Source organism: Scomber japonicus, chromosome 9, assembly GCF_027409825.1.
Source record: "Scomber japonicus isolate fScoJap1 chromosome 9, fScoJap1.pri, whole genome shotgun sequence".
NCBI lineage: Eukaryota > Metazoa > Chordata > Actinopteri > Scombriformes > Scombridae > Scomber > Scomber japonicus.
Genome location: NC_070586.1, coordinates 34455664 through 34527752, shown reverse-complemented (window position 1 = coordinate 34527752; position 72089 = coordinate 34455664). Strand labels below are relative to the sequence as shown.

The window sequence follows — 72089 nt, the reverse complement described above, 5'->3', positions numbered from 1 at the left end:
CACACACACACACAAGAAGGCATGAATATTAAAAGATGATTCAAGCTTGGTCATCTAAGGGCAGCAGTTTGGAAAGCCAAGATCGACATGCAGCGCTGTGCTATCTTATAATGTGTTAAAGTTGAGGGAAAAGTTGTGTTTTGCCTCTGCGGGGTTGGCAGAAGTTTGCTCAAGTTTACGCTTTCAACTGTTGCTGTTGCCCAGTGGGGTGAAATCACGCTGCAAGGCTCCAAAGCCCATCACAAACTGAGTTTGCCAAACTGAACTCCTGAAAATATTTGGATTCAACAAATCCCTGCTGGTTTCATGCTATACCCAATTTTATCTGCAGTTTCTCTGGTTTTCAAGCCCTGTTCACAGTCTCAGTGTGAGCAGTAGTCATAGTGATTGGCGTATTGATACAGAGCTTTGTTAAAAGAAGCAAGTTGGGTCAAAGCAGCATTTAATTGCGATGCATTTGTTTACATGTTCATCCCAAAGTGCGATACAGAGGGCATACGTACAAACCCAAGTGGCTCTGTGAGTGAGAGAGGGCTCACAGACTTTACTACATACAGTAATTGATCAATGCTGACTTTCTGGATAGAGGCACTGAGAAGCATCAGGAGAGGCAGGGAGTTGGGTCTGCAGCTGGGTTTTAGCCCTGGACAAATAACAGCACTGCTGAAAGCTGAGACTACCTTCAGTGTTTTACTTTCACATCAGAATCTCTCATAAATCCCTCAGAAAGGTGCTGAACCTGATCTCTTTCATCCTCACAAGGCTTTGGCCGGACCGGTGTGGATCTTGTTTGAGTGCCCTCTCTGTCTTTTGGGGGCAGAGCAATAGAATACGATTTACTGCTGTACAGACACAAGGAATCTGATGTATAACCAGTTTTGTGCTGGGTTGGTGAAATGGTCCAGGGTCAGAACGGCAAGGATGGAGGTCACTGTCTGTTTTTATTGCAACACAGCTCAAAGGCTTCTGCTTGTAACTCAGGACAAAGCCAGCATCCATGAGGGGTTTCCTCAAGGTTTGTGTTTTTTTATATTGTCCTATATATATTTTATAAAACATGTCCCATACACAGCTCTCAAAGATACTCTCACACAGGAATACAGACCATAAATCAGTTTGACGAACCATCTCAGAGCTGTTTTTATTAACATATGCTTCATTTGTATAGAAAGTTTCTTTAAGGTTTGGAACATATTAGCATTAACATTTACTTTGAAGACTGGACATTGGATCACTATTGAGCCCAGAGGAACTTATTTAAGATTATTATTTTTTTTACATTTTTGCCTTTATTTGTGCAGAAAGACAGGAGCTGGGGGGGGGGGGGGTAGACAGAATGGGTATGGTGTGCAATAGAGGTACGCAGCCAAACTGATCCCCAGACTTTGTGGTTATGTGGTATGCATGTTAACCAGGAGGCTACAAGGCGCCCCAGGAGGAGCTTTGTCAAGACTGAGAAAATAATCATGATGATGTCATCAGGGTCATCTCGGCTTAGGCTTGGAGATCACAAATTTCAAACAGAAATCTTGGGTTTCAAACGATGTGTGTGAAGTTTAAAAGTTGTGGGCAGAGTTCTTCTATGGGAATTGTTGAATCCAGCATACCTAGTGCTTCTCTCATATCAAGGACTATCAATTTTTTTTAAACCATTCTTGTTTTAAAACTGTCTCCCACAATGTACTGCAATGCAGGTATTCCATCCACATACATTAGATAAGAGAAGTATTTGTTCCAATCAAAGCAACTGCATAATCAGTGACCAAGCACAACTGAAAAAAGAAAAAAAAAGCCTATACAAATATTTCCTTAAATGTATAAAGGTGTGTAGATGTATCCTAGAAAAGAAGTAGGCTATCACAGATGGCAGAGCCAACATGACCTATTTAAGCAAAGAGATGAAGAGGTGACATCTTCCTCTATAGCATCCCTCCTCAGAAACATCATACAGATGGCTGTGTTGTTATTTTATGGCCAGTTCAGCTCTGATAGCCTCTTATATTTGTAAAAAAAGAACTGTAGGCTGTTTGAGTTGGTTGTATATTTGAGAAAGCAGTAAATTGTCAGCTCCTTCAGACATGGCTGCAGTCCTCTTCTCGCTGCTGGGATCCTAAGAGATGTCTCAGATTTTACTGACTTGCCAAGGCACGTGTGTGCGTATGTGTGTGTGTGTGTGTGTGTGTGTGTGTATTTATTGCCTTGTGCTGTAATTACCTGTCCGGCATGCTTTGAAGAGGCCACACCAGACAGACGAGGAAGACTGATTTGTGTAGCTTGGTCAAGATGTCACTAACATAAAGGGAAGTCTAACATGGACAATTCACTTGTCAGTCATCCTCATTTGTTTTCCAGCCATATATTTGAACTACAATATGTTTCCTATCAGTGTTGATACTTGAAAGATGTCAGCTTTTACCAGGCAGTGAGAGTCTAAGATGAACAACTTGTTTGTGTAGGATTTAACAGTTTTTGAGCTTGACCTCCAGTATACTAGGACTAAAACCTAGAATTTATATAGCAACATTAGCATGCTATCATGGTAAACTAACACTGTGTATCAAATCACATACTGTATGTACACGTTTGTGTACAACACTGTGTACACTATGTACTTACTTGTGTAGTGGACAAATTTCAACAGGGTAGTGTCTCAAATCAAACAGAAGTGCAGAAATGATGATCATTGAGGGCGAGAAGTGTCCATAGTTCCACACTCAACTTTTTGACAGTTTTGAGTGCACCATCCAAGTACTCATAGTACACTGCATTTTCCTATACTTTTCAATGTGATATTAAGTGTAAGTACATAAGTAGATTTGAGACACAGCATACGATGACAAACAGGGTAAACCTACTAAACATAAGCATGTAAACATTGCCACTGTGAGCATATTAGCATGCTAACATTAGCACTTAGCTCAAAGCATCACTGTGCATAAGTACAGTGCTCTTTAAATATGAGTGTACAAATTGCTGTACTTTTTTCTGACAAATCTAACTATATATACCTGGTGTCTTTATCCCATTTTTCACTGCACGTTGTCATGACAATGCAGTCTCCTATATTATCCTTGTCTAGATTTAGAGCTAATCAAGTAATCATTATTAAGTACTTATAAAGGTGACTCTTGCTGAATTTCTTCAACCACTTAGACACAATCATCATCCATGCAGGGCTGCTGGTGAACAAGTTTTTTCAGCCCTGCTCAATTTCTGGAATGACTCGAGTTGATCCATTTGAATAAGTGCTGGACGTAAAGGAGCCATACTTCCTCTGGTGCTCTTAGTGGCAATTACCCAGCAGGCTCTTTGCTTTCACACTGAAGCTGCCTCTGTAATTATAGGCTGCTGGTATTGAGGCTATAGCTTTGCTTCTCAGCAGACTAGACTTGTGTAAGCAATGTAGACATGAATACACACACAGATGTTCATGCAAACACACACACACACACACGCACACACACACACACACACACAGTTGAGGAATTTACAGAAACTAAGGACACACTGTGCACATATGCACACAAGTAATGTGAGCGAGTATGTTCGCTTCAAGTGTGAACATTAAGAAGAAACAACATAGCTGAGACTGACTGATGACTGCTCATATGTTCAGACAGCAGCAGCAGCAGCAGCGGTATATGTTAAACATGCACATGGAAGCTGTTACATTTTCCCGCTACTGTTCCAAAGCGTGTGCCTCTGCAGTGTACCATTATTACCCTGACCAGGCAGCACACAAACCTTCAGATATTCTCCCTGTTTTCTCCAGGCTGCATTCCAAGTGTTTCAGACTGGCATTGCTGGTGGCATACAGATGTGCAGTATAGCTGCTGAGATCCCGGTCAGACAGGGGTGAGCTGTGAGAGGAATGAAACAAGCGCTTTTTGGAGGGTATTCAGAGAAGGTAAACAAGCACAGAGCAACCATAGCACATTAGAAAAACGTAGCATGACACTGATGTGACATAATGATAGATCTTAAATGAAAGGGCAGCAAGCATCATTTTTATCCATACTTGCAGTTATATTGACCCTGTAATTGCCAATGGCTTTAATCTTATAGTACATTGAATTGTCACTTATGTAGGTTGAACTTCATTGAGCATATTTTGTACAAAAATGAACAAGGTAAGAGTGTGTAAATGAAATACATTTAAGCCCATATCTTAAAAGCTTTTAGCAATTTTCACCATTACATTGTAATTGCCATTGATCAGTACTGCATTGTTTGGCAAATATAGTCAGAAAGTACAAAAAAAAGATAATATTATAATATATAATATGTTTGCTCATTAAGAATCGTGATGATATTTCCTAAGCAGTAGGTTTTACAGTGTAATAATAAGCTTGTTAGTGTAATGGAGACACTTTTTTACGTTATCTCCAATCTAAGTTTGCTATACTGTACCTGTGTTGAAATTTCTCGTCAACTCTCCTGCTGCATGAGAAAACTTGTCGCAACAGCTAATAGTAAAAATGTTCCTTGTTTAAACTTCCACTGATAGAAAGTGACAAGAAAAAATGGAGAAAATGAGACGCTGCTGAATCTCAGGTGAGATCTTGCCTCCTTTCTCATTGCTGCCCAGACAGCAAGACCTAGATAAATGACTTACATGAGACTTTTCTCATCTGCCACCACATGCTCACAGTTTGATTGAATTCAGTCAGCCAACTCATGTGGAATGGTTAATTATATGAATGTAGAACATGTATAGTGTTGATACAGTATTTGACATGTAAAGGCTCTGACCTTGTCACTCCCCAACAGAAAGCATCAAGTTCAGCAGAGCAAGGATTGAGGAGTGACGATAATAACTTTGACAGCCTGAGCACACTACCATGATTAAAAGGGTGTACTGAGTATACTGCATAGGATTGCCTGAAAGACCACCTGAACTAGTATTTGATATCTAAAGGCTCTGACCTTGTCACTACCCAAAAGGAAGCACCAAGCCAATAATAACAGGCAGACAATAATAACATTGACTGCCTATGCCACTATAATCAAAAGGATGCATTGGATATACTGTACCCAATTGCTTGAACTGAATTGCAGGCCTCAATTCATTTTAGCACTAAGACCATTTGGTAAAGATCATGGAGAGATGATGATCATTGTTTTCTGTGGGAGACGGCATGTGAACCACAGTCTCCTATACAGAGTCCCACACAATCATCCATCCCAACAGGCTTCCAAAGACTTTTTCTGACAGTATGACAAAGTCAAGCTACTTCTGCCTTTGCTACTTAAACACAACAGTAAATAAGCCTGTAACCACATGATGCTGCATGTTAGGAACACATGAACACAAAAACACCAACTACTGATTTTCTTTATTTCCTAAAAAGGTCAGTACCATTACTCTGGATTGGTTAATGTCAGTCCTGGTCCTTGGGGCACAGTCCTGCTGGTTTTCATTGTAGCTATGTAATCAAGGGCTGATTTGTTATTGGGACAAGATGAATGTGATTAATTACCTGGTGGGATAAAAAATCAGTGGTACATTGGGTCATGAGGTACATGAGTTTAGAACTACAACAGTCTATTGAGGACACATGGGTGATTTGGTCGTCTTATTTTCTTGACCAATATGCCACGTTTCTAATATTTGTATTAATATTTCTATATTCTATTACTAGTAACCCCTCCATTATAACTGCCTGCATTCCTCTTCTTCTTGACTGTGCTCCCATCCATAATTTGAATGCATTAAAATTCATACATATCTTCTATCATTAAAGAAAGGCTCTGGGGTAAATTTTGGTGTAATTCATGTTTTCGAGACATCGCAAGACTCCATAAGTGAGCTCAGCAGGGCTCCAGATATATTTCCTCTTTGTTTCAAATGGCTTGACAGGTTGTGAGAATAAATAGAGCAGACTCTACACCTCGGGAGATCACTGAACCCTCTGGAGTCTCTGAAGCTAGTTTATCATTAATAAACACTTAGTAGTCCCCATTTCCCTCCATCTCTGCTTCCGTACCTCCAATCCCTGCACGGGAGATGATGAATCATTAACAGTGTGAGGGTTTTTTTTTGCAGACGAATATGCCTAAAAGCTATGAGAGAGAAAAGAGAGCTGTATACTTCTATAGTACAAGGCAACATTTTCACAACCTATAGGGACAATACTTGTAATTTGAAAAAAATAACACATTTTTTCAAGGTGGTTAAAGCAAGGTAAGGTAAAGCAAGTTTATTTGCAGAGCACATTTCATATAGAAAACAATTCAAAGTGGTTTACATACATAACAATAGGAAATATAGCATGGCAAGGTAAATCAAAACTGATATACAGTATGAGTACTATAGTGTAAGGTATAAGTGCAAGTAAAATAATGATATATTTTTTACATGAACGTTTTTAAAAGCAGACAAAGGTGAGACAAGTTATGTCTTCTCCATGCTTAGTTTGGACTCTGGGAACTGTTAGCAGTCCACTACCAGACCTGAGGATGAGAGTGTTGATATAAAAGACCATTTCAGACCACTGGGAGACACATTAGAAATTCAAACTCTATTTTATGATAAACTGAAGGCCAGTTCAGAAACTTGAGAACTAGTGTGATGTGTTTGCCAGGTGGCTTTCCAATGCCGAAAATTAGAGAAAATCTCAAAGTATCACAACTACGTTTTTTACGCTTGGCTGAAGTAGAAAATTTATTGTATCGTTAAAAGCAAAGAGTGGCAAAGTGCAATGGAAACAGACTTAGCAAATAAATATGAAGCAGATCTTTGTGGAGCGATAAAACATGCCATATATTCATCATGATTTCTACATTGCTTTTCACAGTTTGAGGTTAGACTGCTTAGACTCTTTGAATTACATCATCTTGTTGCGCCATCTTCTTCTGCAGTGGTTTCATGGCCCACAACTTGAAAAATAGCTGTTTATCTCATGAGAGTGGATGGAAAAGCACACCAATTCTGATTTTCTGGAAATTCTGTTGAAATTTGCACAACATTTGGATCGGAACACATAACTAGTGTTCTTTGTCTTAGTCTAGACTCTAACAGAAGCATTCTGAATTAGTCAAAGATGCCCGAGAGGTTTTATTGGGGGGTGACTGGAGAGGAAAGCATTACGGTAATCTAAACTGCCAGTAATGAAAGCATGGAGGGTTTTGAGTCACAATGACAATGATTACACCATGATTCCTGATTCAATTTGGGTTTGGGGGACAGAGAGTAGGGGTTAGTGCGGCGCCTCAGATATTAAATTGAACTGAATCATACAAGCTGTTTGCAGATACTGACAATTCTCACAATGTTTGAGTCTGCATCACATTTGTTACACTTGTAACCGGGGCGTCTGGGAGGCCTATAGTGGTTAAGAGACATACCATATAACTGCTGTGTCCCTGGTTTAATTGTGGCCACAGCTTTAATGCATGTCAGTCTATTTCCCCATCAAAATGGTTTGCAGTCCTACAGTCCAAAAAAACTATATCTAGTCTCCACACATCATTTGCCACATGTGATGCTATCTGTCAGGTGTGGTTTAGTATTTTGCTCAGGGACACTTTGGCAGTTGATGGGCTGCTGTGAAGACTGAAACTGTTACTGTTGTGTCTGCAGCCAGTCTGTTGCTACATATGCCATATTATTTGCATGGAAATTAATTTGGCTCGATGGTGCGCCGTGAAACAACTGCCAGCAGGCTAAAATAACTTCAGTTGTTTCCAAAGCAGTTCGGCTAATCTCCCACAAACAAGCATTGCAGTAAATCCTGAGCCAAAGCAGAACAAAGATGGTTCCATCATTCCCAATATTATGAGTTAAATCACTGAAACAAGAAATGCTGGATGAGAATAAGATGAAACCATTTTTTTTATAGAATTTGAGCGGTGTCGTTTTTATTTCCTTCAGTTTTTGTGTAATGAAAAATAAGCTAAAATAATACTTTTTCTGCCTTTAAAAATTGATGAAAACATATTTGAACAAACTGTATTTTTTTTTAGACTGCGTGTCCAAGTGTCAAGCCTCTGGTTATGTCAGCAGTTGACTGACATGTGACGGTTGCTGTTGGTCTGTAGGAGAAGCAGCATCAACTTCTGTAGCATGCTAGTGACTGGAGCTAATCATAACCTTGCCTAGCCTGCTGAAATTACACTTTTCCTCACATTTTCAACAACCTGACCTTCTCTTTTCAATAGTCCATATTTAGTAAAAACAAACAACAACAAAACCCCAAAATATCAAGCAGTGGAGTTTACATTTCATTTACAAAATGATACAGTAGATTAGCTTAGCTTGCTAATGTTAGCACAGATTTCCCCTAGATGTTACTGCACTTTACATTATTACATTTAATTGAACACCTGCTGTGTCATTGCCAGCTTCCAGGTGAAATTGCTCCCTTCAGGCACAATATTAACCTTCTACCATATTATTTTAATATCCAAATTATGAATGGAAAATGTATGCTCTATAAATTTACTCAATGGAGCATAAACACTACCTTCTGCTAACAATCTTACATTTTATAGAAAGCTGAAGTCATGATGTCATACCCAGGGCAGCTGTCTTGCTGTTATAACACACATGTCAGATCTAACTGTGGTCTCTTGACTCGTCCATGGTTGCAGGACATCTGACAGGCTGTGATGTTTAACCTGATCTAGGGCTTATGGGAAATGCTATTCATCTAACAGCATTCTGAAATCATGTAGAAATCTTGAATTAATAACAACATTAGATTATTTTCTGACAAATTACCATATGGAGTGAACAACATAACATATTGTTGAGAATGGTTATGTTCCAAGGCTGGATTTAGTTATTTATGTTACTACCATTGCTGATAGGGTTTTTTAATGGAAAAGTTGTCAATGCAGATGTGCAATTCCTTCAATGTGAACACCGCCAGACACTGGCTCCAATTGACTCCCATTCAAAACGTATCAACTTCTCTCTAGAAATACTAAGTCAGCTTTTTCCAATCAGTAATTTCAGGCTCTCTAATAAGTGTGCTTGTGGTCGTTTTGGAAATTATTGCTCTGTTAGTAAGACTTACAGCGTCTGCGGTGTGGGCGTTGATTGACAGCTGTGATTGACAAGCCGGCTCACCTGCTGCTCCTTCTCCTGGCAGGGCCTACCACGACTAACCCAACCTCAAACAAGTGATGTGTTGTTTTTCCGTCTCTGTGTTCAGCTGTCAGTACTTTTGTAACGTCTCAGTGAATCTCTTTGCTCTTAGGTTTAATGTCTCTCCTGTGTTCCTGTTGGTAGTTTCAGATGTCTGCCTTATTTTGCGGTTTCTTGTTCACTTCTATTGGTCATGTTAAATAACCACTGATGAAAACCCAACTTTTTCTGCTTCTTCATATTAAAAGCTTTTAAATGACAAAATAACAGGAGCATTTAGGAGTGAGTCAGTTATAAATACTGCAGGGAGGTAGAATATAAACAGAATCAGCCACAGTGAGACAACAGGCTCTGACTGCATTTTTTACACCTCCAGCAGGTAAACAACTTCTTTTACCTCACCATGCTGTGTAATGGAAAAACACTTGCAGCGTGCCAGCTCGACTTGAGTGCTCTCGGCATGGCTTGGCGCAACTACCTCAAACACAGAAAAACAGCTTTACTGATATTATGTGATATTGATATGAAGTGACGAAGTATTATTAACTGACTAACAGGCTATTTTAGTGCCTAACTATACAGGTATTGTACCAATCAACAGTACAGATGGGTCTAATGTAGTGTAGTGGATGCTATCACCCCTTATATTAGGCAGAAATGTTAATTAAACTTAAATTCTGTTAAATTGAACTCACATTTCTTAAAGTTTAGGGTCTGTCCTGATCATCTTTTTCTTTTGTGGCCATACATCAGAGGAATACCACTCCAACAGAGATAATTACATGTACAAACTTTCAAACATTCTCATTCTTGACAAAACTTTGGATGCTGTAACAGTAAAATTATACTACCCAACAGCTATTAGTGAACTGAACTCACACCCCTCCACCCTCCACCCCCCACCCCCCACTGCCACCACAACAACTTTACCTGTGCAATCATAGTAAACTAATGTGCAATAACTGCATAAGCACTACATTTATACGACTGGGGGCGAACTGGTTTTAGGATGTGGAAATGACTGTGTCCTGATAATCATATTGCTGCAACTTTGCACAAATGTGTGAATTATCATGATTAGGTGCGATGGGGTATGGAGATGATAATGTTTGTAAAATGTCATGAATTGGTGTTTTGTACTTCATTTAATTGAATTCTGTCATTTATTTAATTTATTGTTCCACCTACCTGCTAATGCTCTAGTGTGCACTGTCCCTGTTTCTTTTAATACAATTACATTAATAAAAATCACATTATTATTAAAGTTTGATTTAGATTTAGTGCACAAATCAAAACAAGCAACATGGACATATATACTGATAAGCAAAAATACATTTTAATTCCAATCCAAATCTAAATTACTAGATAAACACACAATATACAACTCAGAGCAAGAATGAAACATCATGAGAGGATAATCACCATCCTTTAGAAAGCATCACTCTGGTGATGACGCACAGAACAGGGTGCTAATGGTTCATCCTTGAAGAGCTGATTGAGAAAATAGAATGGATGATGGAGAGGAAAGCATCACTTGGACTTCTTCGCAGCTGCTTAATGTGATTTGTCCAAAGCTGCCTCTTAAGGGCCACACTCTCCACTCTATTGTCCGGTGAACCTTCTGCTCTCGTTGACCCCCCCCCCCCCCCTCCCTGCCCACACCCCCCTTCCTTCTATCCATCACAGCTGCTGCTGTTATGATAGACGGGTGTTTTCTCCAGAGGTATAGACTCTCCCCCCCCCTTTTTTTGGCTTGTAGGTGTTTTATCCTAAAACAGATAACACAAGGTAAATAATACTTTTAAATCCTCCAGTCTGACTCCCACTGGGGTTTATTTCTCTTCTTTGACAAAAGCAAGGAGAGAAAAGAAGGGTAAGAGATGTTGATGTAGAGGTAAGAAAGGAAACTGGAGAAAAAGAGGAAGAGACAAGCCCTTCTTGCAGTGTGCTCCAGCTCTACTGCTGGGTAATATAAACAGTGGAGATAAGCTATAAAAGTTAACATCCCCATGCCTCAGTTTCCATTAGAAACATCTTTCATTGTATTTCTAAGAGAATGGAGCTCATTAAAATTCATTGCACCACAGTTTCTCTATCAGATATCCTCACAGAGCTTAAATAGCTTTGCAAAACATGGCATTTTTTTAATGCCCTCACCACTATAGTAAATGAAGATATTGTGGACCGCTGTGGCATTGTGACATGACTGAAACAAGAGGTACATTTTTGTTCCCATTCAGGGACCACCAACAGCCTATCAGAGCCCAATGTCGAGGTGGGCATCAATCATGGGAGCTCGTCCGCGCTGCCTTGTGCGCTAACTCTTCTAAAGCAGTGGAAAAGGCTTTGACAAGGGCCCATTATTCAGCAGCTCATCTCCTGTCGCTTCACACATCACCTGTCAGCCCATCGGCTGGCCTCGCACCCAGAGGTCGCCGTCCATCATCAGTCATGTCACCCACATCAGAAATCACATTATTACAGCCAGCTATGTGTGTTTTCATCTGTTTAACAAGGTGATATTAGATGTCAGTCTGGATCTGGACAGTAAGAGAGCATCATTGAACTCAGTGGATTTTTACAGGAGCTTTAGATATAAAACATTTGGCTTTGGACATCGGGGTTTTTCTTTCTAAGCACTTGAAATATTAGAAAAAATGAGTGTTTTCTGATGTGGTTGAGGTCTTGTTGAGTTCGGGCACTAAAACGGCTTAGTTTAACTTACATTACTTGACATTTTCACCATTATTCAAATCAAGTTGTTGTGAACAGTTGTCTATTTAAACATTCAGCAGACACACAGCAACTTCAACATTCATTTGGGGTCCTGCTACGTCCAATATTTACTTGCTTTGCGTGTCAGCTGCTTAGTGCAGAGCAGGTACGTTTATTAGAGCTTTTTCATTGAATAGCCAAGTGAGCCAAGAATCCAAAACTATGAGCTTAAAGACAATAAAATGCCTCTCAAAGCTGAGAGGAACTGCACAGTCCAGTGTTGGTCATTGTCATTATGTGCTAACCCTTTCACATTACAAATTCATAGTCATTTCATCATTGTTAATAGAAAAATATTGATTAGTGCAACATTTAAGATAAATGGGTGATAATGGTCACTGTACAGCACTAATATAAATGCAGAAATGAGCTCCCAGATGAAATTGAGATTGCTACACTGAAAGATTTTGATTCTTTTTATTGATTTTGACACTTTTACGCCTGACCAGTCGTCACTACCCCCCTCCCTAAAATGCTTTGTGGCAATACAAGAACATCATCTCACTTCCCCCCCTTTGCACCTGAAAGAGGCCATTCATCATGTGGACAACCTACAAGATGCTGCTTGTCAGGAAAAACATAACTAAATTGAGAGCGGAAGTTCTTATATTGTTTTTTTTGAGCTTTTTTGTTATTGTTCAAGATAGTGGTGGCAATCTCCCACCTATCATGTATTAATCAAAATGTTAATAGATAGAATGTTGGCCAATATTAAACCAAGTACTGATGAAGACTATGAATGTGGTTGAAATATCTGGAAAAAAAGCCAGAAAGTGAAACTTTGTTGTTGTTTTGAACAAATGCATTATGTTGTTATTTTCTGATGACATTTTCAACACTGAGTTACACATCAACTGTACTTCAGTGATATATATGAAATGGTACTTCTGTGCCCCAGCTCTGAACGCTTCATTAAAATCTGTTTAGGTTTGGGCATGGGGATGGTGGATGGTGATGAGTGGGTGTTGGGGGGAGAGGAGATGAGAGGGGGGTGGGGGTGTATTAGTGTCTGCACAAAGAATGTTTTCTACAAAAAAAAAAATAGAAGAAAGAAAGTGAAAGAAAAAAAATGAAAGCAGGAAAGGCGGGTGGAAGGGTGGAATTTAAATGGCATCTGTGATAAGGTGACATTTAGAGAAATCTCAACTCCATCTCCTTTGAACGTAAAGGTCTTATCTTTATCCCAGAATAAAAGGTCTGGCTGTTACTCACAAGTTGTAGTAGTGATGGAATACACAGCGACATACAGTATGAGTCCTTCTTAAGTTTAACCGGTAAAAGATCAAATAGTAAGCATAGTTTATTAAGATTAAGGTAGTGATATATAAAGTGAAGCAGTGATCAGTGAGTGTAATAATATACAGATAAGATAAGGATGTTTAAAGTGGAAAATAGTCCAAAATAAGTAGTGTGTATTAAAGTTTGTTGTGATGATCACAGCCAGAGGTCATAGTTCACCTTCCTTTTTTATTGGAACTACATCACTGATCAGAGCTAGCTGTTGCCATGGAGAAAAACGCAATCAGCTGGTGTTACTCTCCCTTTCACCGCCCCATACCCTCCAACTCCATCCCTTCCTCTGCCTGTACACAGTATGGGCCCCTGTTGTTGTCAGATAGTGACAGAGCATGTGCAGTGTGGGAAGGAGGATCTCAGCTGTTCATCCTGGAGAACTCATCTCCCCTCCCATTCCGGTTCTAGGTGAGCCTCAATACTTCCCCAGACCTCCCTTTCCTTTTGGCTGCCATTACCCAAACTAAGCTCATTTGTCCCCCCCAATAGACCCATGATCTGCCTTTTGTTCGGGCCCCAACCTCCCATTCATGTCCCCCAGGAGAGCAGACAAAAGAGGAAAAGACACAGGCCTGAACCCTTTGCCCAGACAGACTGTGGTAAAGCGACCATAAAGAGATGCTGGGCTTGAATGGAGCTGTGCGGTGACGGGGCGCTCCCAAGCTTTAACTATAGCCTCTGTCTGTGAAGATGTGTTCCTCTGTCCACGACAACCACGTGTTTAGAAAGAAATGTAAGAAACATGCTTGCAAATACATTCTATAGAAGAAAATACAAATAACAACTCAATACTGAAATGCCAAATTCAGAAAGCGTGCTACAAATAACAGACAAAACAAATGAATTTAGACAAAAACATATTCCAAATATGATATGGGAAACATAACTGACTTCAAATAGCACATCCAAACAGAAACAGAAATGTGCCACAAATACAATACACTAACACAACTAAATACATAAATGCTTAACAAATGTAGACAAACAACAAATTCAGAAAACGTGCTACAAATAACTGACAAAAAATCTAAATACAGAGCGCACTAACAATTTAGAGAAAAGCTACCAAATATAAAATCACTCCAAATATGGAAAATATAACCAACTTCAGACAGCATAACCAAATACACAAATGTTCTACAGATTTAGACAGAAAACAAACTTCCAGATACAAAAACACACTTCAGATATGGAAAACATAACTGTGACTGCTATAATGTTGTTATAGCAACCAAATTCATACAAATGCAGAAACTTATTACAAATACAGGTGATACATGTAAATACAGCCAAAACTACAAAATACAAAAACACACTTTAAATATGGAAACTATAACGAGTACAACCAAATACACAAATGTAGTGTAGAAACAGACAAAACAAGGAAATACAGAAACATGACACAAATGCAGAAAAAACAACCACATGCAGAAATGTATTACAAATACAGATGATATAAGTAAATACAGAAACAGATGAAACTACTGAATACAAAAACACAATGTAAGTATGGAAAACATAACTGACTTTAAACAACACAACCAGATACAGAAACACAATGCAAACAAATCTTATACAGACAAAAAAAAAAGACTTTCAGGGACTGACCTGTATGAATTTATATCACATTTCTGTATTTGGTTGTGTTGTCTGGATTTGCAGTGTGTTTCTTTATACTGCACACAAGCTGAAAAATATCATAATTGTGTGTGCTGTGTGTATTTTCCACCTATAAGCTGAGCTGTTCAATTCATGAACTCTTCATTTGCATGTGTTTTCTTTAGCTGCAGTGTGCTGAGCTCTCAGGGCCACTGTAGAAAAACACAGACTAATGTGTGAACCCTGTGTTAGTAAGCTGAAAAAGCAAGATACAAGAATTTCATTTTTTATTTTTTTTACAGCACTGCAACTTCTGATGGTAAAATATCAACTCTGAATCCATGTTGTCAGATTGAATCCTGCAGCTTACCCTTCTGTTATGGTTTGCGGCACAAATCACATCATATTTAAACCATAAGCTATATTGCTGTAGCTTAGGCTTTATAGGCTCGTATGAATACTCTGAACTCCCCGACGTGTTAATCTACAAAGCAATAAAGCCTGGCATATACAGTGTCTGTGTATCTGTCTCCACCTGTGTGATGTTAAATATGAGCTCGGGTTCAGCTAGGAGACAACGGGTGGGATCTGCCATACTGTTCTATAGGGGCTGCACTGCACGGCTTAAAATAGAAGAGATAAGGACCGCGTCTCTGGAGGCGTTCGTGCTGTTACATACTATTACGAAAAAAGAAGAAAAAAAAGTATGGGCTGATATGTGTTCGATGTAGAAACGAGGCGTGCAGAATTGAAAGGTGGAAAATGAGAGGTTTGGAAATAAGATACCTATTATCTCTTAAAGATGATGCCTGTGTGTAGCAAATGATGCTGGCACTAGAGTAAACACTAACAAGTGAATAACATCCTGCTTTACCGTTAAAGTTCTACGGTAGAATTTCCATGCCTTTACTGAAAGTAATGTGAGAGGAAATTCGCCTATCAGCAGCGTATGCAATGAATTCCCAGTGCAGTCAGGCATGACAAGTGGCTGAAAGTCTGCCCACAGGAAATAACAAACTCACAAGTGAGATAATAAGCTGTTTCATAAACTAGTGAAGTCAAATTCTCCTCCCACACATGACAAATTCCCCATCACTGTTTTTTACTTAAACATTGCTTGCATTTCCCCTACAGGGACCTGGTTATAGTGGTGTGATAGACATGATGGTGCATCCCTGCAGTTTGCTGCTCACTGTACTGTATGTCGACACTCAACACTGATGATGATCAAGTGGGAGATATTGCAGCCAGGGAAAAAAAAACCCATACCTTTTCCCACACTTAATACCAATGGGAGACAGATTCCTCCCAGCTGACAGTTTGGAGAGTAAACGCTACATGAGATGAATGCTACATTCACTGGAGACATGTATGTGTGTTTATAGGAAGCATGAATTCTGGATATTTCCATCCCTTTAGTTAAAGCTCTTGATACCAAGATGATAACATACACAGTGAAGAGACACGGACTTGTACGCTGCCGAATCAGACGGCAAACTTCAAGTCAAAACACTGCAAAGCTCTTTTAAGTCGTTTCCTCTAATGCTTGATTGCACTTCTCGGTTGCAAGTCGCTGTGGATAAAAGCGTCTGCCAGATGACAAAATGTAAAAATCACACATCATGAAGTTCCCCAAATGGGGCTTTATAACACCCTCCATCCTTACACCTTCAATGTGCATAAACATGGGAAAAAAAGGAGGCTGGAAAACATGACACATTTAAAATTCAAATGAAAGTCACTCCTGCTTTACAGCTCAGCATGTATACGCTTAATTGTACCTTTAATCTTATTATTGAACGCCAAATATTTTTACTGCCAGAGCTGAATGAATTTCAAGTAAAACAACTTTTCTAAAATGCAGGGTTTAAAAATGAAAATCCATCCAGTTAATTGAAACAACAAATGCATGAATGCCTTAAAAATCCTAACAAATGAATCCCAGTTTGACTAACTGAATTGAAGTTGTTTGCATGAGTATATTGTGACAAAGAGCTCATTTTCACCTCCTGTTAACATGCACTTCCATAGAGAAAGTTGTCTGGATTATGACATGGTAATGAACTTGTTATCTCAGCTCAGCCTGTGTGTTATCAGATTAAAATATGCATATTAGGTAGGCAGAGAGAGTGTATGGACTATCTGGTGACATAGAATATAGTTCAGCTTGGCCAGTAGAAACTTGGTATATTTCTTAACATGTATTTTCAATTTAAAAACAAAAAGAACTTCAGGAGTCAAAAAGGCACTGAGTCAGACAGAGTTCACTGTGATATTAGCTTTACTGTGCATCAAAAAGTGATAGAAGCAAATGGAGGCTGTTCATGGAACAGATACTGAATTGTATCAAATGCATCCTCTCCTTATAATCCTATCAAAGGAAAACTGGATGTAAAACTTTTTACACAGTTATTTCCTGACTCTTGTCTGTGTGTCCATGTACTTCAAGTGAGACTCCTCAATTATATCCAAACCCCTTCTCAAATTACCATGACATTGTATTGGCTAAACTTGATCAATTAATTTACCATTATTTCTGATCCGGAGTTAGATTTAAAAATAAAAAAATATGGCACAAGGCATTTATTAACTTTAATTCACAATATACTGTTTGTATTATGTTAACATGTATTTCTAAGAGGTATCCTACTCTCCATTACAGATTGGTCTGTGTGTCATCATTATCACATATTGTGGTTATACTCATATGATGCTGTATTGTAATATTTGATAATATATATATATATATATATATATATATATAATGTTACAATATCCATTCTGTTGCATACAGCTTGAAAAAAGCCTGTTTGGTTGTCAATAGACTATTACCATCTTTGACTATAAATTATCAATTTCACATTGAATGTATTCGATATCTGTATTTGATATATAAATCATGATACACCAATCACCAGTTAATTTAGTGTAGTTTATTCCAGGTATTAAACTCAAATGTATAAATAAGGCAATGTTCCTTGTCCTTCATCCATTAGAAATAGTGACAAACCAAAAAGAAAAAATAATAACATTAAAAATAAATAGATAAATTAATAAAGCAGTTTCTGACTGAAAAGATGTAGGCTGAAGCATTTTACATTAGTCATTCAATAGATCCCAATGTACATAACAAACACAAAACATAATGAACATATAATAAGGTCAGTGAAAATATACACATGTATACACATATTTCCTCATACAAAAGTACCAATGTTCTTATACATGAAGCAATCCATTACTATATACATACATATATATATATATATATATATATATATATATATATATATATATATATATATATATATATATACAATAATATGTATGCCTCATTTTTATATTTGTTAATCATCTTATTTTTACTGATTGCACCTTTTTTAAACTAAGTACTTAACTTTATTGAACTTTACTAAGTTACATAATGTCTGAGAGATTGAGTTTGAGTCTATCTGATGACTGTGTGATGCAGTGTGGTTCATCTTCTCCACCTCTCAGGTCTCTGGGCTCTGTGTGACCCTGCAGCAGGATGGATGAGATGAATGATGAGAGTATTGTAACGTGGGCTCACTTGGGTGTCCGTGTTGGGTTTGTGTGGCTTTGCTGTGTCTCTCTGACACTCCTGGGTGAGGTCAGGTCTCAGGGGGTCATTTCACCTAGGAGGTCCTCAGCTCTTACTAGACACATTCCAGTGTGTGCTGTCAGGCATCGGACAGGAAACAGCAGTTTTTTTACTCAGTCAGGTACACTAGCTGTCAACTGCAGACATCCTCCAAATGATCCTCCACAGTTCTTGAATCATCTCTCCTCCAAGTTCAAGAAGAATATTAGGTCATTTTACTTTATTCCAAGTCTTATTCATCATTACTCGTAAGCACTCTTACATCATGCAGACTTTCACAATTTGTTAGGTCACTGGTAATAAAGTTCTCTTTCTATTACTGCTATATTTAAACCCTGAGCAGACAGACAGGAGGAGAGAGTTTACTTGTCTTGACATGTTCAGTTAGACCTGTTTGTTTATAGAAGGATGGTGGCCTTCAGCGCTTAAAATGGGCCATTTATTGTGAAAAGACAAATATACATAATCGTGTGAGAGGGGAACAATTGAGGGGTTGGTGTTTTTGGCATAACATGTAGCCTGTAAATCAGTCTGAGGAGTGAAAGGGTTGCATGTCATCTTGGAGCATTACATGTCTGGTGTATCAAAGAGATCCAAATAGTAAAAGCATTGCGTTTGCTCTGTCAGCTGAGATGACTGTAGCAGTTGTTGAAGGCAATAAGGGGTAACAGGGTGCCAACTGTAGCAACACTAAAGTTGCTACTGGGTGGAGAATGGTTATAGGGTCAGAGGTCAGGGACCACAGTGCTGATACAAGGTCCTAACATTGTGTTGAGGATATTTACTGGTCATTTGTGCAGCAGTTGTGCAGACTGTGTGTGGTCCTAAAACCCATAGCTTCTTTACCTTAGCAGTGCACTACGCGCTTCAGTAACAGCACAAAGAGCTGAACAGGCTCCATACATTTTATGAGCGCAGTGTGTAAAACACATTTATCGCAGGTATTGTTTACTTCCCATGAGATTGAGACTGATAGCATTCTCATGTTTGTGCGTTTAGTACAAAGCTCGAGGCAGGATGCGGTTAACCTAGCGTAGCATTAGCAAGAGTGGCTGTGGTAGAATACAGCTAGCTTGGTTCTAAAGCTGTTTTACTTATATGATATATCTTGTTTGTTTTCACCTTACATGTAAAAAAAGTGAAATTAATTTGTGGTTGTAGAATTCGAGCTATATGTTTTTTCTCAACAAATGACAAATCTATGAACAGATGTGTCTTTTCCTTAAGTGTCACCGTGATGTTAGCTGTATTTGTAGCTTTGAGTAAAATCTCTTAACCGCTTTTTAAAAAATATGTTTTCATGAAATGTGGTGCTTCCTTGAACATTTACCATGTAGCTGTGTGGGTAGCTATTCACATCATAATAATATGGTTTTGTTCATATCCATAAAATTCATCTACTATCTTCTGATATCTGTCTACTGTACAAGTATGTCTGAGCTAGGGACTCTAGAACTCTCTATGGAAAATATAGTTTGTCAATAATAGCGAAGAAAAATATATTTTGACAAACGGTAGATTAAGTTCATGTTCCAAGGATGGATTTTGGTTATTTATCAAAGTTTTGGTTTCACTTTACCTCTCTATACATACAATACTAATGACATTCCCGCCATGTTTAGAACTCATTAGCATATGTAAGCTTGTACAAAAGCAAAACTGAGATGATGCCATAGTAAACACTTTGTTGCTAAGCAGTACATTAGCAGTGTCATTGTTAGCATGTTAGTTAGTGTGCCTCACAGAGTTAGCCTGGCTCTAGAGTCTTAATCATGTTCTTTTGCGGATATAAAATCATTTACTTATTGACATGACAATTGTATTTCTCTCTGAAAGATGGCAAATATGGTATTTTAAAAGATATTGAACTACAGTATTCGTTGAATTCTTGGTTGCTTGATTTCCATCTCTTTCAAGTTTCTCCAGTCAGAGATTCTACACGGTGACCTTCAGATCTCGTCTGTTTCTCTCATCTCTAAACTACAATCCGTCTTATATTGAGCCATTTCTATAACAAATAGCATGCAGGCAGCTATACAAACAGCTGCAGAGAAGCAAAACAGAAACACTTGATTTCTCTGTGCCTCCGTGCCTCACAAAAGCTATCGTGGGGCTCTGCGTTATGAATTATGGATCACTGCTAATAGGCTGTTTCTCCCTTGTTTAACTTACTGTGGCCACAGGCTTAAGGCTGATGGCTGTATCTACTTGGATTCCCTACCTCACTGCTTATCACCAACATTATACCTCCCATCACTGTGTTATCGTCTCATTATTGCATTTGAAAAGCGGGGGCATCAGTAACTTGGGGAGGAAGATACAGACTGGTTCTCTGGACCAAGTGACCCTCCCTGAGGACTTAACCCACACCGTCCCACCTCGCTGTTGCATAATGGATGAAGGACAGACATTAGGAGTGGAGGAGGAGGAACGGGAACGGGGCCCTTATTACCTTGTGATTCATTTTTAATGAGGTAAACAGGTCTTTCCAGGTCACCTGCAAGCTCACACACACCCATGACAGGTGGCGTGTCTTCCCCATTGGCTGCCTTATTGCTGCCCGTTTTGACATCCTCTATGGCTGCAGGGGCTCCATAGTATAATTAGGTCTCACTGTCATTGACAGAATGTGTCTCACTACCCACAGAGTCCCTTTCCTTTCCTTCAAGTTAGATGCCACCAATTATACAGTGGCGAGAAGACCTTATTATAAGTGCTCCAGGCAACCTTTGCCTCAGTTTTCCTCTTTCTGCCACTAGATTAAGTTTTCCAGTGATTTATACACTGTGAACACCACCGCCACAATTAAGTTTGTGTGTATTCTCTTAACATTGATTTCATTGCACTTTGCAGCTCATAAATTGACATTTAAATAGGTAATATAGTGGAAACCTCTTTTTGTAAATAGCCTATCCTTTTGCAGTCTCTAGTGATGTTTCCATACTTATGCAACATCAACAAATAACACTGACTACAGGTAGTTCTCTCTCTTTCTTCCATCTGTGTATATATTAAATGACAGCCGATAAAACTGAACATTGTTGTGCTCTAATGGAACTAAAATGGGCTCCCACAAGCAGACGTCTGGTTCCGCAGTGGCAGAAATTGGTTGACAGGCGAGGATGCACGTACGCTGGGTGTCATCTGGGAAATCAATCCCGCTCAGTTCAGTTGCTCTGAAAGTCGGTGAACAGGTACGCTTTCGCAAACAGGGAGGTGGAGAACTCCCACAGCAATTCCCCACGAAGCCTGGCGAGGCTGTGAAGGAAGGAGAGGAGAGAGAGAGAGAGAAGAGTGCGACAGGAAGGTGAGAACAGGAACAGATGGAGAGATGCAGGGAATCTACATTTACAGTCTTTTAAAACAGGTGCTATACATAGCCAAGCTTTCAACCCATCTTCTCATCTAAATGATATCATTACAGCCAGAAGTCATTAAAAAAGATCTCTTTTTCCCCCAGACTGTATAGATGTCCTCCCTCTCCCCAGAGAGTGGGGATGAAAATGAATTTAGGGCCCCTCAAGTCATTGAATTTGCTTTTTTATCACCCAATAGCCGTGCTACATATGTGCCATTGTGCTGTATATAGGATTAGAGAGGATCTTTTCTGCCTGACTGGCTACCAGCTCTCAGCAACAAGATGAGGATCATTTCCCCTGCTGATAAAAGCTCCACTCTGCCTGGATGAAAACCCTCAGAAAAAAAACACAGATTTTTTTTTTTTATCAACGAGTGAGTAATTTGAGTTTTGAAAAGCATATTTCCCTGAAGGGTGTTTCGCAAAAGTTGGAAAAAGATATATATATTTAGCTTCAGAGTGACACCCTGCATCATTAGCACCTTTCAAAGTTTGCTCAAGAAATTCCACTTGTACTGAGCATCAAGCATGAAGGTAGCATATATATGTGAAGGTCTCATCCCCCCCCCCCCACACACCATCATCATCACCAGTCTGAGGGGTCATATTCTGACTTAATGAGTGTCACGCCATCTTCCATACTGGCTCTTTTGATGCACATTTCTCCGCCTTTTGAAGTCTGCAGGGTTTTTTTTTCCCCCTTTCAGAAACTAGAAGCTGTGTGGCGCAGGATCCTCCTGAGCTCTTTGTTCCTGTGTTTATTTGAGGCGGTTCTGCCTGTTTACATCAAGTTCTTGAGTGCAGAACGACTGGTAATTGCAACCAGCGTACATTTGGTTCCCCGAGCAAAAAAACTCTGATCAAGAGATGGTTACAGACACAACTGTTTGATCCAGCGTGTCAGGTTCCCCGCCTTTGAGTGAATGAGCTCGTGGTAAAGAAGCCACCATACGAGTATTCCTTCAACATAATCATCACAATCACGTACACATGCTTTGGACTTTGACATTCAAGACAGGACTAAGGATAATAGTGGCCAAACAAGTGTGCAGTTTCTAGAATACAAACGTAAGATTTTCATTACATCAAACGCCTTTTTATTCTTTAAGTGAGTTTATTGAGTTTTCTTATAGACACAGTAAACTTAATAAGGAAAAGCTCAGCACAACATTGGTCTGGACAGTGTGCATGTAACCACGATGATAAGATATACCTCAGCAGTACAATGTATAGGAATTCCTGCACACACACACCTTTGTAGATTAAAATAAATACCCAAATCATATAAGGCTGAAGTTTGAAAGGGCTGATGCCACTGTAAAATTAGATAAACATATAGACATTTCTTTCAGTACTGGCAGAGTCTGTCTTTACCATGTAAGATTCACTTTGGGTATCCACATACAAAAGATTCACATGAAATGATTTGTGCATGAACTGGGACGTTTTGCTGAAGGCCACAGCTGGTGCTGGGCATTTGGAAAAAGGAGGTCATAGTGACTGTCTTCTTTTTATGCTCAAATCAGAATACTGCCCAATAATAACTCGCCCCCCCGGGAACCAAACTGAGCATAAGACACAGTGATTGCTATTTTATTTAGTGATTTTATACCATGTAACGTGTCATCGGCTCTGCCCATTCTCACTCATCTGTGTGGGTGTGTCAGAACTTCTACTGTTTTAAAAAAAAGCCTATACTATTTTCTATAAATGTATATGACATGGTGCCAAGAAGCATTTTGTTTTTGATTGTATTTGTAGTTTTGGATACAAGGGAGTGGACATCTAAAAGGTGAATCTTATAGCAATGATCTCCTCTGATCGTAGACTGGATAAGTAAAGACTAACTTTCCCACCAGTATGTTGCTTTTTCTTTGTCACTTTCTTGGCAAATCACTACAGTTTCCAAATGCTCTCATTTGCATGAATTTAAAAAAAAATCAACTTTTTGCAAATTACATATTATAGTGTGCAGTGGTTAGTCCTGCATAGACCCCAGTGCCTTGCAAAGTGACTCACTCACTTCCCATAGAAAATTAATAGTGGCAAACTGTGTTGTGGGTACAACGTTTAGTGGGTCTTTACCGTAATTGCAACATCTGGGAAGCCTCACACAATCCAAATGAAAAAAACTAGTGTATCAGATTTGTTGTTAAGTTGCTCCCAGTGGGTACCACCTCGCAATTACCACTGTACAGTATATTTTGCAAGCTCATGAAGGACAGTAAGCTATTGGTCAAGTTCCAATGTATTCTGCGTATTCCGCCACTGTGTCTTAGCCAAGTTGGCAAGAATCTTTGAATTTCTGACCACACAATCTGACACTGACCATCTCAAAAGGCAAAAATAATAAGTCCATTTTAAGTTTGGCTGTGCTGTTTACATAAATCTTCTGATAGAGCGGCTTCGATGTGTGCTCCTAGTGGTCAATATATTTGCAAGGGCTTTCCAAGGAAATCATGATATCTGCATTATACAACGCCCACTCAGTTCCTAGTAACTTAAACCAATACTCAGAGTAAGGTCACTTATGAATTTAATCTTCAGGATTATAACTTTATGGTATCTATTAAGGCCCAGTCTCATCATGTTTTGAAACAGCAACATTTCAAACAGCAATCAATTTATTTCAATAAAATGGGGCAAACACTGGATGTACTTGCAAGGTGAATTACATTTTTGCTGAGTTGAACTTTGGCGAGCACTGACATGCAAATTCCATCTTAGTAGTGCTAACTTTTTAGGGAAATAGGAACTAAAGAGTCAAAAAAGAAAAAAAGAAAACGAGGAGCTATCAATTCTTAGAAACTGTGTGGCACAATATTTAATCATTGTCTGTCAGTATAAAAGTCTCAAAGAGAAGTGGTTTGTATAGCATGTTGTTACAGTTGTTCACATGCATGATGGATGGATTAAGTACATTTGTATGAATATTTTTGCTGAGTTGAACTTTGATGAGCACTCCTATGCAAATTCACACCATTGACCAACAGCAAACCATCATTTAATGCTAACCTTCTAGGGAAATGAGAACCAGACAGTCCAAAAAAAGAGGAAGCTAGCTATCATTGCTCATAAACTGTGTTGTACAATATTAGTCCTCATCTGTCAGAGTATAAACGTATCTACAGATGATTTGTAGACAGTTATGAGATGTGTTCATTTGTCTTTTCCAATAAACTGTCAAAATATTGTCCAGATAAATTGCTTGCTAACTGACAACTGCTAGCATTTTTCCAGCTGGCTAGCATATTGTTACAGTTGTTCAACTGCGAGTTGTCACCTTGGCAGTGTCCAAAATCACGTCCTGTTTAGTATATAGTGCTCTACATTTACCCTCCACTATTTTATCTGAGTGTCTGACTGCTGAGTGTGTAAGTATACTTACTATACAGAGCGTTCATGACATGTACACTATTTTGTGCTAATCTCCAAAAAGATGTGAAAACTACTGTCGCACAACTCTACAGCTGATGGTGACAACACACAATGATGACGATGAATTAGTGTATGAAATCTCGATTTGCTGCTTACTATTGAGTGAGCTTTTTGGTGTCTAAAATATAAGAAGTAATAAATGAGTGAGTGCCACTTTCTGGTTTGTGTGTTTTTTGTTTTTTTTATTCAAATCAGCCAAGAACAGCAGCACAGAGCAACTCAACAATGTGAAAACTTTTATTTTGGTACCATATTTATATAACATTGCTCCAGTACATAACTTTGTATTTAGAGTATGTCTGGATCTGAATTGCTCTTCTCATCAATCTCACAAACTGAGCCGCGGTGGTCCCATTCCACTCCCTGCTTTCAACTTCTTAAATGCTATGTTAATGCAGGGCCCAGCATTCACTCATACCTCGCTTTCCATTGGCTTGCCTGCTGCAATTTGCAGCTAATGGTCTGCCACCCCCCCTCCACCGACCTCCCTACCACCACCACCACCACCTCCCCCCCACCCCCTCCAAACCCTCACCATTGCCACCCACCCCCCCACCCCCGTTTTTCCTCTCCTATTCTCTTTCTCCCAGTCACTCTCTCTCTCTCTTTCCAGCCTTGAGGCGTCCCGTTTCAGCTCCTTCGCTTTCAGTCACAATGCTGTGGAGAGGGTGAATGGGTGGGGGGCATTTAAGAGAGCAGTAGGTGGGAGTGGAGTCTGACCGCAGAGGGTCTACTGTTTAAGAGAAAAGGAATTCTCTCTTTCACTCACTCACTCTCTCTCCCTCTCCCTCTCTCTCTCTCTCTCTCTGCTGCTACCCTCTACCTCTCTCACCCTCTGTCTCTCGCTCTCTTCTCACTGGCTGCACAACATCAGCCGGCTCTCTAGGTAGGCTCGAGTAAACACTCTAAGAGAACAGAGAGGAGAGGGGAAGATGACAGAGCTGTCAGCGCTCTGAGAGATACACACTGGTGAGAACATTTGTCAGGGCTGGCTGATAAGACTCTCTTCAACACTGCTTCTGCTTAGATTTTCTAATCAGTGGAGAGAGGCTGTGGGCATTGTGTGTGAGGTAAGTCACCTTCTTTACCTGCATGGACCCAGTGTGTTTAAATGGGAGCAGAATGAATGGGCTGATTGCTTTGCCTAATTAAGATGATTGAGAAAACTGAAACTGGACAACTTTACAGCTTTGACTACATTCTCTCAGCTTTTTTCCACTTTTATATAAGTTGATATTAAAACTTTCCAGAGGAATTATTTCCTGTTTTAGTCTCTTTTTTGCATGATTTGCATTGTGTAATTATTGTGATTATCAGGTCATTCTATCAATTATCTTTTTGCTTATTTTTTTTGTCTATGAAAGAAGTATTTAATGCTAATTAGAAGTTATGAGAGCCCAATGTGACATCTTTAGGTGACTCTTTTTGTCGGACCAACGCTCCAAAAACCCAAATTACGCAGTATATAATTATATAAACCTGAATAAAAGCTGCAAATCATCACATTTAAGTAGCTGAAACCAACACATTTCTGACATTTCTGCGTGATAAATGGCTCAAATGATAATTAATATTATTAATTACAACATGTCTGATGACTAATTCATTCAATAATAGTAATGATTCATTTTCTGTCAATTAACTACTGTAAATCAATAAATTGACCAATTGCTTCAGTGCACTCTCGGTGACCGTGCTGGATGCTGTATTCTCACCTCCAATGAAGAATATGGGCGACGTTGATAATACAAATATTATTTCCATTCATCAAAGCAGCTTCTGTAATTCATCCTACTGTTTTACAAGCGAGGACTTCAGAGACTGGCTTAATGTTGCTCTTTACTGCATGCACCTGGGTGCCAATTATGTTGTACTCTTAAAGTTTTTTCTCTTGCTGGCTCAGTAAATTGATTCAATGTATTACAGAGCAGGTAAAAAAAAAGAAGAGTAAAATCATCATTAAGATGTAATTCTGTGATGATCTACTGATGCTGAGTAGTGGTCTGGTGGGACAGCAGAGGAGAGATGGGTAGGGTTGGTGTGTGTGTGTGTGTGTGTGTGTCTGAATGCGTGTATATGTGTGTATACGCTTCTAGCCAGAGTAGGTCCAGCTGTACACTTTATGGTTGCCAGCAGACAGTAGGCTTGTGTAACCCAGGAGACAGACAGCTGCTCTGTATTAGATGCTGCTGGTTGGTTCCTCTCCCAGATCTCCAGCATAGACACTGCCGGCTGTAAACTGGCAGCCTCACTGACACACATACACACACATACACACACACACACACACACATATGCACATTGACTGTTCCTCTCCATGTGCTTCCCAGTCTCCCATCTCTAGGTCAACTTCATTTGTTTGTCAGTTGAGTCCCATGGGGAGATAGCAGAATGATAAAACAGATCATTTAAAGGAGAGGATGTTTGATGGATTGGTAAATAAACTGGTATCCACTGATATGGGTGTTTGACAGCAGATGTAATAGCCTATTTCTGGAATGAATCCAGTCACTCGCTTTTTTTTCTGTCCATCAGTGTTTTTGATTTTGCTTGGAAAAATAGAAAAATGAAAGCAAGCCTGCGTAACATTTGCTGAACAGCGGCCACTGTGGCTACAAATTGCAATTACAATATAAAATCTAGCTAAAATACAGTAAAGAGTCATAACCAACATGACTAAGTTATTGAACTGACTCAGCAGATTGACAGCAATATCTATATGTCCTCTAACAGAACATTCAGCCACTTTAAGCTACTAGACCATACCAGACTAAGGGAGGGTGTAACAGCAACCCCCTTGAAGGTACTAGATTGGGAAAAGGTGTTTTTTACTGTCAATGGTTTCAACAGAAAATGAATGTGCTATTTCTGCTTTCTCACTTGAAAGTTTTTAAACTTTAAATGTATTCTAATGTATTCAACAAGCATTGGAAATTGTATTTAGACCACCAAAAAAGTCACTTGAAGCTAATAAAATTCTTTTAAGGTGCATTAGTAGTTCTTTGGGCAGGGTAAGCCAGGATTAATTGCAGTACTCCACAGATTTACACTGTACACCCCTGAAGCTGTACGAAGAAAATCGCATCCGCATGGTGCCTGATATCAGAACCCCCCTGTGTACATCTTAAAGTAAGAGAGAGAGAGAGGGAGAGGGAGAGGGAGGGAGGGAGGGAGGGAGAGAGTGGTAAACGGGTGAGTCAGTGAGAATAGTAGGGAAGTGGGTGTGTATAGAGATATGAGGTGGGCTGCGATGGAGGAGACCCACAGGATACCAGGGCAGCGTCTTCTGGATGGTAATTGTGTATGATGAGGAGATGCAAACACAATGGTTGAGTTTCATTGGCTACAGCCTCAGCTTTACTGTGGTCTGGTCTAGTTGAATTCATCCATCTGATAAACCTCTCGGAAGCATTCTTTGTAATTATAGTTTAATTTTTTACAACTTTCTGATTAACAAACCTTTTTCTTTCTTTTAACAAACCATGTTGGTTTTCTGCCCACATACTGACTCCCTCTGCATTAACAGGCGTGCTATGTGCTCATAGTGGGCTGCCTAGGCTTGGTGCATTAATGTTTTATGGTGCTTTGGCTATGCATACTAGTAGCGACTGACAGTGACACTTGGTATAAACGATTAGTGGGAAACAGGCCTTTGTTTGGACAGCTGTTAGCTCCCAACGCTCCATGCCCTACAAAGCTCTATGAGAGGGTGACTGTCTTTAACCCCACTTAGCTCCTCCACTGGTGATTGAGAGCAAACAATAATTGTGGGTATTCATGATGACCCACGCTGGGCAAGACTCAGGAGAGATGTTTTGGTCGGTCTAAATGAACGTCATCTTTAATTCAGGCTGACGCAGACTCCCTTTCTCTCACCATTCCCATTGTCTCTCTTCTTTGCCATCATTGTTGGGATTCTGGTGAAATGTCCTGCTGTCTAAATGTTGTGGTGTTTGTTGAAATTTAGCAAGAGTCGACATAATTTATGGGTACATGTTTGGATAATTTCACCTGGACTACGCTGCCCTGTGGATATGACCACCTGTGCTCCAGATGGTTCTCAATACCTGAATCTAGTAAACTCCAAGGCACGAACCGCACAGTAAAACTGCAGATATAATGTTCAGAGAGGACAGTTTGGCATTTGTAGGTTTGGTCAAATCATATTATCATTATTTGAAGCATTTACTTGGGGTATCTTGTGTCCTTTACAAAAGAATGTCAATCATACTTGAAATTTTTCTCATTTCATAAAAGAAACATTTCTGATTTAAGCTCATTTGCGTAAAATCAGATTGTAAAACAAGAATCCTATTTTCCCAAAGATTCCTGGCTGGACTTGAAGGATTGCATTAAAGAGTACCCTGTCTTCTTTTCTCCATTGGTTTTTTGTTTAAATAAATGTTTGTAAAGCTTTGGATTTACAGCAATGAGTATATTATCCCCACAAAAGTCACCACAGTCTTTTCCTCCGTCAGGCCAAGTCAGATTAGTCATCATCATAGAACAAACCCCCCAGTCAAAGAAATCCAGTGTTTCACGCATCCCAGATGGGTTTTTTATGTTCCGCTGATGCTAATGTGCGATGGGAAAGAAGTGGAAGTCTTGGAGTTGTGGGATCCAGGATGCCTTTGTATTGCCCAGCCCTCCTTTGGAGGCAGCCAATAGACAAACACATGTGTTAGACACTTCGCTCTGACACTTTTGCCTCTACCAGTGACCTCGCACATTGGAATGCATGAGCCATAATGTTCTTGGAACAAGATGGGGGCCCTTTCGAGAGGGGCAGACAATTTAAATTGGGGAAAATGGTAAAAAACGGGGAAGCCAATGAAGAGCCGACCCCGGAGACTGGGGTCATTAGGCTCATACAAGTGTCTGAATGGAAGGCACTCCCAATTTGGACATGCAACACGCTTCGGGCTTTCATCACAGACAAGGACAAACAGATGTCTGGGTATCGCAGCCAACACGCTTGCTTCCATTTCTAGCAGAGTGAGAAAAAAAATCCCTTCTAGCCTGTTTGAATGGAAGTAACCAATAAACCTCCAGTGTAAAGTGCTGAAATATGCAGTCTTTGAAAGGCCTTGAAAACTCCTCTGGCGTGTTTACTCAGCATTCTTTAGACTTTATTGAAAAAAATCTCTCCTTCCAATATCTGAATTTACCATTCTGGTCAGTCTACAACTTGAACGTCCAAGATAAATTCCACATAGAAGGGGGGAATTTCTATCATCTTGATTAAAATAGTTTCCTTTGGTCAATGATAATAAGAATCCAGACAATTCTGGGTCACTAAGTATGTTGGTTGATGGTATCTCAGCCTGAGTCATGCTGTCTGAGAGTTCCACACTCCTCTGTGTTGCGTCCGCTGTTGAGGCCACTTAAACCATGAATACACTGGTAGCAATTACATGTTCAAAAGCTCACAAGAGATGACAATCATGCAAAATAAGCCAGTCAAAAGCTCTTTTGAGATTGCAAGGGAATTGCTCTCTCACCTTGCAGCTGATTACCTGAGAGGGAAGGTGTTAGTTACATGGTAAGTTTAGATGAGCCCTAGAGGTTGACACCAATACCTCTTGTGTAACATTACGATACAGGCAGCCAGGTACAAGCCACATTTTTATAGTAATTGCAGTGCAGCGTGAAAACTGAGGAGAGGAAGTAGGTAGAACGGACTGCTACGCAATTACAAGTGTCTGGAGAAAACAGCAGGTGGATGTGCTGTAAAGGCTGCACACGAGGGGCTGCCAAGCCTCCACACCACACAGGGGTTAGGCTAATAAACAGTAGGGTCACCAGCACCCTGCATGTTAAAAAGCTCATGAACAATGACTACCATCCAACCTCTCCATCTGGACCCGGCGCTAACAGCAGCGCAAGACGGAGGCACTGCAGGGGACGAGCCATAAAGAAAATTGATGGGCCTCACGGAGAGCCACCAGTCAAATCACAACGCACTAAAAGCTAAAATTGAAATCCGACTGTCTGCTGCACGATTGACCCAATGAGCCTCAATCACTTAACATCCGTTTTCACCGTATCTTAATGTCAAAGTCGGAAATTGGTTTTGGTTGAAGAAATAGAGTTTTTTGAGGTGGTATTAGTCAAACATGTCAACTCTGGCTCTGAATTACTGTGTCGGTTCTGCGTGTGCGATAGAGCTCAGCCACGGCAGCGCGCTCTCTCCGAGTATCCAGATAAGTGTTTCTGCTGGTATCTTAGATCCACCCTCCCCGTCCGCCTTATCAGCTATGAACACACTAACCTCCACCACTCCCCCGCTATCTGTGTCATCTGATCCAATGGGGTCACAGCGGAGAGCCAATGAGCGCAGCCTCGGTTTGATGAAACCAGTCTTCTTTTCATCCATCAAAAAAAAACTGTATCCCCCATTTCTTTTCTCTTTAGCATGTCAAATCATTATTATTTTATTTATACCATAAGGGAAATATGATAGCAGCAAGTGTTGGGAGTGAAAATATTGATATGCTTTATTGATTTGATGTCAGCGCCTTCAGTCAGATTTGTTGGGTGTGAGTAGGGAAAGAAAGATTTTATTCTTCAAAGGGAAAGATTGGAGTTAAACCTCTCTCTCTGTCGGGGGTTGAATGTAACTGTTACATTTATTTAATCATGGTTACCACACAGTTTCACACTCTTAAACAACCAAATCTGCCTGGTTATCTTAAGTGCTATGAAAACCACAGTGAAAATAGTCCTCTGAGTCTATGTGGGTGGTAACTAGTCATTTCAAAATCATGACTTTACAGCACTTGACATCTTAAAGTAATTTCAGTAAGTAATTAAGTTGTAAAACCCTTTTTCTTTGAACAAATGACAAACATCTGACAGTACAATGAGAATATTTCAACCTTTCTCCCCTTTTGTAAAAAGAAAATAACACTTAAAAGCTGCAGTGATTGATTTTTTTTGGCAACTTGGGGGCAGTAGAACAAGCTGCAGACCTGTGTTACCATTACCAAACAATTGGCTATTTACACATCCAGCAGACACAGACTAACATAAGCATCCAGTTCAAGTTGGCTACCTGATGAACAAAAGTCCAATATTTATTCTCCTTTTAGCTTTCCTTTTTTTTTTTTCCTGGAGGAAAATATCTGTCTGCCAACACCAGCTAGTCTGTAACTTTGTTTGCCAATGGATTCTGGGCAGACATCGGATTTATCAGAGCTGTTTTCACTAAAATTAGCTGCGGCTGGAAACAAAGTTGATGAGAGCGGTGAGACTGATCCAAAACAGAAGAAAGTTGCAGGCCTTAAAACCCAAAGCGGATGAATTTAATATGCTGGCTAGTTGAGCGTTCTTGTTCACTTTACACTGAGTCATTTGATTCATTGTCTATATTCGAAGCATACCAATTCATCTGTGAAGCTGGTTCCATTCCTCTAGAAATGAATGACTAGACCATATTTGTTATGTCCATTCGTGTTGCTCTGTCAAGCGTGGGCTGACCTGTTGAACCTAAATTGCCTTTGCAACATGCCAACGTCAGACGAGACAGATGCTGGAGGACTTTCCAGAGGAGCAAACTGAGAGAGGAGGCTTGTCTTTAGCCAATTAGCTGTGTCCTAATGTCATGGCCTGGCAGTTTTACAGCCACATTTGAACCTGCTGTCCATTCCCCAACATGAAACTGATTGCTTTATAGTCTCGTTTCCTAACCCCACATCTCTTCAACCATTAACTGGTGTACTTCTTTATTCTGGGGTCTGTTTTTTGTGTAGTTCAGCACAACTGAGACGGCCACATCGGTCATAAAAGACAGATATAGAAAGATGGTGTGTGTCTCCCAGAGCGTGAGGTGATAAAATTTGAAAAACCTCTCCTGAGAAGCAGCAACAACTGTAGCATTGATTGCGTATCGAGCAGTCAACTCAAGTCATGTTTCTTTCTGGAAATTCATTTCTGTGTTTGATGATTATAACTCACGGCCATTCTGCTGTCGTCAGCAACTTGCTATCTCTCTGAGCTATGACCTTGGTGGAAATACAGGATCCAAATCAATATCCACCTGCTCCTGCTGAGGACATATGTGGGAGGTTTCTTTCACCTTGCGGGCAGGTTGATTGTGATAAATATGTTTATCAGCAGATTTCAATATCGGTGGATTCACGGCTCTTTGGGATATGAGATTGCTCTTCAAAGTGAGATTAGATGAAGTTTACTTGATTATTCCTGGAGTGTCCGTGACTGCTTCCCTGATCACTTCCCCCCTCTGTTACAATGTGACAATATTTTAAGGTGAAATGAGCCGCAGACAATAAACCCTTCATTCACTCTTCATATCAGCGACCCAGATTTGGATTCTGTACTCAAGCTGAGTTTTTGTCATGGATGACCTACAAAACTATGCAAGCTTGATAAATTCTTAAGAAATGAAAAGAAAGGCATGTGCATCCTATCAGAACTATTTAATATACAGTCCTGGGACTTGAGTTGTAGTTGTAGTCATTGAATATTTACAGCTTTTACACACCAAGTGGGGCACGCTGCTTCATTATTCAGTTTGTTTGTTGTCAAGTTATCAGACGGATGCTGTGTTGTCTTTACACGCTGCCTCCATTAAGCACTGATAGTTAGCAAATCTCTTCTCCGGTTCTCTTTTCATAAAAAAAAAAGCCCTGACAGCACTTCCACGTTGCTCTGCTTTTTGATAACCTAACGCACGTTGCAGTTGCACAGGCTGATAACATTTTGACTTTCTATTGTGCCAAGACAAATTGCTTTTTTCTCTTCAGAGTGAATATATAGATAACCGCCGCTGAATGCTTGCAGAGCATAGTTTTCCGTTCTGATTTATCTTGGACCTGCCATATGGTAGAGTCTCAGCAAAGGTGAACTACAGTGACGGTTAAATTTGTCAGCATGGGGCCCTGGCTGAGTTTGAAAGAAATCCTGACTTCTGCATATGACGTCTGCAATCCTCCCCAGACAGAAAGTCTGCTCATCAATCATTACCCCAAGTGAAAGTACAACTTTAAAAGATGGGAGAAAGTAGGAGGAAAGGATAACACTGGTAAAGTAATCATCCACTGGGGATTTACTTGTTTCCATCGAAACAGCACTATCCAAATGGAAACAAGATCAATGCTAATATTGATAGGCCGCTATAATAAGACAGATCTTTGCATGCCATGTTGGGCTCTGGGTATCCAGTAGCTTATGGGGATTTGTGCTGACTGGACTGTCCTGGTTTTACTCTTATCTTGATCCTCTTTTTCCTCCTTTGTGTGAAATAAATGCATTCCCTTGATTCACTGAAGGATTAAGGTTCTAGACTTACACAACATGGCTGCGAAAAAAAAAAAAGAAGCAACATCTAGGGACATGCTGGAAACGCTGTTTCCTGCAAGGACAGATGGAGTTATTGCAGCTTGAACTGGACAGAGGTGCAGTGTTTTTTACATTACACTAATGGCAAAAAAGGGTAGTGTGAGAGGCAGACTTATGTAACGAGACACTTCTGTGGGTTGTAAATTGTAGACGACTGTTAACTCTTGCTGAGACGGGGCTTTGCACACTGTTAAAATGCATTTGTAGTAATGTATGTGGATCTGTTGATGTGAAATGCATGCACTGGTTGTTAGGTCATTTGAAGACATTGCAAGTGATCTCTTAAGGCTGGAACATGCTTCAGCAGGCTTCACTTAAGCCAGCATGTTTTGGATGTCTTCAGGTGGTGAAATTATACATTCAACTTTTTTTTCTTTTTCTTTTTTAAAGTAGTTTTAGTTGACTATAGCCAGACATGCCCGATTTTAAACCTGATTTGGTAGACACTTCTGATTTTAAGACTTTTAGAAACTAAAAGTTGAAGTAAGATGTGAAGTTTGAGCTCACGACACCACAACAATCAATAATAATCTGGCACTGAGATGAGCAGGTCAATACATTTTGATCAGCCGTCTTGCAGTTTGAGAAGTGGTTTCCCACATGGCTGCTGTCAAAAGGTATGTTTTAAACTGCACTATGCTTGTTAATAGAATGTGTGTTGTATTACTCAAGTTGTGGCTAAAGCTGTAGTCTTGATTGAGATATAAAGCTGAACTTCTTTACAGACCAGGAAGACCACATTGTCAACATCTTCCTGCCATCTGTGGCTCCATATTCTTTTTTTCCTAGTTCTGTTCATAGTAGAATTGCACAAAGTAATGTTGCCTTTCTCCTTTTTTGTCAATATTATTGAAGGTTGAACTCTACCTTTGCTGGAATTGTCACTGGAAAACAACTAACCTGGGATTTCATGCTTATGTTTCGAGCAAAAACATTGTGTCTGCTCTATTGGTATGTACAGTGTCAGCATAAAAGTTGCAGGTTGTGGATGTGCAGAAAGGCTGTTTACTCTGCTGTCTGCCCAGCTTAAACTTAGGCAAACCTTAGAGGTGGCAGATATGAAAACACCCAATAGTTCATTTCTTTAAAGGTTATATGAATTCTGGATTCACTGACAAACAAAGTTGTCTTGGCAATAGTGGTAATCCCTTCTAGTGAGCTTCAGGGTTGATAAGAAGTTCACAATGCAGTATTTTTAGGTCTTGGGTCCAGCTTAGGGTTAGGGTTTAGGGTTTGTGTGTGCCCCATAGGTGTCTGATTGACACACCCTTTCACTTTAATCCTGAAACAACAACACCATAAAATTAATTTAACGTCCCCCCTAGTGAGAGACCTAATCAGTTTTGAAACTAACCCCAATTGGATCTTTAAAGCATTTCCAGCTCTCCACTGTGTGAGGTATAAAACCTCAAGTGTTTCCCTAGCACTCATTCAGAACGGGGTAATTTAGATCGGTTGCAAAAAATGTGTGTGTGCCAGCAGGTTTTCCCCGGTAAAATTCGGCTCACATTTGACCACAAGGCGGGTAACAAGCTTTGTTGCTGTTTGAGAAGCTAACTATTGAGCAAAACCAAGTGAGGGAATAACAAAGCAGCAGCAGTCAGATTGTATCGAGTCCATGTCTGCAGTGCCAACAACCAGCTGCATTAGCATAGTGCCAGGGCCACAGGGTGCTCATGAAGGAAGTCCAAACAGAGGGATCAGCTCTGTGTTTCTCAGGGTCACACTCAGATTCTCTTTTTGTCATTGTCTTGCTGCGTATTTAAGAGTAATAGATGGCAACTAAGCGGAGAAAAAGCCAAATCAAAATATTTCTCAGACTCTGTGGAAGTTTCTTCTCTTCATCTATTTCTGAATAAAGCCGGGTTTTGCCAGGGCCACAGATTTTCACACAAAGCCTGCTTTGGTCTCTCAGGGTTGCCTTGTTCAGAGGTCCATGTGGAGAGCAGCCAGCCTTCAAAGTGAGAAAGCCAACCATCCGCCCAGAACTAAAACCTTAGCAGCAACTCAAAGCAATTTTCTGGCTATTTTGTTGATTTAATCCTTAGTTTGTGATGCTTGGGCACAGCGGTGTGACTGTATTGGTGTGTGTGAGTGGACGTGCATGTGTGACATAGTTTGTTAGCAAGTGAGACAGGAGGGGGTGAAGCTCTTTAGGACCCCTGAGGGCCCAGATCCTCAGCGCTCCCATCAGCAAGCTACATTAGCACTTTTACAGTCTACCCATCATGGAGGCGCTCATCCCTGCCTGTCTAATCAGGGGGCTGGGAAGGGTGCAGCGAGGGTGAAGGTGGAGGGGGTGAAGCCGTGGGATCCCTGCAAGCTGAGCTCATCTGTCAGCTTGCCTAATCACACGTCAGGCCAGGATGAGGAGACCAAGCACCTTTTCCTAGAATATTACCTGCTGACTGTCAAACTCCCAGTTTCTGCACGCATGAAAATGGACGACAAAGATACCCTGTGTTTTCACAGTATCCTCCATCAGTGAGACTGAGTCAGGTGTAGCAGAGAAAATTAAACCCCTTCATCCATATTCCACCACAGGCTTTGAATACACTCTGTATGCCTGGATTCATGCATTATCCAGACATTTCATGTTGGCTGCTAACAGCCATTAACCTTTAGAGCAGCCAAGGCACACATTGGTTTATTAGAGGTATGAAATGATCGGTGTCAGCATCTCTGACAAGGTGGGGTAAAAGTGCAATTATCCAAACTCAGCCTGAGCCAGGCACTTTAGAAAGAGGAAGTCTATTGCTGTTCCTGGAATTTATATTCAAAAGTTTCTCTTCCCATTTGGTTCCAGTACTTACAAGCCAATAACTTAATTCATGCCTCTCATCACGTTTCTGCATATAAATAACTGAAAACCTGATTATTAGAGAAGCAAAATGCTTCAAAAAACCAGCCCTCTTGTTCATAAAAGACACTGAAAGTTGCATGCAGCAAAGACATGCATCTAACCAACTTGTATATTTAATTTAATGCTAAAGTCAAAGAGTATAAAAAAACATCAGGTTTTAAGGTTGGCTTTCACGCAACAAACTCAGCACATTTTTTCCAGCAGACCTTTTTAAAAGAAACTTGTCTCCGAAGTGTTTGGCGAAAGCAATAAGAATCATGTTACAGAGCTTAAAGAAAACCTAGTGGCTGTCAGGAGAGCGGTCTTGGAATGCTGACCTGCCAGTTTGCAGGTAGCAGAGAAGTAGCAGACCTTTGTGCTTTACAGAAAGCCCACAGATGGTCCAACCATACACCGGTATTAATCTGTCAGCTTGGGTTGTGGTCTTGGCTGCGGAGAAAAGAGAGGGCTCCCTGCCATGCAGGTGTTGTAGGGCTGTGCGTAGCAACCTGCCTCAGCGTGGTCAGAAAAATAAGACTTCAGATCTCCAAGGTCACATGCCGCCCCTGCAGTAATTGCTGCTCTTGGTCCTCACAGGAATTGTGAAAAGAATGCCCAAGTCATCCGCTAAGTGTGTGTCTCCTCCACTGAGAGCAGAGGGGCTAAAATGGGTCACAGGCACCAACAGGATTGGAGGTGGTCTTTTGTTAGGGGCAACAGAGGAAGGTTAATTGCTTTTTAGTGGGATACTATAATATTTCACACCAGTTATGGTCCCTTGTGTGGGTGTATGTGTGTTCAGTGGGACTATATTGTTGAATTTATCCCTAATGGCAAGGGCAAACCATAAAAGTGAACATTCAACAGTGGATTGCTCTGTGTTGTATGTGGGTACACATAGAGATGAACTTTGTGACAAAGATATGTACACACACTTGTTACAAAACAAGTAAATTCTTGTTTTGTATTTTGTCATATAAATCAGTCATCCTCACTTTTCCATTCTGCCTGTACTTTCTTTAATTCTAGGTCTTGAAACAAGAACACCAGATTTGATACCTGCATAGACTCCATTAGCAGTCCAAGTGACAGGGTTTCATCATGGGGAAAGGCTTTCTCTTCAGCTGCGTGGCCGTGGTCTTGCTCATTCAGCTGTCCACTGCTGGCCTGGTCAAGAAGGTGATCCGCCACCGCAGAGAGGCTCTGATGCCTAAGAAAACCCAAGAGAACCTCACACTGCCCGACCCTGACCAGCCGGTTGTGTTTAATCATGTCTACAACATCAACGTACCCTCTACATCTCTCTGCTCCGTGGACCTCGACTCGCCTGGTGGCACTGAGCTCAAACACAAGAACAGCCCGATGGAAATGCAGAATACTGAGCACATGGAGCACACGGTGGATGGTGACAATCAGATCGTTTTCACCCACCGCATCAATATCCCCAAGCAGGCGTGTGGCTGTGACAACCAGCTGCCAGACATCAAAGATATCCTGAACAGGCTGGAGATGCTAGAGTCAGAGCTGTCTAGTCTGAGAGAGCAGTGCAGCACTGGGGCAGGCTGCTGTGGGACTCAAGTTACAGGTTAGTCTACACCATATGCTGTATGTGCTGTGTAACTATTATACATGCAATCAAATAAAAGTCAGACCTATTTTAAAGTACTCCCAGTGAGTATGTCTCAGAGTACAAAATACATGATTCACATATTACAGTAGAGAACCAATGCATCATGATTTTAGTATAACAATGGCTTTGTATCTTTTAGTCAATTAACCACTGCTGACAGTATTTTATTTTAATGCAAACATCTCTCATTATATGTATTGTTTGATTTCTGAGTTTGACTTTGAAATTTTGAGCTTCAACATTTCCAACTACAATACTACATCATAATAATGTAACTGGCAAAAGACAAAGGAGACAAAGTCCTCACTGTGATGAATCACATCCGCTCTGTCAAGAACATTTCTCTGTAAGTGCATTTTCAGAGTTTGATGAAATGGACTGAAACTAATGGCCATCTGGAAGTTAAGAAACTTTCACAAAATTGTGTCAATAAAACAATTTGTAGTTAATGGGCTACAGCATCTTAAATTACTGGTCCGTTTCTGTAACTAAAACTAAACATATTGACATAAATTACAAAGTGAAGCTGGAGAAGACTGCCACATCTTCACTAATTGAAACTCTATGGATTTACCCAGTTTGCATAAATCTCAGGTTTCTTTGAAGGGACTGTAGCTCTTTGGATTTGTATGTGCACTGTTTTACTGACTGGAATAGTTATAAAATACTTCCCATTGCTTGCTTACCTTCTTACAGGTGAAGTGGCCACAAAGCCCTATTGTAATGGCCGTGGGAACTGGAGTGCTGACACTTGCAGCTGTGTATGCGAACCTGGATGGAAGGGCCCCAACTGTACCGAACCTGAGTGCCCCAACGACTGCCAGGACCAGGGCCGCTGTGTGGATGGAAAATGTGAATGCTTTGAGGGCTTTGGTGGAGACGACTGCGGTATTGAGCTTTGCCTGCTGGACTGCGGCGACTATGGCCACTGTGTCGAAGGGTCCTGCCTCTGTGAGGAGGGCTTCATCGGTGAGGACTGCTCCCAGACCAATTGCCTCAACAACTGCCTTGGCCGTGGACGTTGTGAGGACGATGAGTGTGTTTGCGATGAGCCTTGGACAGGCTTTGACTGCTCCGAACTCATCTGTCCAAATGACTGCTACGACCGTGGACGCTGTATCAATGGTACCTGCTACTGTGAGGAAGGCTTCACTGGAGAAGACTGTGGCGAGCTCACTTGTCCTGGCAACTGTAACAGCCGTGGCATGTGCGTGAATGGCCACTGTGTGTGTCAGACCGGCTACAGTGGAGAGGACTGCTCGAAGATCACCTGTCCCGACAACTGCAACGAGAGAGGCCATTGCTTCAATGGAAAGTGCATCTGTGATCCAGGATTTGAGGGTGAAGATTGCTCCATTCTCTCATGCCCCGACAACTGCAGCAACAGGGGCCAGTGCATCAACGGAGAATGTGTATGTGACATAGGATACCAAGGTGAGGACTGTAGCGAGCTCTCCTGCCCCAACAATTGCCAAGACCGTGGTCAATGCGTTGATGGGCAGTGCGTATGCAACAAAGGCTTTGCCGGGGAGGACTGCAGCATCAAGACCTGTCCAAAAGACTGCATGGGACGTGGGGAGTGTGTGGACGGCAAATGTGTTTGCTTTGTCGGCTTCACGGGTAAAGACTGCGGTGAGCTCACCTGCCCCAATGACTGTCTGGACCGTGGCCACTGCGTCAACGGGCAATGTGTTTGTCATAAAGGTTTCACTGGTGAGGACTGCAGTGAGAAGACATGTCCCAAAAACTGTCTCGACAGAGGTTACTGTGTCGATGGCAACTGCGTGTGCTATGAAGGTTTCACTGGACCAGACTGTTCCATACTGACCTGCCCAGAGGACTGCCAGAACCAGGGACGCTGTGAGAATGGAGTGTGTGTCTGTGATGAGGGCTTCATCGGGGAGGACTGCTCTGAGGGTAAGACTGATCACAGTGATTTGATAGCAATAATTCTCAGATGTGCTTTTTCAGTTTTTAAAGTCTTAAGAATTGTATTCTATGCTGTTGGTCACAGCAAGTTTGTCATTATACTACTAGTGGGAGGGGTGCAAAAGTCGGAAATATTCAAATTCTACATATAATGACTTTTATATTGCATCCATCTGTTTATTTGGGCCACTAAAGGTCAGAACTCTTAGATAAGCTAAACACCATGAGTTAATGTTTATATAGGTAATGGGTTAGCAAACTAATTACCTTATTACAGTACCTCTTTCCATAATCAGCGAACACAAATAAACAAATAGCAGTTATTTGGAATCATTCTCCTGGGTACCTGAGCAATTTAATATAGCTCAGTTTTGGTCTCCATCAACTCATGATTGAATATCTGTTTCTTAAAATACTCCACTGTGGTCACTTTTGTATGTCTGCTGTTTGCATGGTTTCTGCAGACTTTTAAAGACCTTTCTTAATACCACAATGCAATTTAATACCTGGTCAAAGTATGTTATATCTAAGAGTCAAAATGCTATTTTCCCAAGCCCTTCTAAAAAATGGTACCAATGTGACCTGTTGTAGGTTTCTGCATGATGACATTGCTTCATATAAACTGATATAAGCCCCCTAGTCCACTTAGCCGGTAGCCACAGAGACATACTGAACACTCACTGGGGCCTCTACTTTGCTTAATGTGCTAACAGACACACACAGATGGAGCACTCACTGTTGCTGCTGCTCAAAGTTTAAAAAATCAACTTTGAGCAGAATCCAGTGTGACTCACAGGTGTTATTCATCCCGGAATCCCGGCTCTGCTCCCGGCTCTCCTCCAGAGCTCCCAGCACTTTGCAGCTGTGTGTTCCTCTGCTTTGTCAGCTGCATTGGGTTCATCTCAGCATTTTTGATGTTGCTTGTAGTATACCTGGACAGTTTTTTGTGTTCTGACTTACAGCGAGGGATTACGTTAAGAAGACACTGTCAGTGAACTGCTTGTGCTTGTGTGTGGTTAGGAGGTGGTGGGGGCATCAGCGTTCTGGCTCCAACCCATCTCAGTGCTTTTTGCTAACAGCTGAGTGGGTGTTTCCATTTGAAAAACCTGGAAAGAAATGCAGGGGGAGTCATCTTCTAAAGAGTCCTTTCTGTCTATGGAATAGTCGAACCGAAACGGTCTTCAATTGACAAAACAAAACCAAAAAAGTGTCTTATTTAGTAGGAATACAAAGGGGTCCCTTAATTGTCTTTAACTGGTAAATGAACTACTTAAAGTTGTTCAGGACGTTGTGTAGCCATGAGTTCCTGTCCAATAGCCACAGTGAACAAAGTAGTCCCTCTTCACCCGAAGTCCTCCACAAAGCTAACAGGAGAATATGACATAAGCAGGTGATTTAAGGCTAGTGAGTGCATAGAGTGAGCAGCTAGCTCTCACAGGTTAACTACCACAGCTAGAACTGTGCCAGTCCTTTTACACTCAATAATATACAGTAATGTTAATGTGTTATAGGTTTAATACACAATACATAACTCCAACTTATTTGAAATGCAAAATACACACTACTCCCTAAAATAAGGAGTAAAACTATGCTATCTAAGGCAACATATTCCAATTAGCTTAACTCACAATTAGCAAAGGGGGTAGTGGTGGAATTATGTTTCTATGAAGCTAGGTATGCGACTGTATGAGCGTTCATATAAAATATTAATTAGTGTAGTATACACACAGATATATCCATACTGTTTTACTTCACATAGACAGAACCAGGGACACTGTGAGAACAGATAGTCTTCTGGGATTTAGAAACCATGTTCTTAATAGTTTTCTCTTTTAACTCCTTTAACCTTGGTTAAGGGCGAGGAGTAAATCTACATTGCGGAAACAGTCAGAAAGTTGAGAAGGGAACAATTGTCATGCAGTATAACAGTGGTTAGGATCAAGTGATGCATGAACATATTAATGAAAACATGTGTCACGTGTGCTGCATAACATACAACTTAATGTATCAGTGCACATCAATCATAGGTTTAAGTTTTGCATGACCGCTGCTCCAAATAATGCCAACATGGTTTTGAATCTTGGTTTTGAATGTACTCACTCTTGAGATTATATCTATATTTTATGAAAAATGTGAGATGAGATAATGCCACTTCTTTCAACAGAAAATCAAACTGTTACCCAACTCTATATTTCTTGAGGCATATTGTAATGTTATCTTATTTCTCCTTCCAAAATGTAATTTAGTCACTCACACTCGAAATCACTCAATAAGTCAATTTATCTACACATTGTTGTATTTTTTTTAACATACGGTACTTAAAGAAAACTCTTTATGCAAGACGGAAATGTTTGCAGTGTTATTCATTTTTAAAAACCCTCAGAACAGATTATTGACTTTAAGTGTCCCTCCACAGTATCACCACCCAAAGACCTAACGGTGGTAGTGGTCACCCCAGAGACAGTGGATGTCTCTTGGGAGAATGAGATGCGTGTAACAGAGTATCTGGTCACCTACATGCCTACGGCCACTGGAGGTCTGGAGCTGGACATGCGGGTGCCTGGGGACCAGAAGATGGCCACTATTCGGGAGCTTGAACCTGGTGTGGAGTACCTGATTAGCGTCTATGCTGTTCTCAACAACAAGAAGAGCGTTCCTGTCAGTGCTAGAGTGTCAACACGTATGTGAATCTTACTTACTGTTTTCAAAAAGCAGCATATAAATCTAGAGTAAATGTAATTAGAAATGTGTTCTAATCCTGTCAGATCTTCCTGAGCCTGAGGGACTCAAGTTCAAGTCAGTTCGGGAGACATCAGTGGAGGTGCAGTGGGACCCATTGGACATTCCCTTTGACGGCTGGAACCTCATCTTCAGAAACACTGTGAGTCTGGATACACAATACGTTAGTGGAGCTTCTTTATTCCAGGAGGTGGTTGAACTTTTGGGTCTACCACAGCCTCTATCATTATCAACATTTTCCTGTGGTAGAAACCATATACGACCCACTGGAGACCCCCTACTTTATATTCAGCAATTGCCTAATGTGCATACATGAACATCAGGGTGACTATCCTGTGGAAAATAGCCCAGCCAAGCCAGAAAGCCAAAACACAGCAGTTAAAACTGATAGCATATCCTGACAGCTCCAACGACCATATCAAGTGAATGTTACTTTGTTTTAAACACTTTATTTTCCTTTTTGAGAGTTCACAGAACTCTTAACAAGTGGTGCTACTAGGATCTCCTCAAATCTGTCAACTCTTAAGCCCAAACTCCACCCGGAGCACCATTATGTATGATTTGGCTGTTTTTTTCCACTTTTGCTCCACACATGACGCCAGGACTAGTCTTTGCAGTGGTTGATGACTGGTGTTTTTCATTGCTGGCAGAAAGAGGAGGATGGTGAGATTCTTAACTCCCTCGGCCGTCCCGAGACCACCTTTGAGCAGTCAGGCCTGGGCCCCGGCCAGGAGTACGAGGTCAAACTGGAGGTGGTGAAGAACAACAAGCGTGGACCGCCTGCCTCCAAGAACGTCATCACGAGTAAGTGTTTATATTCACGCTGCTAACTGGCTTATTCTTTTTTTTTTAGACTTACTAATTTGATTCGTTTCCAGGGGAGTATACATGTACTCTTTGCATGGTTCATCTATCCTTATGCTGTACTGCATGATTTATGTAAAAAAAAAAAAAGAAGACATTTTTGCAAGATCATTTTAGGCGTTGTCCTAACAAGTAGCTTAATTGAGGTAACAAATGGGGAATCACCATCATTTTTTGGCATTGTGTACTGAAAGAGTGTCAACCCACCTCAAAACACAAAACATTACCCACTTCAGCTCTTCGTTTAACTCATCAGGAACATGCCATCAGATATTACAATGTGTATTACAATGAGAACCTATATGGGTCAAAAGGACTATTTCAATTCTGCCTGATGAAATAGTTTTTCATGGAAATGTTTTCTTTAGAAGATAAAGAGATGGGAAATGAAATAAAAAGCATTTGAACCCATAACATTGTGAATAAATGTTATGCCCTCTACTGCTGGTCTGCTCTACATATATCAACCCTAGCTTATCAGTGTTTATACATACTTTGCACTTTGCAACCCTTATAAACACAGGATTTTCAGGACAGTATTCATACAGTGGAGAGCTATACTCCTTTGACTGATGGATTTGAGAAAAAAATTAAAGATATATATCAAAAAATTGGTTCTCAACCTCTTGGTATAAAGCGTGACCATGTATTCAAATACATTTGCAGGAGACTAAGACTCAACACTTCCTTTTCACCATACTTACTGTAGCTCTGCAAATAGAGGGGGTGTGATTTTCCGAGAAATAGAGGTTATTTTGGAATAAATTGTCACTTAGACCTGTCAAAGTTAAATGCAAAAATCGGCTGTTACCTTCATACCTTGCCTTGGATCATTGGTTACTTTATCTGTCTTATCCATTCTGCAGCCTCCCAACAGAGTATTGAAAACGCCCCAACATGTCAACCCTGAGTGATTAGCTCATTAGATTTCATTGCATTGTTGAGATTTAGCGATGGTAATAAAAAGAGCTATGGATTTCCAGCCCTATTGGTATGTTATGAGATATCTCCATAGCTCCACCAGGCTGTCGCTATAAAGCCCAATGGCTTGTAACACTCAGAGGAACTCGGAGCTGGGGATCAATATAGAGAGACAAAAACGGGTTGAATTTGTGACTTCACCTGCCAGACCAACCACCAACCACCAACCACCAGGTTATTTTTAGGTTTGACTTGGGGGCACATTAAAACACACTCCTCCAACTCTTGTTGAAGTTGTTAAATGTGTATTTTCTTTAAATGTGAGCCTTCGTGGCTGGCTGCCCAACCTGAAACTTTAACCTGGACTCAAACGGTGCTGGCTTATACCCCTGGGAGACTTCTGTTTCAACAAAGCAGATTCAACAGGCGCAGCAATGTTCGTCACATTCAGCACTAAATTTAATAAATGGCAGTTCCATCTAGCAGTGGGTCAGGCCACTTCTTCGCTTATTTATGGTGTGAAAATAATCTGCACCATGCCAGAATAAACAGGGGTGTGCATGGGAATGCCATTAGAGGCCTATCGTAACTTTTTCTTATTCACCCTTTCTCCTATTGACAGTAAGAGAAGGCCTGGTAAATTACAGCAGTAACTGGTTGTAGTGCACAATTCTTGACATTTATAGTTTAACCAAAGAAAAGCTACATGTCCACAATAACAATTTTAACATGCTAATTTTAAGCAGGAATAATATTTATCATATAATATGCTGAGGCTAAGGAGAATGTCATTAGTCGTGCTAGTTTTCGGGTTTATAATCATACTGGAAAGATTACAGTTTTTTATCTGATGTGGATCGTTGAGGGATCACTAAATTTATTGCAATTAATCCTCAGGGGACCATGAATGACTGTCCTACATTTCATAAAAAAGCTTTCCAATAATTCCAATAGTAGATGTTTTACTCTGAACCAAACATAAGGTGGTACAAGCAAGGTCTGGACCAATGGTGTCCAAACCTGCTCCTGTAGAGCTACTGCCCTGCATGTTTTAGACACACCTGATTCTAATAATGAACTCATTATCAAGGAGTTGAAGCTTGTTAACGGGCTTAATAACAAGTTCATTATTATTAGGTGTGTTAGAGAGGGGACATGCAGGGCAGTAGCTCTCCAGGAGCAGGGTTGGTGACCACTGGTCTGGAAAAAGGGTTAGGTGAAGGGTTTGGTAGACTGACCGACTGACATCCTGGACACAGAATGTATGCTATCATTGAGTTTGAACTTTGGAACAAACCTTGCAATACAGTTTGAAGTTTAAAAAGTCAAATAAGATGAATATTTTTTAGCCACCTTTTTTGCCTGCTAGCACTTACACATACCCATACTCCCACGTGTCAGCACTACTTGGATTATGAGGTTCAGAGTTCTTTGTGTCACTCAGGCTCTCTTAATGTCTTCCATTACACCGGCTTGCGGTGCGTATTGTGGGATTTGCATGCTGAGGGGTCTAATTGTGTGAAGTGAGTCCCCCCGTTCACCCCTCTTTCCACCCCCTTCATACCAACCCACCATGTGTGGGAGGCACCAGTCAATCAAGCAGTCAGGCTCAGAGGGACGCCGGCCTCCCAGGAGAATGATATCGTGACACCAGAACGACACACTTGCAGCCTCCTTAGAAGACAAATCTGTGTTCAGCTCAAATGCAGATCCTTCATTTTATCAGCCCTGCACAGAGGCTTGACTTTCCTAAAGTTGCTTACGTGTGACAAATCAATTTCAGTGCTGGTGAACAGGCGCCCTTCATGGCGCTGGGGTTTGAACTGTGAATAGTTTGAATAACCTCATAAATGCAAGAGGGCTGTCACATTTTTCAGCACCTGTGTTAGTAAAATGACTGTATTTATGCATATAACACCTTGGAACCAACCTTCCTGACTCTATTATGTGCTTCCTACCTTCATAGCCTGTGGTTAGAATTCTGTTCCATTCATGGGAGAAGTAGCCACCAATCCTACCAACGATTTAACTGAGATGAAAAATGTTTACCTCTGTTCAAACCGAAAGTCTAACTGAAATCAAATAGAATTAAGACACAAATGAAAAGTTGGTGTATCTACACATCCAGTCAATAGTGGACATGCTGCAACCAAACTATTGAAAACCACAGAAACAGAAAGAAGAAAGAAGCTCCTCTCCAAATCACCTATTCGGCAATCATCCTAATCAAGTTTATTGAGTCTAACTCCTTTTTGCACTGTACAAAGCAGAGCAAAGAATTATTACCACTGGATCTGCCAATTTAGAACATGTCATATGTTCATAAGTCAGAGTTATGAAGAAGTAATTTCTTACATGATGAGCACATACAGGAATCCACAAAGTTTGTGCATATCAGTATGGTTCACAGTTGAGGTATTCAGGGCCTTCTCCATAAATTATAGCTTAGTTTGTGACCTCGCACCCACACACTGTTCTTCGGTTGACTTCAGGACAACAGGAAGGCAACTTTAATTTTGTGAAACTTTGTGGATTTTAAATTCTGTGGACAGAAGGAGCCAGGGAATGAACCTCCAACCATGCAATCAATGATTGACTAACTCTTCCTCTTGAGCCAAAGCTATGTCATTAATGAGTTATGACAACTAAACCCAGTCCTTGATTGGTCTTCATTGACACATACATGTTCTATGTATCCATTCAAGCAGGATAGAACACTTAATTGGGAGTGCTTGTTTTTAATGATTTCACTGTTCGTTCCCTAATGGCTTCAGTATGCTCATGTGTACAAGCGGGTGTAACACCACAAATGCCTTTGAGAAGAAACTGTCCGAACGCTGCAGTTTATTGCATAGAGACTCAAAAGACACAGTAATATTGGAGAGAGATCAGGGAGGCAGCAGGATATAGCCAGGACAAGGCTGTAATGGCAGGTTTTTAGGCCAACCTTTGAGTGTGACCGTTGGGAATCCCACCTTTTGGACATTCTTGCACAATGTGTCAAAAGACTCAATTCATTTGAAGCATTCTGAGACCTTTACAGTTCTTCTCTGGCCAGTCTGCACGGCTTTGAGAAATATTTATTAACAGGATTCTCTTAGAAAACGGGTTGGATAAATTAAATAAATAAGACTTGCATTGACAGGAACTGTTTATACCCTGACATTAAGGGGATTTTAAACATCAAAGTTTGTGTCCAGGCATTGGGGAGTTCTGCTATCTGTGCTTCTATCTTAGACAGTGTACTTATGTGTACTTATATATCTGTATTACTGAAGCCTTTTGTGGCTCCTGAGGGAGTTCTGTGAAATCTGATGAATTGCCGCAAGTAATTTCACTTGAGGCAATAGCAGTGGTGTAGCCTGAAGAAATGAAAAAAATGGGAGAGTGTGGAGTAAGAAAGAAAGAAGTGAGGTTATCAGACCTCCGCAGCTCATTCCTCATCTCTGCTGGAGGCTAAACGGCTCCAGGCTACATTAGCTGCTACTAGCGCAAAACACTCAAATCTCTGAAAGAACTGTTATGAACTGTACGGTGTGGGTAATGTAGGTGTCAGGAAGGAGAGAATATCTCAATTTCTGCTGCATGTAATTACAATCTTATAGGAATGCAATGCTAAATGGTGGCATGTTCTTTTTAGAATCACTGGGATCAAACCTTTGGTTTCACAGTAACAGGATTTTGTTTAAACTTCAACTTAAACCTTCTGACATGTAATGGTTTCATGTTATGACCTGAATTTGTTTTTCAAGTATTGCATGGCTCATAATAAGAATTACTGTTGTCCGTGGTGTCCTGCAAATAGATTCTTCTAATATCTGTTAGCCAAATGCATCCAGTGATTAATTTTCCCAATAGAGGGTTATTTAATACCCTTCACCATGTACCTTTTACCCTTTCAGGGATTGATGCCCCCAGCCAGATGGACATACGTGATGTGACCGACACCACAGCATTGGTGACCTGGTTCCAGCCTGTGGCTGACGTGGACGGGGTCACCGTCTCATACGGGCCCAGTTCCAGTCCTGCTGATCGCAAGGTGGTTGAGCTGTCCTCCACTGACACCCAGTACCACCTGGGAGGCCTTGCCCCTGACACCCAGTACGAGATATCTCTGACGGCTCGGAAGGGAGATCTGACCAGCATTCCTGTTTACGAGTCCTTCCTCACAGGTAAGGTCTGAAGTTTTTTCAAATATAATCTTACCTTCATCTTAGAGATGAAAACAGCCACAACCAATTAACTGTTTATTAAAGGCAGGTTTAAAAGCTGCTTTGCTCTGTTTCTCAGCCTGGGGGTGGACCACACATACTTTACTTGCTATATTGTAACAAGAGAGGAAATCCTGCTGATGTGTATTTGTGGATGGACGTGTTCTTTGAAGGGCCAAGTGTCCACCCAAGCACAGAATACTAAGGAAAATAGATAGGTTATATTAAAGATTCATGTTACGTCTATCTAAAGTCAATTTTTGCACTTGTGTTTGGTAGACCTGGATGCTCCCAGAGACCTGCAGACAGTTGAGGTGACAGACGAGACTATCACTCTTGAGTGGAAAAACAGCATGGCTCGGGTGGACAACTACCGCATCAAGTACGGACCTCTGTCTGGAGGCGAGCATGGCGAGCTGCTTTTCCCCCCAGGACCCAAAGACAATACACAGGCCAAGATCACTGGTACTGGATGTCAGACACACACACACACACACACACACACACACACACACACACACACACACACACACACTCACACTAACTACATCCAGATTAACAACACCGCAATCAGCATTGAAGGTGCTGATACCATACTGTCACAGTGCAGATTGTGTATATTACTATATTGGTACCACTGTCTAATGAAACACCTTTTATGTCATGGGTTCATTAGTGGCTAATACCTTCTATTAATGGTTAGTGAATCATTGCTTAATGCTTCATTGATCAATTATAAAAGCCATTAACAAGTTTCGGGTTGCCAGGTTGTGAAAAATCTATTTGGCTGGTGTTATTATCCCGCAGCTTTACCCGCTGCATTAGGTGATTCTTAATGAATGAACATTAATCCAGATTTTCTGTCGCCTTTTTCCAGTTGGTAAGTCTAAGTGTTATAGCCATGGGAACATGTTTTCAGGAGAGGGTGTTCACTTGTACAATAAATTGAAATATTATTAGAACCTATTACATGTCAATGAAAAAAGCACTAACACCTAACAGTGATGTACATTACAACTTGGCAGCACTTATGTCAAATATGAAAAGGACCAGTTTAAGGAGTGTACTTTAACCATCAAGATAACTACACTGGCAGCAGTGTGATGGAGTTGTCATTCAGGACAATACCATACATTTTAAACACATGTAAAAGTTTTGAATATTTCAATTTAATTTGCTTATTATTTGAGTTTGTTTTTTTATTTCAGTTTATTTTGTTGCCCTCTTTATGTATTCCGTATGGCAGTGCTAACAGTCCATTAGAGGTGTTGTTATAAATCAATAGCTACCTAAAAAGTAAAAGCATGAGTCATTCCAGGCATGACCCAAAGGGATTTTTCACAACTTGGCAACCTACATGTTGTTTTTATTACTGGTTTATACCTGGTTTACTGTATAAATCATCAGTGATGGTTTCTTAACTTCCATGTAAAATGTAGAGACCCTTTATGCAGAGAAGTGTATTAGAATGCTTTTTGGATAGTTGTCATTATAATGGAGACCAAAACTGAAAACTTTGTGACAATTTAGAATGAATACTTATTTTTAAATGATCATACTCCCAGAGGTGCCCAGCCTACATGGACTTAAAAAACATTTCTTTCAAGGCAAAGACATAATGGTAGCGCTTTATTCTAAGTCCCCCTATTTAGCTTTTATAAGCAGCACAGAAACATTTAGTAAACACACTATAAATAACTTAGTAGGACATTTTTAAAGTGTTTATTGAATGTGTAGTATTTGTCAAAAATGATAATTTAATCTAATTTAACTTAAACTATAAAGACATGTTGAGAATCATTACATCTGATATTTTGATATCCCGCTGTTGCTATGGGGACAATCCCAGATGCTGCGATAGGAGGATCTGGGTCAACCTTTTTTCCCTTTTTTTTGTACATATGTAGAAGAAAATCTTTGACCAGAATGTGTACAATTTTGAGCATGTTCCCAACAATTTAATTCATTTATGGTCCTGCACCCACTTATCATGTCAGAGCAATGAGGCCAAGACTGGTATTGATCCCAGCTACATTAAAAAAAAACACCAACTAAGTTGTGCTCAGCAAAAGGAATGGGTCGCTTCACTGCGTACATACTCAGTGTTTTCATCCTTTTGTCTGCTCTGAGTTCACATTAGCTCATTGCTACTTTGCATCCAAATCACACAGCGGAAAAGCTTGTGTAGGAAAAAAAAATTATACAGTGTGAAGTGTTTATTCTCCTAATTCTTCAGGCAAGTGTTTTGTGGTGCTCCCTGTTAAATGGCCGATGTTATATTCAGCCTGCTCATTTCCAAAATGGGTTGTCTTTGTTTTGTGTAGTGAAATGTTTGCCAGTCTACAAAAGGCCCACTTTATTAGAAAACCACCCAGGGGGGTTTGGCATTCAGACTTTAAATGGAATAACACTGCCATTTGTGCTGCTCCGAGATCTTGCTCAAACAAGAGAATCAGGCGTGTTTTCATCTATCTGTGCCGCTGACATTATAAAGCCATGCTTTGAGGCGGATGTGTTTTTTTCTGTTTGTTTCTAGATTAGACAGCATGAGAAACAACAAAAAAGCTTCTAAAAATGGGCAAATAGTGTCTTTGTCTGGCCCAATTCTTTGTCCTTGAGAGGCCCATCCCATGGAAATAAAGCACTGTGTCCATTCAGCAGACGTCCCCCACTACTCCACACACACCTCAGCAGTTCTTTCACACAGTTATTATCTGTAATTGCCTTCACGCTCGTGATTTTATTGATAATGAGTTTCCTGGGCATTAGGTGTAATTTCATGCTGCAAGACTCTGTGTGTGATGACCTCTGTGGGAGTTAATAAAGGAATTAAAGGCGATCAGGCCGAGAGGGGGCTTAATTGTAGAGACCAAAGGGCCTCAGAAGCCCGCTGTATCATAGCAAGTAGTGTTTTTGCTCCACGACAAGGGCCCTATAGATCCATCAATGCAAATACAACACTGATGTTTTACGGTGAGCACAGGCTGACCATGAAATGCAATTAGGCTGAAATCTATTGTGCAATCAAGCCACATGAGAGCGTTTTTGTGTTTGCCATGGGCACTGGAGCCATTAGCTGAAACAGCTGGCCACTTGACTACAGAGCCTCCCTGTCGTTCATTTGGTGACACCTCAGTGGATTTGTACAAACAAAACATGACATTGCTTTTTATTCCTGTATCACATTGGGGCTTTTTTTTTTGGTCCTGTTACGTAGGCCTGAGACCTGGCACAGAGTACGGGATGGGAGTGACAGCAGTGAAGGATGAACGGGAGAGTCTGCCGACGACCACCAACGCAGTGACTGGTAAGATGCTTTCTCTAATATAGTGGCTTCATACCTACTTCATTTAAATAGTATTTGGTTTTTTATCACAGATCATAATTCCTTTCAATTTGTAGATTGTCATTCATTTGTGAATTTTTCATATTTTACTAATTTTGCTGCTTTAACCATTTTGCTGCTGCAATAACCACATTTCTCTTGAGGATCAAGTGTTTAAAAAATAATCAAACATTTTGGAAAATCTACTCATTCATTTTTTTCAGTAGATTCAGAGTTAAACATTCTAATATATGGAGACAGAGACAGGACAAAATTAGCCTAGCTTAGTGTAAAGACTGAAGGCAAGGGGAAGCAGCTAGTCTAGCTCTGTCTAAAGTTAAACACGACTAGGTCAAACCCAATATACAGCTGAACTATGTATGAAACACTAGAGGCCTTTTATTTTGTATGTCGCCTGGTTACGGGACATCACAGCATTTTAAAGATGTTTGCACTTTCATCCAGTAGTTGTACATATAGCTGTACACGTAAGCATAACCTTAAAAATACTAAACATACATTGCACCAGATTTTGGGTGTAGACTGTCTGGTGCTGGTGTAAGAAGGGTTGAGTTAAGATTTGGATTATTTTTGTTGTATATATTATTGAATTTACCCACAACCTGAAAAATAGTTTTAATGTAACAATCAAGTCAATTATGATTATGATTACTGACCCCCATACAATGTGTTTCATGTGTGTAAAGTTTGCATTAGCAATTTGTTATATTGCTTTTTTAATTAACCATGAACACAGTGCTTTATTTTGAAAAGACACTGAAGGTATTTAACATGTGGAAATTGACCACATACATGCAACACAAACAGGTGTTATTTGGATAACTGACCATGTTGGGAATCTAAATGGTTACTTTCTCACCTGAAAGAAATTTTAAGACTGAAGTGTCAGAGCCTCTGTGTAGGAAGCTTCAGTCAGTAAATATGTGTTTTCAACTTAATTTCGTGGCTGAGCTCACGCCCAGTCTCAGAGCAGTCCCGCTGAGGTCAATCATTTCGAAAGAGCAAGGGCCAATGTGGAAACTCCAACATCCATCCCACCAACGGTGTAAATTCATCACTCAGTGTCTCAGTGACTCAGTCAGTCATGGACAATTACATTTCTAGGTCTGGTCCCACCAGTGCAGATCGTGCAGGGACAGTCCAACCAAAAATAAAGAGTTTTAGAGGTGATGTGAGGCAGATTTAAAAAAAAAACAAAAACCAGACTAGACGTTCCCAGTTTTTTCCAGTCTTGATGCTAATCTGAGCTAATCATCCACTGACTCCAGCTCTTTACTTGATGCACAGAAAGAAAACAAATTACGGAATTTCCCAAAATGTCAAAATTATTTTCTTTATTCCTCTGTGGTTTTAGAAGCTTATTGTTCTGGTGTTGTTTTCATTGGACTTCATCCCTTCAGAATATCTGCTCAGTGAAATGTTGTTTCCATTTTATTTCATGATGTCTGGTATTGTATGAAGTCTAATCTACTAATCTCCTATTTGACTGGTGGCTTCCACTACTCGCGCTGCCTTCACAGGCCTTTCTGTCTTTATTCAAAACAAACCCTCAACTTGAAACTCATCACTTTCCGTGTACAAAAAGATTTCACTGTTAGAAGGGCAATTGAGAATTGAATTTGAGAATGTTACAAGTTCCTTCAACCTCCCTTTCACTCTAATTCATCAGCTCTGGATGCTCCCAAGGACTTGACCGTTACAGAGGTGACAGAGACCACCATGATCCTGGAGTGGAAGCGCCCCATGGCCAAACTGGACTCCTACAGACTGGTCTATGTTTCAGCCGATGGCCACAGGGCTGAGGACGTTGTCCCCGGCAGCTCCGAGGCCCACACCCTAAGGGGCCTGACGCCCGGCATGCTGTACACCATCAGCATCATCGCCGAGAGAGGCCGCAGGACCAGTGCACCAGCCACCATCTCAGCACCCACAGGTCAGCTCTGCAACTTACGATCCAGCTTCAGATGTTCATGACTGGACTTAGTGCCTTGTTGGACATTACATAGTGTTTTAAATGTCTGAGGTTTAAAGGTTGGGTTGTTGGTACAAACAAACAAACCATACCCAGACTTCAGGTAGAGCCTATTTTTCCCATAATCTCATCCCTTGCAAATCGGTGTGCATACTTTACTTCGTCCTTCATTTTAAAGGGTCAGTTCACCCAAAATACTTACTTCCTTGCTTATGTCAAGCCATGCAGATATTTTGGGATTTCCAGAAAAACTGTCCTTCTTACTTTGGACAAAACCTTGCTGTTGGCGGTTTTCAGTGGAACTGTTCCCTGATGAAGAAATGGTCCCAAAGAAAACTGTTGACAGTGTGTCCTGTGGATGATAAAGTAATAAGGACAATCTGGAAAGACGTAAGACACAGAATTTATTTGGCAAACGATTATGTCCAAAGTGATGTAGAAATGAGGTGCGATCCAAGCTATAGCATATCAAGGAGCCTTTGGCAATACGTGCCTGAATAAGAGTGGTTTCAGTTTTTTCATTTGTTTTATAGAAACAATGGGTCAACTGACTAAGTGTAACTTGATGTGATGAGTTTCATCCTCTTTTAACTCATTGCGTTGTTTTTTTTGGTTGACAACTCTCCTGTTTAGCTCCTTGTCACCTATTTTCAGTTAAAAACCTCTGGTCAACCCTAGGCCTGTCATAATGACTATGTTATCAACTTATTCTATAATAATGTAATTATCAACACCATCATGTCTATATATGGACTTATCATATTATACATGGACGTGACCTTGATCATTGTTTTTTACCTCAGTATTGCCACACTTCACATTAGAGGCTAAGTCATTTCACATTGGCTAAACAAGAAGTGTCCTGTGTACGTCCTGCGTGGAGACTGTAGAAGTGAGCAGTTCTGCTTATGTGGAGTTAAAGGTAATTAACTCTGTCTCGGCCCATAATGGCAGTCTGTGTTTTTATAGAAGCGTAGCATTCACTCTCCATTCCCACCCCACACCCCTTTTGCATGATTATGCTATTATATTATCATTATATCAGTGGTATAAAATGATCTTCAAATGACAATAATATAATTTATCGCGATTATTTCTGAGACAATACATCGTCCATAAAGTAGTTATCGTGACAGGCCTAATTAACCCATTGTACAATACCTGACCAGCACCAAACAGCAGACAAAGTTACAAACTAGCTGATGAACATAGTGGAGCATTTAGCAGCTGAACAACCAGATACTTTTCTCAGGAGCTGGTGGAGACCAACACGGAGCTAAAGGGAGCATCAATGTTGGATTCCATCAGGTGGTCTTGGTCACACAGGGCAACAAATGTTAAAGTTTTAATTTTAGCTTTTTTTGGACTTCTGTCCAAAGTAAAATTTTCCTTTTGATTATTTTTGATTACATGGCATACAGGATATTCAGTATCTGTATAATGTGTCTGACACAGAGGCTCCTCTGAATGTAGCCGACATTTTCCATCAGGCTTCTAACTGATGGTGCCGGGCTAAAGAATAAGTGAAGTTCTCATTAACCATAGGATCATTTTTTTGTCCCTCAGTACTGCAGCCAAACCGAGGCAATGAATCGAATTCATTGTTAGCTTCTCAATGTAAGTCACTCTGTCTCTATCCTCCTCCTCCCCCCAAGGCTCATTTATAGCATGTGGGATTATTTTTCTTTTTCTTTTTTCCCCTGTTTTTTTTTATTAACTAAAACAAGAAAAGACAAATGAGGTGATTGTGGCATATTTTTCGTGCTGCGGTCAGGGAGCCTCCAAACCAAACATTTCACAAGTAAATCTTCCAGTTATGCAACAAATGCCCATTAAATGCATGGCTACGGGCAAAAATCAATATGGCATGAGGGAAAAGTTGGTGAGCTTCGGAATAACTTTTGTTGCACTTTTTCGAACTGCACGCTGCCAAGAAGAACAGAATACAGACTTCTGTGTGTGTGTGTGTGTGTGTGTGTGTGTGTGTGTGTGTGCCTGTGTGTGTGTGTGTGTGGGTGGGTTATGTCCAGTTGCCTGCGTTCTTATGTGTGGCACATATGATTGAGAGGCTAAAACGACCAAGATAGAGTGAACGTGTGTGTGTGTGTGTGTGTGTGTGTGTGTGCGTGTGTGTGTGTGTGTGCGTGTGTGTGTGTGTGTGTGGGAGGTGTGCGCCTTGCACAATGTTCATTCATGTGATAATTGTTGGCGTGAGCCCGCTCCCCTCTGGTTTTGTGCGATTTGACCACGATGAACTGTGGGTCTGTCAGATAAAAGGCCACATGCTGGGACTCCTGTTAAAACATTGTCTCCAAAATCAGCAGCCCTCTAATCCACAGCTCGGCCCGATCCGAAGCCTTTATCATCCCCAGACACATAGCGCAAACACAGATCACACTCGTTTTACAGGAGGGATTGAAGGAAAGAGGAGGGGCGGAGGTGAGATGAGGGTTGGAGAGAGGTTTGGGGAGAGCGGAGGGGGGAGTTCTACTTATGCCTGACAATGATAGAAAGGATTACAAGAATTTGATTTGGAGTGTTTCAGAGGACCCGCTGGAGTGACCTGCTGAGAAGCAGCACTGAGCCAAAATATGCTTTCTAGAAGTTACTTTTAGGAGCAGAATGGAAGATGTAGAAATAATTAAAACAGGGGACACCAGGAGACAAAAGCCAGGATTATCATAATTTACACTAATCAGCTGACTGGAAGAGAATCACAGACTGGTGGAGTCATGCTGAGGGAACAATGACAACAGACGTGGAAATGATAATGACTGCGGCAGCAGTCCTGACATTCAATGCCCATATTGGTACAATTGAAATAATTGCTGGAACATGTTGGACTGCCATTGTATTATATACTATATTGTTGAAACATACAGGGGGAAACCAAAGCCAAACACAGTAAACACAATACGTTGCATGTTGGAGTACTGGCACAAAACGCCAGAGCTGTCTTAAAGGACTATGACCATTACAAATGCAATGGTTAGTTAATGCATCTATTTCAATCCACTGGGATGATTTACCTAACATGATGTTAGGGCAGGGATGTCCAAAATATTCCATAAAGGGTTCATGTGGCTGCAGATTTTCATTCCAACCAAGCAGGAGCACACCAGACGTGACTCATTAAATCAACTCATTTCAGTCTTCAGACAGCTGATAGGTCGTATCGTGTGACCTTTATGAAATAGTTTGGACATGCCCGTGTGAGTGCATGCGCAGCGAGAAAAATGAGCAATAGGAAGCATGAAAAAAAAGCAAGATCATTGTTCTGCATGCACTGACATGATCTGTGCTGCAGTGTACAGAGGGATCTACACTGCCTTGGATTAGTGGCCTTTGAATGCTGGAGAATGATATGAATGAGTGTGTCTCAAATGGCAGATATCAGACTGATGGTTTGATATCTCGGGAGATTGAGTCATGGCATACCTCTACAACTGCATGTAACAACTAGAACTGAAGCTGCCGAAACAGAACTTAAAAGGTTGATTCACTCAAATTACAAAAAATACATACTCCCAGTTATTCCTAGTTGTATCCAGCAGTGTTTAATTTGGTCAGTCTCTGAGAGTTAAACCTTAAATATTATATATACAGCAAATTGAATTCCACTTACCTCCATTGTACCAGCACAGAGGCTGGAATCTCAAAGATGGACATTGTTAAACCTGGGCTAATTAAACAAAAACGATCTACAAGACAAGATACTGTTAGATAAGAGAGAATTATTTTGGGTGGGCTAACCCTTTATAATGAGAAAAGAGTGGTGGTGAGAATAACTGAGTCACCAACAATGTTTCTACAGGACAGTTGCCTTTCCCCAAATTGTGGCTCAGAACTTCCTAAAAATGTCAGACGTCTCCTCGAAAGAATTCAGGAGAAACGTTGATGAACACAATGATGACTCATATCCTTCTTCAGGGCCAGAAACTCACCAGGCACATCATACAGTTAATACTTTTTCCTTGCTCATGTGAGCTCTCATAATAAGCAATGATCAGCTGATTCCATCAAACACCCCCCCCCCTCCCTTCACCCAATCCCATCACATACCTATTTCCTCCCATCCCATTTGCTCTTCACTCTGCCACACAGTGAAAAGAGGATAATGGGAGCCTTGATGTTTACCTGCTCCATCTATCTCTGTCTCTTTCTAATCTACTCTCTGAATGCTTGCACACACAATGGACTCCAATTGCGGGCTGCTGCACGTGGCTCTGCATGGCCTCCCCATAGGTTTGAAGTGGACGACGTACTTCTGCCATACTGGCAGGGCTACGCTGCACCTTCAAATGTTAATGGCTCATTCACAGCCATTAATGCGCACAAGCTGCATCAGCATGTCTGCCTGCTGCTTTCTATCTCAGAGTCTTCCCACTTATGTGGTAATATAGAGGAGATGGCTATAGGCAGCCATTGATAATGAGGCTGTTTGTTCCCTCTGGCCTTTTGTAGTGGAAATCAGGGAATATTTCCACACCAGACAAAGTGAAGGCCTTTCACTCTTTTTTTCTCCTGACAGTGAAATGAAATGATTGAAATACAAATGAGAGATAATCAGTGTCGACCCCCTTTTTTGCAGCAGGCGTTGTCAAGAAAGAGTCATCCACTGTGGAGCAAAAAGATAAATGTTGTTTGGTTTATATGTTTCACTTTGTACATTATTTGTTCATTGTGTTCTGAAGGTTAGACCAATATATGGAGCCAGTACTGGATTTTATTTTAAAAAACGGTATCTGTCATCTGTCCATTTCAAATCTTGTGGCCCAGTCCTTCCGACGCTGAAAAGTTCAGTATTGGCTCTCAAAAGCTATATTGGTCTAACCTTTGCATTCATTCTGTATGTCTGTCCCAGTCCTGTAACTCCATGTTGATATGTTTGTCATCACCCAGAGGAGGAGAAACCCATGGTGACCAACGTCACCATCAGCGAAGTGTCGTGGGACAGCTTCATCCTGTCCTGGTCTGCTGATGATGGGGCGTTCGAGGCCTTTGTGATCGAGGTTTACGATGCAGAGTCGGGCATTGAGTGGCATAACCACACGTTGGCCGCCGATGCACGCAGCTTCTTCCTCTCTAACCTCATGCCCAACACCTGGTACAGAGCCAATCTGTACGGGAAGTACAGGGGCACCCTCTTAGACCCTGTCTTTGCAGACACTATCACAGGTATCAACGCCGTCAACGCTGGGGCCTCGCTCTTTCCTTTCCTTCCTTCTTCTTCTGCTGCACACTGTGAAAAAAGCCGTGTTCATCTGTGTGGACTTTCCAAATGACAGCTAATTGCAGCTGTGGTGTTTCTCTGGTGTGTTCAGCACAACCTTTAAGTGTTAAATTGACTCTGATGAGAGTTGCAGAAGCAGTAGTTCATGTTTGTTTTTACACTGTCAGACTTAAATTAGCCCTGCCAGTCTTCCCATGCACCTCAAAAATGTCAGTCTTCATAAGTTCAGAAAAAATCTGCCACTTTCATTGGGTTCAACAGAGGTTCAATTAATCTAATAGTAGTCTAGAAAGAAAAATGATCCTGCGAAAGTGGAAGCACAGTAATTGGAGGCTGAATGATTTACCAAGCCTGGCGTTTTTTGAATGTGATCACAAAGACATTAATATGGTAAATCTTTGAGACTTAATTCTGTACCTGTACGGATGAAGATACATTGTTTCATTCATCCCCATGAACCTATTTTAAGGCAACAACTCAGCTTCCATTTCAGCGTCTGAAGTACATTTGAAAAAGGGGTATATAAAGACAATCTACCTATCAGCCACTGTGGTGGAGGTTAGTCTTCCCAGGGTAAACAAAAGTCTCCTTGCCATTCAGATGGCGTGCACAATCCAAATCCCCAAACAACACCCCCTCATCAGCCATCCATCATTCACGTATCCCTGCCTTTGATGCAGGGGATTGTGAAATGGGCTAACACTCACGCCGCAGCACCCACACAAAACCCTTTCAATTTATATCAGTCCCGCCGCAGAAGTGCGTTTGATCCACCTTTAAGCTGTCAGTCTGCCTGTTGGTACGAGTCCAGCCTGAAACAGCACCTGGTTTGTTATGTGAACAGGCAGGAACACATAAAAAAAAAAGAAAAAGGCCAGTGTGCTGTTTAACTGGGACACAACAGGTGCGCCGGTTTACCCACCCACTCCACCAATCACAGTCATTATCAGTGATTAACATGCTGTGAATTACACTATGCGCCTAATAAGTGGGTTGTAAACAGTGAAACCAAAATCTGCTAATGATGTATTGTAATAGCTGTAGGGCAAAACCACAACCAAATACCTTCAAAGGACTTGCATCCAAACCATATAAAACAATTCTGTCTAGACTTCAGGGTCAAAAATAACAAGTTATGTGTTGGTTGATAATTTTTTTTTAATGTCAGCATTATCATTCAGCATTTCACTGATGAGGATCAGTCAAGTGGAAGAAAGATGGGTGGACTGACAGAGGGAAGAAAAAAAAACCCTGAGGCGCTTTTGTCACTTTGTGTGAGGCCTCTCGTCTGTATGCATCCCCAGTTCCCCCAAGCCTGGACCGGTCTTCATTCTCATGCTGCCATTGCCCCTGGGCTCTGGTGCTGGGGTGCCAGGGGCTTCTGGGGCCACGCAGAATATGGCATGCGCTCAACAAGGCCTATTGTCTTCATGCTAATGACTGGTGAAGCCATCTTAACATTTTTCATTAGCATCACTTAATCCATAAAACATTCCAAGTCGTGAATGCAGGCGCTGACTAATTTGATTATGTTATGCACGGTGGTCATCGTCGGCCGGCCGGGTGTAAGAAGACGTTGCGGGGAAAATAAAGTCCTCCACTGAAAAGGGTGGGAGTGAGGAAACTTTGATTAACCGAGAGGGAGTTTTATATAACAAAATGATTGATGGAACCACAAAGAGATGTGGACAGCACCCAGAACAAGCTCGGCTCAGTCGTGTGATTCATATCGCCACTGGCTGCCCCCGTAAAAGTTATCAGATGAGGCTGGAACCGGCACCGGGCTTCTGCCCGCAGACCCCCTTTTCAGCAGGTTAGCTGGCGCCGCTGCGTACCTCCTGCAATAACAGGCTCCCCTTTGTGAGTGAGGATTGTGTTCCCTCAGGTCTTGGAGGGGGGTGTTTATGTGTGTGTGTGTGTGTGTGTGTGTGTGTGGAGGGGATATGGGGTAGAAGTGGTGGTGGTGGTGGTGGTTAGAGGGTGAAATCAGTAGTGAGCTAGCACATGTTAGCTGATGGATGTGGCCCTCCCTCTCTTCCACTGACCAGTTAAAGCTGCCCGGCGGCTAATGAAGAGTGACAGCTCCCTGGGATTTGTCTGCTCTGCTTCTCATTTCCACTGCTTCTTCTCACAACAAATGCCTCATGCGTTTTCCCTCACAATAAAAAAAAGGGTTTCAGGCTAGTTCAAGGACCCCTGAGACCCTCACATTTGGTGTAGTGTTTTAATGAGCAGTGGCGCTAGGCTTTATTGTAGGCTTTTCTGAGCCCACTTATATCTGCTTCTATCCAGGCTGCTTTAAAAGCTCTGTAACGCTCCATGTATCCATCTGTGCTGCTACCGGAAGTTTCTCTGGCTAATTAGCTGCAGTGGACTCATCCTCTGGAGAAACAGAGCTTTTTTTCCAGCAGCTGTAGCCTCCTGCTGTCTCTCAGCCTCTCTTCCCATCACTGCCATTATTAGCTGCTGCTAATGACTGCTTAACTACCAGCTTTTACAGCCCCACATGCACACGCTCCCATCTGCATGCACATACACTGGTTACATATCTGCACTGTACTGTATTTGAGCACTATTTGAGAGAAGCAGATGTTATTTGACAAGCTTTTTCCCCCTTTTATATCCTTAGGAATCACGCCAAAATGAGTTAGGATCAGATTTACCTGTCACTTCAAAAACATAGAAGGTCAAGTCCTGACAAATTCAAACTAATGTGTAATGAATTAACGTACATGTAGTCTATTGTAAAATGTATTGGAAAATACCACTACAACTGTTTTGTTCCTATGCTAACACTGCCTCACTTGTATGACAAGCCAGCATTACTCAACTAGTTTCTACTTTGCTAGCTTTTACAAAGTTTTTACCAAAACAGCCTTATTTTTCCACTTATGTTGTATACAAAAGGCTTCTTCTTAAATACTTAAATACTTAAACGATGCCTTGGTATCTTTTTAATTATGCCTTTAGCAAAGCTCGCTAGTTTTCACTTTTTTCTGTTAGTGAAGAGAATGATGATAGCTTAAAGGTGCAGTGCACAGAATTCAGTGACCTCTAGCAAAACTGACTTGGTAGAAATTGAATATAACATTCATAACTATGTTTGAAAAAATAAGACTTGTGTTTTCAATATCTTAAAATACATAGGGAACGTGTCCGCAAAACTGGACCACCATGTTTCTACAATAGCCCAGGACGGACAAAATAAACCCTGGTTCTAGAGAGGGACTTTCATGTTTTTCACAGGTTTCGCGGCCACCGTAGATTCCGCTACATATTTGGAATGGGAGGGTGGGGCTATTTATTTGGTTCCACCTCATTGCTAGATGCCACTAACTCACTGCACCTTTAATATATTAGTAGAACAACAGGGCCTGCAGTGGGTCTGACAGAGGAACGTTCATGTTGAAGTACGAAACAGAAGTTTGAATTTCAAATAAAAGTGACAGCTGTTGCTCAGATGAATGCATTCTTTTACTAAAATCATTGACTTAAATCCTTTTTTTAATCTAACTAACCACAGTGGCTGTGATAGGTATGTTAAGTATGCCTAAAAAATGCAAATGGTTCATTTGTACCCCTGTTGCCTGAAGTTAATTTCTTCCATCTATTCTCTTTCTGCTCTGCAAACTAAGGTTCTTTATTTGTTGACTGCTGGGCTTCGATATAACCAATCCTGGCATTTGCACATAGACTGATAAACTGTCTTTCCCTGCCATGTTCTTCAAATGTTAAAGCACTCTTAAGTCTTCACAGAAGAAGGAAATGCACTTTCCCCTGTCACTCAGAGACCGAACCAGAGATACAGGCTCTCCTAGTCTCCGACATCACCCCTGAGAGCTTTAATCTGGCCTGGGAGGCTGAAGAGGACGCCTTCGACACATTTGTCGTAATGGTCAGCGAGCTCGAGGGCACAGGCCAACCACAAGAACTGGTGCTGGGCGGAGAGGAGCGAAACGCAGAGATAACAGAGCTCACTGAGGACACGGAGTACAAAATTGAAATCTTTGGGCTCAATTTGGAAAGACGCTCCAAGTCTGTACAGGAGCGGGTGATAACAGGTATACAGTGAAAGGATGGAAACAGAAATTCAAATCTGGATTGGGAATTCTGGACTTGTCTCGTCAGCTTAGTCAGTGTTGTCCTTTGTGGTAACAGCATGGAAACATGGTTCTAACGTTTGTCTTGTGTGTCACAGATGTTTTGTCTACTAACCTGGTGTCATGGTATTCACAAGGCACTCAACGCTGCAATTTGTCAAACTGAAAAAGGTTTTCTGCAGCACATCATTTATAACAATAATGATGTTTTTGATTAGGACCAGCTTTGGTTGCGTTGTGTGCCTTGTGTCAGCGACTTTGTGTTGAGGTGTTTAGTGTTTTGACTATCTGTCAGTGCTCCTGAGTGGTTCCAGCAGACAGCAGCAATGTACAAAACCTTCTGGGTTCAGAAGGACCACATGGTGGCTTATGGGTTTGCTTTTCTCAAGACTTCAAACTGCTGCTGGATTGGAATGATGTGGTTTCACTGATATCAGCCTTCTACTACAAATAGGTTTTGGCCAGTCTGATATCATAGCTATGAAGCAGTTGTATTTATGATGCATCATTGTTTTAATGAAGGATGACAGTCTAAAAGCTTTTGGGATGGTTATCCATGTTTTAATGAATATACTTGTGAGTGAAATCTTTTTTAAAGTAACTGAAAATGTGCACAAAATTAGCATATTAACATAGCTGCTTCAACCTATAAGTATCAGAAGGGCCTTTAAAAATCAGTCAACCTCCACTCAGGACATTTACTCAACCTCTTTACTCTGCTCCTTTCGTAGTAATGTCGTCTCCGTCCGGTTGTCCCACCAAATGTTGTCTTTGATTGCCTGGCCCCATGTGTCAGTGTCTCTCTTTGTAAAGGGAACAGGGGGGCAGTTGTCTGTGTCACACAGAATGGGTGTGTATGGCTGTGTCCCCTGTCCTCCCTGGGGGTAAGGCTTTACTCTTGGGTTGCGTGGCGCATGTTTCACTTTTGTATCTCCATGAAATGGGGGCAAGTTAATCTCCTCAGGTCTGTCACGCAAGATACTGTGGCTGGCTGTTGCTGGAAAGGGTCTCTCCGTGAGCCCGGGCCTCCCAGGTCCCCTTTGTCTGTCTGCCTTGCTCTCTCTCTTTTACACACACTCTCTCTCTTTCGCTCCGTTTCTAAAAACGATTGCCTTTCAGTGGTGGATCTGACCTGGATACAATAACAGAATACTTGTGTGTCTTTTCTTGTCTGCTGCTTAATGATGTGGGGAAGAGAAGTTTGCTAATGCAGAGAAAATGTTGATTCAATCCATTTACTGATGTTCAGTGACACACATACTGTTCTGTAATGTTCTGTTTTCCAGTCCTCACCAGTCTAAAAAAGCAGAGCACATTTTGACTAAATCTTCTGTGTTTTTTGTCCCCACGTGCTGTTTCTGTCTTCTTTGTGCCAGACCTGGGTTCACCCAAGGGTATCCGCTTCTCTGATGTCACTGACACGTCTGCCACTGTTCACTGGGTGGTTTCAAGAGCTCGGGTGGACAGCTACCGGGTCACTTATGTGCCTGCTCATGGAGGTCAGTGGCATGATGTGTGTCATGATATCACTTGATTCAAGAAAAGGTTGATCTAAATTGGGAAAAACCCAAAACGAGCATTTATCATTATTAACCCTTTGGCTCAAACAAGCCCAGAGCTCTAGGTTAACCCTCAACACCATCCATACTTATTATTAAGAGAATTCAATTTCAGTCTATTAAATTTAAGTTCAGACTCAGTACTCCAATAAACAGATTTTTCTGTGTAACCTATTTGAAACCAGCCTTACTATATATATTCCATATTATTAATGACATTATAGGCAATATGAGAATTCTTACTGCTCTAACATTACTTACTATCATTCCTATTTAATAAGGGTATTCAATGATAGACTGCCCCCTAGTGACTTGTTATAGTTATAGTTACCTCTGTTTACTGCATGACTGAGAGGTCCAGAACATACTGAATATAGCTGTCAGGCCTGAATTGTATGTTTTATTGTATAAAAGTCCTAATATTTATTTGCCTTAAGAATAAAAAGTTAAAAACTGCTTATTTCTATAATTAAATATGATTGTTGTATATATCAATTCAGTGTGTGATTTATAGAATCAGGACAACCATGCTCAGAAAATAATGAAAAACTACATAGTTACTGTGGTGAAACAAATACCACATTTCTTCATCCAAATGTTATGTGTTGTTTGGACTCAGGAAATGCTAAGACTCTGACCGTGGATGGCTCTGAGTCTCAGATTGTACTGCCCAACCTGACGCCCGGGGTCACCTACGAGGTCACTGTCGTTGCTCTCAAGGGTCAAAGGGAGAGCGAGCCTGGGTCTGACAGCGTCACCACAGGTACGACTACCAGTAAAATGGCAACACATACAATCATTATCGTTCAGCTACATATAAAGATATATATTTTGCCAGGGTTTTGTGGTACTGCAGTAATTTGTGTGTGTGTGTGTTACAGCTCTGGATAAACCCCGCGGTCTGACTGCAGTCAACATCACTGACACTGAAGCTCTGTTGCTCTGGCAGCCCGCCATCGCTACTGTTGATGGCTACGTCATCACCTACAGTGCAGACTCAGGTATGTAGTGTATACACCAGGCATACATACAATATATAATCAAACCCATACAATTCAACATACAATTCAAATGTAAAACAATTATTTTAGTGTTTTTACTGCCTTTAAATGACAAACTAATGTGGATTACTTTTTTGTGCAAAGAATTGGTTGAAATGTGAGAAGAACTGTGTTTTCTGTTGCTATGGTAACAAAACAAAAAAACATAAGCAAATATTTGGTGTTTAATAAAAAAAGAGCTGTCTGTCTGTCTCACAGTGGCTCCAGTGATGGAGCGTGTGTCAGGAAACGTGGTGGAGTTTGAGATGGGCTCTCTGACGCCAGCCACGCATTACACCGTGAAGGTTTACGCAGTGAGGGACTTGGCCAAGAGCGCAGCCACTACCACTGAGTTTACCACTGGTGAGCTTTTAACTCCTGGCACTGACCAAAGTCTTTGCTTTTAACCGTTGCCTACAAGTTGATATATGTGTTTCTAGAAACTTGAATTGAATTTTTAAATCCCTTAAACTTGTAATACACTGGATGAAGTTTAATGAAGACTTTCAGATATCTAGCTGCTGACAGCTGTTGTGTGTGCAGATGTGGACGCCCCTCAGGACCTGGCAGCCAGTAACATCCAGACGGAGACCGGCATGCTGACCTGGAGGCCGCCTCGCGCTGACATCACCGGGTACATCCTCAGCTTTGAGTCAGCAGACGGTACCGTCCGGGTGAGTGGACACCAAGACTCTAAAGCCAGATAATGAAGTAGACACATTGACTGAGAAATATCAGATTTTTAATTTTAACCTGTACAACAATGCAATAAATTGCTCTAACTGGTGGTTTGAATGTGTTTCCTCCCTTAGGAGGTGGTCTTGAGTCCCACTGCTGTCTCTTATAACATGGTTCAGCTTAGCGCCTCCACAGAGTACTCAGTCAAGCTGCAAGCCATTGCTGGTCCCAAGAGAAGCAGAGTCATCACCACTGTCTTCACCACCAGTGAGTAGATTAATACAAATAGCAGGTTTCATCCTTGGTGGACAAGATAAAAAAGTATCAAATAGAATTCGGGCAGTGTATTTTTAAAACTATTAATGATGTAGTAGGAGAGCAAATGCCACTAATTTATATTCTTAACTCCTAAACTATGTAAATTTCCACTAGCTCTGTGATTGTGTAGCGGAGAAGGGTTTGGTATTTCCATAAGAACCTAAGACTCAGCTTAGACTAATTATCCGTATAAGCAGTATATATATATTTGTACTGGTACAAAACCTATTTTAATTCCGTATTGTCCACTTCATTGATTATTCAATTGTATTGTGTGTGTGTGTGTGTGTGTGTGTGTGTGTGTGTGTGTAGCTGGTGTATTGTACAGACACCCTAGGGACTGCTCCCAGGCCCTGCTGAATGGCGATACCTCATCAGGTCTGTACACCATCTATCTGGGTGGAGATGAGAGCCAGCCCATCCAGGTCTACTGTGACATGAGCACTGATGGAGGCGGATGGATCGTAAGTCACTGCTTTATCTGAATATATATTATATATTCAATATGGTTGATATTTCATATTAGTTATATATGAGTGTATGGGGAGTATTGATAGTGTGATTCATTCTGTCAACATTTTTCCAGAATCTCTTCTAGTTTTTTGAGACTGATTAATCTGCAGAGGGAGTCTTTGGTACTAATCTGCAGTGGGAACGTCTGGGGCTCAGCAGGATCTCACATCATTTATCTGTTACTGTTTTCTTTTTTTCTTTGCTAGATTTTCCTCAGACGCCAGAGTGGAAAACTGGAGTTCTTCCGCAACTGGAAGAATTACACTGCGGGCTTCGGGGACATGAATGATGAATTCTGGCTGGGTAATTTCTAATACACATGAAAGGGCTTTAAGAGGATGTCCCTTCCCAGTATTTGTAATGCTAAACCACACACATAGAGCTTAAGGATAAAGTTGACTAATCTCAATTTCAGCAGTTTATTCTTGTTGACATGGCCAGAACATATTAGTGATATTGAGATTAAATAGCATTCAGTGTTTCCAGTGCAAAACATTATTATATACTGTGTGATTATTCATCAAACATTACTGTTACATATCTATATTCAGTAAATAATCAACCCTAGCAAATAGTTTAAAATCATATAAGAATCTCATCTTGTCAAAGCCATGACCATCAGTATTTTTGAGTCTTCTTTATTAGTGCCCTGCAAGTTGAATATTCTCATCTCTCATTCAGGTCTGTCCAACCTGCATAAGATAACAGCTGGAGGTCAGTATGAGCTGCGAGTCGACCTGAGAGATAAGGGAGAAACAGCCTACGCTCAGTACGACAAGTTCTCCATCTCTGAACCTCGGACACGTTACAAGGTCCATGTAGGAGGATACAGTGGAACAGCAGGTAAAGCTGTCTTCTGTTGCCCACAGCTACACATCTACACTGAAGCCAAGTAGACCTGAAAGGATAAGGCATAGAGTTATTCTGTGGTTCTTACTGTCAACAAACAAAAGTCATTTGGGCTGGGTATGGGTACTCAACACCTTTAAGGAATCAACTGAAATAAATCAATGCCAAGTAGTATTGAAACATTTCCTGTCAAATGATACCTGCAATCAATCCTTTTTGTACCCAGAGTTAGAAAATATGACTATTTGTATGGACTTGCTCATAGCCAATCATTCATCGTTTTAATGCAACATGTGATTGGCCCACTGTAACAGCAGCTACAATCTGTGGTGGGGAATAATATTTAATAAATATTAATAATTTCAAGACTTTCAAAATGCATTTGTGTAAAAATCAAATCATTTAGATGTAGAGGAGTGATGACATTTTATGCAATTTATGCTTCTATTCACATGATGGGTATTGAATGTAGTACTCAATTGGTATCAGTATCACTTTAAGGGTACTTGGATTGGTACTGGTGTCGTAATTTCTTACCCTACCAGTCCATCAATATTCTCTGAAACTATGACAGGTAACTTACTTGACTCTCCTCTTGTGTCTTTTCAGGTGACTCAATGACCTACCACCATGGTCGTCCATTCTCCACTTACGACCACGACAATGACATCGCTGTCACCAACTGTGCCCTGTCCTATAAGGGCGCCTTCTGGTATAAAAACTGCCACCGTGTCAACCTCATGGGACGATATGGAGATAACAGTCACAGCAAGGTACTGTACCGAATTTTTATAAGAATGAATAGTGATTCTTAAATTAGGGTACTTAAGGGGCCTCTGGGAATCCCTAGAAAGGGTTCATTGAGTCCTTCGGGGGATTTTCAGTTCTTTTGGGTTCTTGAGAGGGTGTTTGAGAGGATGCCAGGGTTGCTAAAAAGGGTTCAACTGAGTTTGAAAGGGTCTTAGGGGCACCTAACAGGCTTACGCTGGTCTTTGATGAGGTTCTTGAGTCCTTGAGAGGATTCTGAGGGGAACTTCATGTGTCTCTAGGGGCCATTAAGGGTACTTCCTATCCTGGTTCAAGACCTCTCAGTGTTCAGTGATTCAAAGGTCTGGTTTTGCTGGCAGCCATATAACCCCGTTAGAGAAACACTGGACCAAACAGGTTTTAATAGGAGGAATTACAAGCTTGGATACTCTTGAAAACAAACTAGTTTGCACAACGTGTAGTTCGACCATGTCTGTAGGTAGCAGTAATTGGCTGTTTTGGCAGGATGGGGGGTTCAGATGCTTTTTGACAATCCAACAAGCACTTTGAAGCATAGTGTTCACTTAGGAATGCTAGTTTTGTCATTTTTCTACATAGCTAGCTACTTAACTAGCAACTGTCATGAACACATACACAATAAAGAAAAGATCTGATATTTTAATCAGGTTTATTTTAGCAAATGTGGGATTGGCCCTGATATCAATTCTTAAGTTTGGCTCAGGACATCTCTACATTAGATTTAACTTGACTTATGTATTTATAGTACGTTTCTTTTGACTGATTAACATCATTTGTCTACATCTTCTACTCCAGGGTGTCAACTGGTTCCACTGGAAAGGCCACGAGCACTCGATTGAGTTTGCCGAGATGAAGATTAGACCATCTAACTTCAGAAACCTGGAGGGAAGGAGGAAACGATCATAAATGCTCCGCCGCCACCGCCAACAACAACAACAACAACAACAACAACAACTCTGCTACTGTTCTGTCTGGACTCCCCATAAACCACCTGGACTCCCATCTACCCACCAACCCACCTTCCCACCCTGCAGCGACCAAAGCCACTGCCAAGACCCCTGCTGCCTCCACGCAGACCAACACACCTTCTTTCCTCCCATTTGCTCACAGATCACCCCAACCCCCCTTCTCTGTGATACGGTTGTGGAAACGCTGCTAGTGCGGAAATTGAAGTGCATGTTACAAACTGGACTTAAACCAAGCCCACACAGATTCTACTCACGCACCAAAGAGAGCAAAAAACAACTCCATCACACCCGATTATGATCTTGATCTCTTGTGTTGCAGCATTTGTGGAGAGGCGTGTGTGTGCAGCTTGGGTATTATGTTGTGTACAGTAATTAATACAGTTCCCTATTTCACATCCAAGCCACGTTTAGTTTTGGGGTTTCACGGAAAGAACAGGCTATTTATGGTACAATGTGGTCTTGTTTAGGGCCTAAAACCGATAATACAGTGATAATCCAACTTGATTATCACAGTAATGCTATTCCCTGTACAGTACTGTACATGTATACATCTGAAACATTCAAAAAGGGACATTTCTCAGATGGCACTGCTCAGATATCAGATATCTCCATCTAACTTGCCATTTGTTTGTCTTTGTGTGATTTAACTCGTCTCAGTGTCACTTTATCCTCCCCAGGTTCCCTCATCTCTCTCTACAAAAGCCAACATCTGAGGTGATAGAGACGGAAATGAAAAAAAAGAAAAAAAAAATCTATGGAAAAGTATTTTTACCTGCCACATCCCACGTCCATGTTGGATGGCAATGTTTTCCATTCATTATGTGAGCCCCTGAAGGCATCATGCTTACAGCCACAGTATTGTGTTTTTAAAAAAAAGCTAAAATAAGAGAGAAAAGAAAAAGCTGATGTGTTTTCATTTGTTTTGTTTGTTCGATGAATCCGAGGCAGGACCTATTATTCAGTATATAATGAAATGCGGTGATTACATTTTTCTTTTTCTTTTTTTGCAAAATGTGAATACAGTACATACAGTATATGTGGAACAAGAGAATGTT

The 72089-nt window shown here is 40.9% G+C and overlaps 1 protein-coding gene across 1 annotated transcript; it reads left to right on the top strand.

Annotated features, from left to right (window-relative positions):
• Positions 1–38479: 38479 nt before the first annotated feature.
• tncb (tenascin Cb) lies at positions 38480–70972 on the top strand. Its single transcript, XM_053324975.1, is given in 24 exon segments — positions 38480–38963; positions 39705–40925; positions 41930–41952; positions 42701–42726; positions 43295–43617; positions 43703–43818; positions 44327–44480; positions 49364–49633; positions 49952–50137; positions 52890–52979; positions 54688–54951; positions 59893–60168; positions 64012–64284; positions 65700–65822; positions 66502–66645; positions 66764–66883; positions 67142–67285; positions 67466–67596; positions 67735–67867; positions 68231–68382; positions 68638–68734; positions 69113–69274; positions 69890–70053; positions 70862–70972. Coding segments are annotated over 24 exon segments (5187 nt in total).
• Positions 70973–72089: the final 1117 nt, after the last annotated feature.